Below are 72,089 nucleotides of genomic sequence, written 5' to 3'. Positions count from 1 at the left end.
AGTGCTAACGTGCAAGTGGTGAAATACAATTTATTAGTGATCCACGATTGCCACATGACTTGGTGTACTGTGGCTCCACCCCCTTTCTAGATGGCTGGCTTCCACCTTTCCCTGAAATTAGTTGTCAGACCATCCAGTCCAGGGCACACTGTTCCGTTTATACAGCGCCCTCACAGGTTGGGAGGGAGATTTCTAACCAAGATTCATTCTTTCTCTGTCACAGTAAGTAATCGCTGAAAAAAATTACAAATGCACTTTGGGTGTGCACGTGATCAAGCTAACCACAAAACAGACAATTTTGTCATCTGGTGCATCAGTACTCTGTTGCATGCATAGCAACAGGAGTTTCAGTGTATTGTATAGATGTGGTGTACTCATGCCCCAGGTTTTTCTAATTCATACTTGCATAACATATGGAAAGAAGAGATCCTGGTTTAAAAGGATATCAGACACTTGGCAAAATGACTAAACAAACATGAATCCATTATTACATCTACAAAATATGTTCTTTTTTTTTTTAATTTAGTCGTCGCCAATTATTTTTACCCCGGTTTTCACCCCAATTTAGCATGCCCAATTATTATCTGTATCCCCGGCTCACCGCTCGCAACCCCCCCGCCGACTCGGGAAACGGAGGCTGGAACACGCGTCCTCCGAAACGTGCTCCTTCCAAGCCGTCATTTTTCGCACTGCAGATCCACAGCAACGCCACCAGATCTGGCGGCTCCGCTGCAGAACCACAGGCGCCCTATCGGCCACAGGGGTCGCTGATGCGCGGTGAGCCGTGGATTCCCCTGCCGACCTAAGCCCTCCCTACCCGGGCAGCGCTCAGCCAATTGTGTGCCGCCCCCTAGGAACTCTCGGTCACGGTCAGCTGTGACATAGCCTGGATTCGAACCAGCGATCTCCAGGCTATAGGGCACATCCTGCGAGGAGCGCCTTTACTGGATGCGCCACTCGGGAGCCCCCTACAAAATATGTTCTTATAAGGTACTGACAATGTCGACCCAGGGGACTTTTTCGAACTGAAAAAAGAAACAAGGACCAGGGGTCACAAATGGAGATTAGATAAAGGGGCATTCAGAACAGAACATAGAAGGCACTTTTTTACACAGAATTGTGAGGGTCTGGAACCAACTCCCCAGAAATGTTGTTGAAGCTGACACCCTGGGATCCTTCAAGAAGCTGCTTGATGAGATTCTGGGATCAATAAGCTACTAACAACCAAACTAGCAAGACGGGTTTAATGGCTTCCTCTCGTTTGTAAACTTTCTTATGTTCTTATATTCTAATATGTAGTTACTGTAACAAGTTAAATGTTTGTTCATTCATTTCCAGCAAAACCCCCAAATGGTCCGTTACTTAACATTTTCTGCAACACGGATGGCTAGTGTGCCAGCAATGTAATTTGTCACTAGTACCCAAACTCCAGTCTGGTGTGCGGCCTGCTTAACTTTGTAGCCCACTATAATTTACATGGTTTCTTGTTTGTGTTGTACATTTTGAAAATTGCACATTAACATTATTTGTTGAATAGCCCCTCCAGTTAAAAGAAACAATATAAATGTTTGAGTAACATGAACATGCCATCCAAAAGGTCAATGTATTTTTTTTTAAATAATTTTTGTTTTTCACTATAATCACTATAATGCCCAGTTTTGAAGTGCTGTATGTTCTGAGACAGTTCCATAAGCATAGTTGATACCATATGTTGTGTTTTGAAACATTGCCTTTGAGACCCTCTGGGGATGTTTCAGCAGGCTCATGAATGAAATAGTCATGACCCTTGACCTTTCAGAACTTCCTGTGTTGGTAATGCCAATGGCTGCAGGATGTGGGATAGTGCCATTGAAATGTCTGGGTCACAATTTGACCTGGTGTTTAAAACACATCCAATAATGAACTGCAGACTAAATTCAGTGGTAAAATATTGAGAATGAGAATATTGATCATTTCAATTATTGCTTTCTGGCACAGACACATGTAGACCTCTTTTTCAAGTGCATGTTGGGGGAATACAAACAACACACACTCTAATATTAGCATGGACTTAGGGGATAAAGCAAGTATTTGGAAATGAGCTTACTAGGATATACCACGATAGCAAAAGAGAGTTTGAAAAATGAGAAAAACCAAGAACATACAGTACACTGATAAGTCTACCTCATGATAGGCATCTTTTATAGACTCCGATCTTGTTTTTCTGTAGTTACAAAAAAAGGTTAATTACTTGTATATTCTTACCACAAATTGATTATGGGGACACAGAGGTTTGCATCGCCCTTAACATTAAGCAAACTGGATCCTATATATCATGCAGCCTTGAGATATATTAGAAATTCAAGTTACAGTAATCATTGTGTGTCATACAGTTTGGTTCGCTGGACTTCCTTGGCTTTGCGAAGGTTGAAGCACTGGTATATTCTGTTATACAAGGCTTTTCTTTCTAAATTACCTCCATATATCAACGAATACTTCATAGTAGCTTTTTGTAACTACAGTATTAGATTGCATACATTTTTTTTTAATTTTACGGTTCCTAAAGTGCGTACAGAGGCTGCTAAAAGATAATTTGCCTATTTTGCTCCTTGGTCTTGAATGATTTACAATCTAAACTTAAGTTGCAGTCCCAAATAACTTTAGTACAATTTAAGAGTAAGCTGCACGATTATCTACTTGAGAGTTGTGTGTCTTCTCTTGACAGTTGCTGGTGCACTTATTTTATTTATTTATTTTTTTCAGGTGAACTGCTGTCTTCACTCAGCAAGTTGGTGTTGTACCAGTTATCTCTTTTCATCCTCAGTAGGGAGCGGGGCCTCACACAGTACACCGGCAGAGCCTTAACCAGGGCCGCGATGGTGGAGTCTACTGGGGGAACCCCGCTAGGCCAAGCTACTCCGTGCCTTCTATAGAGGCAAGCGGTGCAGCCTGCTTTAGCACGCTATGACCTGAGGCCGGATGATCCCAGGAGGAGCATACCTCCTCCATGAAATCTGGGAAGGCCGTGAACTTCTGAAGGCGAGGAGCCATCGCCTGGGTCCGGAAAATGGACCGGCGTGGTTCTGCCGCTGGTGTCCAGGGGACCTGTAGGAAGGCTGCAGCGCGTCCCATAAGTGCCGAAACCAAGCTAGACAACGGGGGGGCACTGGCTTCCGAGGCTACCTCGAAGCCAGGTTCTTCCTCAGCAGGGCGCTCATCTAGCTGCATGTCAGAGGAAAAGGAGGCCCTCTCCCTAGAGGCCACTATGGAAAGTGTGTCCTCTTGTGCCAGCTGGGACACCTCTTCCCATGTGCGCACTGAGTACCGTGCAGCACCGTGCGTTCGTGCACCAGTGCTGTAGCAGTGGGTACCAAGAGTCACTCAACACCGGGGCGTTGACTCGGCAGAATCCAGTATATACAGTTAATTGACTGTATAGTTTTCATTCCATATACTAATATATTAATTACACTTGTATTGTAACACTTGAAATGTATTTGCTTACGATTGTAAATCGCCCTGGATAAGGGTGTCTGCTAAGAAATAAATAATAATAATAATAATAATAATAATAATAATAGTGGTTAGGGCTCTGGACTCTTGACCGGAGGGTCGTGGGTTCAATCCCCGGTGGGGACACTGCTGCTGTACCCTTGAGCAAGGTACTTTACCTAGATTGCTCCAGTAAAAACCCAACTGTATAAATGGGTAATTGTATGTAAAAATAATGTGATCTCTTGTAACAATTGTAAGTCGTCCTGGATAAGGGCGTCTGCTAAGAAATAAATAATAATAATAATAATAATAATAATAATAATAATAATAATAATAATAATAATTAGTCTGGAAAGATAAGCTCTTTATTACTGCTTGACTGCTTTTATTGTAAATAAATAAAAAAAAACTAAAGTAACACACCAAATTCACTGGGTAATACTGGTTTTCTAATAAAGTAATTGGCCTTTCACTTCTCAAAAGTGTATCTAGATAAATTGAAAATGATTCCATTAGTCAGTCAGTTAGGAGCCAATCACAACATTTCTTGGGACTTTGTGCCTTGTAATTGCTATTAAGTGGCTATGTTTGAAATTCCCTAGCAGGGGGTTGTGCTCAAATGTTGTGTTGTGCCATGGCAGACTCTGCTCTGAACACAGCTCTGAGCCCTGTCTTTAGCTGAGTGAATCTGTCATTCAGAGGAGAGATGTAGGCTTTCTCTTGGCAGCTTCGATTTGCTTACACCATGTCTATGTCTTGAGAGAAACACAGTGCTCCTGAGCCACCTTCATATTGACAGATGTAGCACTTAACACACCAGCGAGATGAGATGAGGTTAAAGCCTCTATAACCACGAATGCAGCCGAGCTCAGCTCTTTTGCACATGCTTGCTTGCAGTGTGTGTGGTCGATGGTTCGCGGCCAGCCTCCGCCCTAATTAACAACACATTCATTCCTTTCTAACAGCTCTTTACTATATCGGCATACAATTATGGCAATATGTCATTATTATCATTGTGGAATGTATGGTTCGACTGTGGAATATCGTGTTGTTTTTGTTACCTATTTTAATGTGAAAACACTAAACAATGTTGAAACCCTGCCAAATTTCTACTAGTGCCAAAACTGTACAGCTTTGTGAACTGTATTCCTTTAGATTAAACAGAAAGCAAGAAAAAAAAAACTAGCATGTGTCAAAATAATAGGTTTGGGCACGTCTGGACCAAGGAAGTTTCAGCTGTATCAAATCTTGACACCATGGGCTGAAAATATAAGGGCACTCTATTTCATATTATTATATTGTTCTCATATAAACAATGCCACCTACAGAAGCATCCTAGTGCCAATTAAAAAAAAAAGTATCTCTTATGAAGGACTTAAAAAAAAAAAAGAACAGTGGAATTGTATTGGATAGAATACATTGTTTCGATAAACCCACAATAGACCCAATGCCCAGGGATCCAGACTAATCCCAATTCGGTATGTTTTTTTATTTGTATTTCAGTTTTGTGCACCAGTTTAAGATAATATTGTATTCCTTATGGTTTCCAAGGTTATACTCCACTATTACAGTATTATAATCCAATATTTCAGATATAATAGTAATTGTGTCCTATGTATTTACCTCTGCCATCATTCCTGCCCTATCAGAACCACTATAGTGTTTACTAGCAGATAATACATTGGCTGAACGGAAGGGAACTGCAATAAGTTTTTTTTTTTTATAACTCACAAACTGCAAGACAAATAAAGCAAGTCTCTACAGGGTCAAAAAGCAAGTCATGCATGTTCACTACCGATTTCCCTGGATCTGAACATTCCACTTTGATTAATTGCTTTTCTAACGGTTTCCTGAACTGTATGCTAGCTGGAGGACTAACAGCTAACCACTTTCTTCAACTGAAATCCTAGCAACTACCTTTTTGGGTCATTTTATGAAAATAAATAATAATAATAATAATATGACTGTGGCCCCTGTTAAACAGAAGCTTTAGACCACTATTAGGGCATTTAAGCAATGAATTGTGGGCTTCTAATAACAAACTCAGTTTGCTACATTATTCTCACAGCCAAGCGACCAGATTCTGCACTTTTTTTGGCTTTGATTCCAGTTTGAGTTGCTGTGTGCTGATTAAATCTAAAAAAAAAAACTGCATGGAAAGAAAGTCTGAACCTATTTAAACGAAACACTAAACACTTAACACAGGAGCAAGTACAGCTGGCTCGCTTTCTCCAAAGCTGGTCAAATATCAACTACTACATGCCTCTGTCGCTCCTTTATAAAAAGCAGCAGTGCTGAAACATGATAAAACCTAGGCACAGTCCCAGAAGCACAAATCATAGAGAAAGCAGGAATTGTTTGGCAGAGAGGAAGCGAGACTCCTGCATATAAATTACAGAGCAGCTTTTATTGAAGTGAGACCGTCATCTTCAGGGTTGTCATATTCCGTTGTTGCTTTGGTGCAAAGTTTTCTTTCTTGTACATCTGGTTTTAAATGTAATATTCTTTTTTGTGTTTTTAAAGGCACGTTTAATGTAGAACACATCTATCCGCATTGCTGCTTTTCTGCTGTGAGAAGAAAGAGCACAATGTCAACTGTCACCAGCCCCCAGCTGTTAAACCGTGTTTATCCTTTTTTACACTACAGCTATCTTTCTTGCAATTCCTTGACTTGCTGAGAAACATTGCCAGTTTCCTCTTTCTTCTCCGCTCACAAGTGGCCTTTTTCACCTCTAGATTTCAGCAAACGATACCTGCACTGAACTTCTAAAAAATAAACTACAGTTATTTTCAGTACTGCGTGGGAAGTGTTATCTTTATAGTAAGTACGAAGGGTGTCAGTACAGATTACTATACTAAGAGCCATATATATGTTAGGCTTGAACATCTGTATTGCCATAGCACACAATTCATTTAGATATGTGTAATAGCTCTCATATAGCATTGTTGCCACACACCAGGTCTGGGATGGTGATGAATTCCCACTTGGCTGTTTTTCTGCCAGTGTTATTTTCAGCCTCTCCTTCTCCTCAGCAGGTGTATGCTTTGTGTGTGAGCATGTTTCTCTATATTTATCAATTTCTAGTTTGTACAGTAATTTTACATAAACATACATTCAGTAAATCTGTAGCAATCTAGCAAGTACAGCATGGTGGCTGTATTAGACTAACAATCTAATTCAGGAAATGACACAAAACTTCATCCAAACTTAATTTAGGTCATAGCATGAAGGTCATTGCAAAATTTGGGATGCATTGGCAGCCCTAGACATGGGACAGTTTTTAGATGTATAACTTAGGTGCTGAAATGTATATGATTTTGCACACCAGGAGATCTGACCTCTGGATGCGAGTACTGTTTTATAGTTTGGTGTTCATTTGCTATATTTTTCATTTAGTAAATAAAATAATAAACCTTGGTTGAGTTTAATTCCTTAGAGAGAAGGGAAAAGTTCATAAAACAGAATCGTTCAAACCTAAAGGGTATTTTATTCAGACTTTGAACGGAGAGTAGAAGACACTTCTTTACACAATAGAGAGGGTATGGAATGGGTTATCTAGCAATGTTGTTTATGGTAGATCATTGGGATACTTTGAGACCTGACAAAGTTTTGAGAACAACCACCCCCTTATAAAAGTTCACAGTAAATTTGCACAGTACTTTTTCAGTTTTCCTATGCCTTTCCTATGATTATACTATGCTTTTTTTCCCATGCTTTTTAAAATTTGCTTTACTATACCTGTCTGGGCTTAATAAAACTTACCTATGCCTTACCATTTATGTATTGTGCTATATTACACTCTACCATGCTAAACCTTCATAAGGGGCTACTAGGAACTGTAAAGTTTCTTATATTCATAAATACCTTTCCGAAAAAGTCAAGAATAGTACCATCAAATATAGACATTGTAATAGAAATACATGTAGAAAGAAAACTGCTGAATTACCGTACATGCTATTATGAGCTCCAGCCAATGTTAACTTGAAATAAGGCTTGCAGAAGTTTGTTATTTCTTCCCCGGATGATTTGAAGGTTGTGTGGGTTCAGCCCTGAAGCTGCAGCTAACGCAGCTGGGGTTTATCAAACATATATGAGCCAGGGCTGGCTGGCAGTCTGCCCAGAAGGCAGAGGAAATCCTACTGTCTTTGGTCAGGACAAGAAATGCCATAGAGAATAGTCCTAATACTGGAGAGGAGATACACTTTCGAGAAAGGTAAAACTTTGTATTACTTTGCATGCAGTGCAGTCCAAACCACGAGATGCTCCTAAGCCACTATAATTATTTGTTTTCATTTTATTGCATGGATATATTGCCTTTACTTATAGAACTAAATAGTGCTAGATTATTGTTTGTTCATACGCATGCACCTAGAAAACATATCATTTTCCTGGCAGCTCCTGAAGCTCTATTAGTTTGAGTTCAAACTAGACACTCAACATGCAACTCATTCAGAAGTGGTGAATACCAGTTGTATATCATTACTGGTATATCATTTTCAGCCAGTTGCCCCAAATGTTAGCTGGTCAAAAGATTTAGTGGAGTATTCAAACCTAATGTGAGATGACACACAGAGCATTTTTGATGATGGTTTAATCAGGAATACATATAATACATTTAAAATTCCACAAAACCAACAAGACAGTATTATGTTATATATGTACTGAATATATATGTTTCTTAAGCCAACCACTCTGCAATAAGAACCAATGCACTTGAGAACTAATGGGATAGGCAAGTGCCTGGGGGTGTCAATGTCATTGTCAGGGACCATAGCCAGTGAAGGCAGTAAATTAATTAGTTGTGATGCAGCAATTCAACAAAACCACCACTGGTTGTGACCTCTGCCAAGAGTGGTAGAAATCCAGACAAATTAACCTGAAGCCTTTTTTTTTTTTTCCCGGGCCTTCTGTTGCAAAGTTTCAGATAAAATATGACAAGACTTTGCTGCATGACTTCGGCATAAATCCTCCAGATGGCACACTGAAATGGCTACAAGCAAAGCTACAAGGCTAATAGGGATACTGCCACATTTTCTCTGTCAAAATGCTAGTTTGCCACTTACAGAAGATGATAACGTGAAGAGAGGCAAATGTAGTCTCTTGAACAAAAGGTTATAAGCTGTGTCAGAGCACGTACATAGCAGAAGGAGTTAGTGGGAAGATGATGAGTAAACTACGCACACTCTGCCCTTGTGAGTTTGAAGATATTTAATTGAAATGGGGAGGTCAAATTTCAATGAAATGTGCTCCATTCCTCTAGGAATTCTACATTTGTGGGAAAGTATTCCTGCAGGAGATTTCAGATGAGTACAGCCACAGAACAGGGAAGCAGCGTGTCAAAGTGGCACTACATTTTTACATTGAATCCACCACTGAATATTTCTTCATGCGAGGCATAACAGTGCAATTTTAATAAAGCCAGCAAAATATACTTGCAGTAGAAATCTTATGGATTGATCAATTAAATCACTGTAGCATCACAACCCATAGCTCTCAAAGGGTAAATGTAAGGGATGTTTACGGTAAAGCTCAACTGTAAATACACATGGGTGACACTGTTTATTTCCCACTCTAATAGTCTGCAGTCTCAAATGCATACCTACAGAAACTGTAGCTGTTAAAAATAAATAAACAGAAGTTTAAGCACTCAGATGTGTTGAAAATGTAAACTTAAATGTCACAATCTATTCAATGTAGGGATCATGACTGCTTGTATGGTTATGGTGAGAGGTGATTATGGATTATTTGGCCGCTGGTCCCGCCTGTTAAGGGGAGAAGAAGCTGCCACCGCCCTCTGAAAGAAGAACTGATCTGACGATCAGTTCTGATCTGACCCCACGGCAAAGGGGGGTGGAAGTTGGGGAGGAGGAGGGTAGAATTACAACTGGGATTGTGACAGAAACGACCGGGTGAGTTTACCTGAGATTTATATAGGAATGATCTAAGAGGAAATTATTCAATAATCCTAGAGAGAGAAATTGTTCAATAATCCCTTTAAACCCTTACAAAAGCTGAACGTTTTACTTAAATGTTCAATAGAATATCACCCCTTTGTTTGCAGTGAACTTTAATGTTTAAAATAGAAAAAAGGTACAATATTTTAATAAAAAAGCAGGATCTTTGAGAGAACAAAGTTAAAATACAGATGTAGTGGTACAGTAGCTTTGCCCTGAAGACTTTAGTGTGTTAAAAAAAAAAAAAATCCCTTTAAGTCAAAGATGCTATAAAGTTGTATGCAACAGCTGTTGTGATGCTCTGTGACTATTTTATGTCAGTGTTTGACTGCTAAACTGCAATCACAATGATATCCCAGAGGGTGCATTTAACAGGCCATGTGCAAAGTCACCTGGTTGTAGCTAGGACTGTCCAAGTACTCCTTTACTGCCATCTCCTGTAAGCAAGCAAGTACTACTTTGCATCCATGATGACTTTAAACAATACATTACATACTGAAATACATTCATAAACTGATTTTGCATTTTTAAGTGCTTTTCACAGACCTTACATTCAGATCTCCAATTTGTTTTTTTCTCTGCATGGAAACCAATGTTAACAATGCATTACACTCGCATACTCCTGAAAGACGGATTTCACCATTCTAGTTTAGTTGGTTGGTTTATCATCACAACTGCTTTCAATAATGACCACAGCTTCCTCTAAATGGCCAAGAACAACGGTACCTAACAAGTGCCATTTGTCTCTAATCTTTTCTCCTTTTGCTTCAAATGTCTCCATTTACAAATGCTGAAAAGGAACATATTGAGGAAACCAAAAGCAACATTATCAGGCTTTGGAAACCTGAACAAAAGTAAAAACTGAGACTCCTTCAATATGAAACAATGGAATCTCAAGTTATGTAAAGGGGTAATAGTCTTTAGTCTAGTCAGACCCTTTATTAACACAGCAACTTTCTTGCAGGTCCCTTCTCATTCATCTATCATGGTTTTGTTTTCTAGAACTTATTTCTACTGTAAACTTGTCACTCCATATGCAACTAATGTTTCACCTGAAACATGGAACTCTCTTTTCTGCACAGGACTTTAGGATCCTACAAACGTCTGTGATTTTTGGCATAAAACTATTTTAAACTGTAATTAGGTTTGTTTTCTTATATTTATTTTAAAGGGAACAACACACATGTAGAATATCAGTCATTCTTATAATCATGAGTGTCTTCGCTAAGAAAATAGTTTGCTTTTTCTTTAGAAGTGCTTTTAATTAAAAGTGTAATGTAAAAAAAAAATGATGTAAGAAACAAATTCTCTTCATCTGAATCGATGCATTGTGTTAGCCACTTATAACAACACTAACATCATAGGGAAAACAGAGAATACCAACAGTTGAAAATAAGAGACTTGAACCTACTCCCTCATTGTCGCAATGCCAAAATAAAGTCTGTCCCTGAAAAACACGCTTGTGATTCATTAACGGAAATAATGTAATGTAATAATGTATTGTGGGTTTTCACTGTTTTCAAGCAGACATATGAATGTCTGTACAACACACTGCAGAAAGTTATTAAGTTTAAAGAAAAAATGATATTGTTGCGTTTTCTAGATCTTATTTCCACTTTAACATGCCACCCTACTGTAGATTCACTCCATGTGCAATAGTTATTCAGGCACAAGTTATAATTACAAAGAACCTATGATTCCGATAAAAATATATTTAAAAAAATCATACATTTATTATTTAGCAGACGCATTATCCAAAGCAACTTACAGAGACTTGGGGGTGAATTATACAATACAATAGGACTTTGGTTTTAACGAGGTTAAGTGATTTGCTCAAGAGTCACACACAGTGAGTCAGTGGCTGGGAGTGAACCTGGAACCTCCTGGTAACAAGCCCCTTTCTTTAACCACTGGACCACTAAACCTCCTACAGTTATTTACTGTGATAACCCAACCCCCCCACATAGCATGTCATTGGAAATCCATTTTCCCATTTCAGTAAAACAGATGTTGTATCAGAAGGATGCTTTTAAATACATAAAACAGCATTGGTTTTACAGTGAGCAGCTGGTACCTGAGTGACTGCTTATATCTTCAAGAGCTTCAGATTGAATGCACTTGTATTTCTCAAAACTGACCTACAGTATCTATTATCCTGTGCATTGCTCATCTGTCCATTTAAAATTCTCCAGCCACCCCAGGTGGAAAATCTCAACACTAATTGATTTAACAATCTTACTTGTCAACAGTGGGATAGATTCTCCTGACACTATGTGGTTAATGGCAGTTGTGGACAAATAGATTTCTTTGTTTACACAGCGTTAACACAAACCCTTTCTTTCAAAGGACACACAATGTACTGGACTGGCTGGCAGTGTGAGTTGTCACACAAGACGGATGATGCATACAAGAGTACTTTAACACTGATAAAAACAGTGCGCTAGTAATTTCTTAATTGCAATAACATATGAGCATTGCAGACATTTGCAGTACCATTGCAGGTTCTGTTTATATGGCTTTGGATGCTTTCATCTTCACTTTTCGTATTAAAAAGCTCTTTGGATGTAACACTTGGAAAAAAATAAATAAACCATGGAGCAATTATTTTATTTCACAATGAGTTCGATTTTACTTCACATTTACACCTTTATTTTGTAAATACTCGAGGGAAAAAATGTTGTTTAAAATAACATGTACACAAGATATAAAAACAGCTATTGTGGTGATACCAGTAGTAGAGAACCACTGAGTTGCTACTAAGATAGTGAAAAATGGAAAATTGAAATTAACCAACTATAACATTTCAGATGACTTTGAGTAAAGGGACCATTAAATGAAAAGAAACAAAAAACACAAACTGTATGTTACACCTGTCAAATAGCATGTTAATCTTAAAGATCACTTAAAAACAAAACAGTATGTGTGTTGTGCATGCACCTTGAGAATACAAATATAGTACTGTTTCAGCTATAAACCTTTTAACTGCAGATTAAATAAGACACATGGAGATGAAAAACATATTGCAAGAGAGACATCTAGTGGGGAATTAACTATATTTATAAAACAACCTCCATAAATTGCAGTGGAACTAAAACTGAAATTCCTGTTTAAGATAATTAACAGAACCTTGAAAAATGTGTGATGGGTTATGATTACGATTAATAATATTATGATTAATGTATACTTATTCTTTTAAGATACTGTTCAACAAACAGCACAATATATCTAATTGATTTGCAATTAGTGCTAGTAAGTTAGTAAATATAAAAATATTTTAATTTGTGTAAACTTCCAATGAGCTAATACATTTGTTAACATACCGGTATTGTGTATCATATTTGTTTTAGAAAAGACATAGCCAGAACAAGACAGAACATATGCTAGCATTTCACACTTTATAACCATTGATTTAGGCATTCATTCTTACTCTTCCATCGGTATCTGCTGATTCTGAAAGCGTTTACAAACTGTAGTTATTGATAATTCCATCTTGTTTAATTCTTGCACTGTAGTGTGACATGAATTTGGAACAGGACGGTATTCCAGAAGTTCAAACACATGCCTACAATAAACAGGGTTTGTTTTCAAAAGGGAAGACTTTGAATTTGCTCCAGATTATTAAAGACAAACATGCAGAACAAATCACTTACCAGCCAGCATCTGCTCCAGCATTATTTATACTATGTGACTATGTAAACAAAATGCTTCTTATCCTGGGTATTTTAAATTGAATGCCAAATGAATTATACAGCTGCATATTTACCTCATGGCTCTTATCAAGTTTCAACATTCTTCAACTGATCAAACTAATTCAACAATAAGATATGCTCTGTTCTAAATAGTAAAACAAATTTTCACAGATAAGGAAAAAAATGTTTCATGAAATTGCTGTATTACCTCCCACGTTGCTGGTTTTATTCATTTTTTTAGTGCGTAGTGGTTAGGGCTCTGGACTCTTGACCAGTGGGTTGTGGGTTCAATCCCAGGGGGGGACACTGCTGCTGTACCCTTGTGGGTTTTGCTCCAGTAAAAACCCAACTGTATAAATGGGTAACTGTATGTAAAAATAATGTGATATGTATAATGTGAAATAATGTGGTTTCTTGTAACAATTGTAAGTCGCCCTGGATAAGGGTGTCAGCTAAGAAATAAATAATAACCGTTTTCAAATTTTTAAAAACTGCAGTAGATTGAACAAATTAATGCATACAGTGAGAGAGAGAGAGAGAGAGAGAGAGAGAGAGAGAGAGAGAGAGAGAGAGAGAGAGAGCGAGAGAGAGATCACACTTCTTTAAGATACAGAAAATGGTATCTGCCGTCAGAATGGCTGATACAATAAAAGCAACTGACGAGAAAACAGGTACATAACAATCTGGTTTTCAAGACATTGCACTCATCTACAATAGCAATACCTTGGATTTGTGCTTTGTAACTATTCCCAGTTACCTAGAGCTTCACTGACTTGACACTGCTAGTCACTGGAATGTTGTTATTTACTCACAGAACAATCCTTTATGAAATGGTAAACAGGTAGTGATCAAACTATTTTGAAGGTCTACACACTATCTTTGTCAGGGATGCTCTCATGGTAACTAAAATACAGCAGAATTAAGGAATATGTGCACAGTTGATTTACTGTCCTATTCTAGTACAAAGAAACAGCACCTTACCGGTAAAAGAAAAAAGGGAGAAAATATAACTAACCAAGAACCACACAAAGAAACTGTAATTAATAAAACAATTAATCATTTGCTTAAGGCTTTCATTTAAAAGTTAAATAACAGAACTGCGCATGCAGTCTAGGAAAAAAAACTGCCCTGAACACAGTAGACTAGCCCCAGTCTTGGGTATGCCCAGCAATTATATACAATGTATATGCCCCCGGTTAAAATCCCAGCTTACTCACTGACTCATTGTGTGACCTTGAGCAAGTCACTTAACCTCCTTGTGCTGTCTTTCGGGCGAGACGTTGTAGTAAGTGACTCTGCAGTTGATGCATAGTTCACACACCCTAGTCTCTGTAAGTCGCCTTGGATAAAGGCTTCTGCTAAATAAACAAATAATAATAATAGAAATAGAATTACTTTACAATGTTATTCCATAGTTTAGTCAGTGCTTCATGCTTTATCACAGAGATCTTGTTCATAGTTTGTTTAAATTCCCCAAAGACCAAAAGGGAGACAAAAGTACCAAGTGTGCACACTCCAGCAACAGTAGGAGGTTATAAATGACTGATTTTCCTTATGGCACTTTACAGAAAACTTAGGGAGTTCTCCATTGTGGGTAATCCATAATTACACGTTTTTCTTTTATGCAGGTTTGGGTGTTACACACAGTCAGTAAGCACAGCCTCAAAGTATCTACTCACTCTGACCACAAAACCAATATCACCTTGACTACTGGTAACCTTGTTTTTCTCACCCAGCAAAAGCTTTGTACTGCATGGTATACATTACTTACCCAACTTTGCAAGTACATCATGTCAGCGTAAAACCTCAGACTTTTCAATTGCAATGTGGCTTATCACTCTTTCTCATGGACCAGTAACACTGGGCTGTCACTGTCACATCATCATTCCATGACACCACAAACTTCACTCCATGGATGTATCCGTTAATGAAAAAATTATATCCTCGCTCTTTGCAGCATCAGGAGATGGCGGTATCGCGAAAAAAGCCAAAATGCAGATGAGGGGGTAAAACACTGACATCTGTGGTGGTTGTCATGCTGGCATGTTGGAAGCTTGTCCGAGGTCCTGCGGTTACTAGGGGAAACTAGGAGGAGGCGGGGCATAACCCCATTCCGGGATCGGTGTATTGCTCACCCTCCAAAACTTTGCACCTCCTCTTACAAGGGGCAAAGTATTGTAGAAGCAAGTAATTAAGAGCAGTATAAAACCACCTTCAGAGACCTGTCATCAGCCTCAGGATGGCTGTTGTGGTAAACTTCCTCATGCAGCAACACTTGGCTCTTGTTGAGGACAGGCAGGAAAACCTTTGAAGGAGAAGGGGAAGATGGAGAAGACCCCGCATATTCAAACCCAGGGTCACTTTGTTTGGGATGCCAGAGGATGCGGTGGTAAGTTGTTCTCGTCTCCCTCCGCAGGTCATCCTAGACTGAATAGCTGAATTTCACATTTTCATCACCTGGTTCTGTCCTCCTGGTAACACCAACAACATTGACTTTCTCCACTATAGAGGACCATGTGGCCTCTTTGGAAGCATTACTGAAGTTGGGTGAAGCTTTTCCAAATAACTCAATTTCATGAGTGACCTCAGCCGTAAGACTTTCTGCTCCTCCTCGGAAAACCTCTTTTCTTTTCCATGCGCCAAGAGGACTTTGCTGCCGTTCCTCTGACATATCTTTTTGTTTGGTTTGATTTTCGTGTTCCACAAATCTCATACAGCGCCTGCTGCTCTCTGTACTCTGGGCTGTGTGCAGCCGCTAACTAGCCCAATGCACAGGCGGTGCTCATTGGGACCCTCATTATCATGATAGCAGCTGTTAAGTAATTTGCATTGCTCTTAAGCTTACATAAGCCACAGTGCAAAATAATTGACTGGCTGCTAGGCAATTTGGATTTTGCAGCCACAATTGTTTGCATTATGCCTGTCCTTACATTAGCCATATAGTGTCTAAATTAGTGAGTAAGTTCGTCAATGACCCAAAACCTTCACTGGATCACTGCCACAGTGTAACAAACACCACACTATAGCAGGGAAATGTCTGGATCTCAATAGCTTTATAAAGGTAGAACACCTCTCAAACAGAAACAGTGTCATTAGCCTCTACATTTTCCATTGAATGTACTATTGTTACTTTTAAGTTTATGGTACTACTGTGAAGAGAACCACAAGCTGCTTTTCAGCCAGACATGAAAAAGTCATTAAACACAGTACAATAAAGGTGTAGAAAGGTACTCCATCAATGTACTAAGATCCAAAGCTTAAAACTAGCAACATTATAAGTAAAAGAGGATTAGTTTCCATCAATGTGTGATGCTATTCACACAATCCCACGGGTGCCTTTTACTGTAAGTTGTTTTGGCAGTGTCTTAAGCAGTGAAACTAATTGCACAAGAGACATCAACTCTCTGACTAACAACACAATGAGAGTTCAGTGCTTGCCCACATTTCTCATTCATTAAGTGCCAACCTTGACCACTCAATAAAAGAAGGGTAGAGTCCTTTCTGTGTTAATTGAATACAGGGCCTCTTTCCTGCAAAGGCAGCTGAATGGCTCTGTGTTGTGCTGAGCTGTGTGGCGGATTTTGTGATGTTATTGACAGTCCACTTGGGACTAGCTGAGACCACCCAGCCTTTTTCTCAAGTCACCAAGGATGTCATTATTCCAAGCAGAAATATGTCCCCTTTTTCAAAACTACACTAGCATTGGTCTGCAATTATAAAATTAAAGAAACAAAATTTCTTACCAGTAACAAATTACTGTATTTAACAAATTGGCAATTCTCATGTCAACAAAGCCCTTTAAAATAATTGACAAAATATGTTGAAATATCATGAAGCTATTTGTGTACACAAACACAGTTATTTGGATTTAAATAGCACATATTAAATCAAGGAAAACACTATAAATCTTTATTATAAGACCTACATTAACAATTACCACACTTAATATTTAATACCCACCAAACACTTCTAATGCTGAACCCTCTTTAGTGTCTGTCATTGTGATTTAATGCTGCCTCCTTAACACAGCACATTACAATAACCAATCTAGATCAACAACAAACAGATGATTGTTTGTTAAGCATCCTGAGGACTGACCAGGTGCAGTGGTTTTTACAGTACGGAGCATTTTCCCTCTGTTTTGACAGAACTTAATTGCAACAATATACCACAAGAGGAAACTATAAATCAGTTTTATGTACATACATCTGCCAGGTTCAACATAAACATGGAATTCAGATACTCAACATAACATGTATTTTATTGATCTCTCTTTTAAGGGATCCATAAAATTTTCTGGAAAGAAAACAGTAATATTTATAGTTAATACAGTGTCCTTAGCCAGTAGTACGAGACACTGCAGAGATCAACAGAAAACTGCAGCTCGAAAAGAAAGATTTAATTGTGACTCTGTTCTCCCCTTATGCTTCAGGGACCTTTCTCCTTAATGCAGTGGCAAGTAACCTTTCTGTCCTGAGTGATCAAGATTCAGAAACATTTCATTAGTGGGGTGTCATAATCTCAGCCTGGCCTTGCAAAGATGATATTTTGTTACAGGGGCTCAACAAGCATTTGAACAATCTGCCAGAAGAGTCGTGTATGGCTGCCATGTCTACATTTTTTTGTAAACGTGTAAACTACCTGCAGTAAACTAAGCAGCAGTTTAAAACTATGCGTAGGACATGCAACAGTCCATTTTTATTTTGAAACATGCTATATGGTAATAAACTAGGTTAAAGAAATCTGTTTGCAAGCCATGCTTTCAGTTAATGTTGAACCTGGAAGGTGAAATTGTCTCCACCCTTTCAATGACTTTTTTCCTGCTTCCCCTATTGACCGACATGCTTTCAGCCAGTAACATGCTTTAACCCAGAAGACACAGCCGAGGTGAAATGACCCAGGAAATCCAAGTACAAATAGATAATCCAAGAATAAGGCACAGAAACAGAGAGCTTCCTTTCATGTTTTATAATATAAATATATATTTGCTGTACCACGTGTCTCTTTCAAAACTGCACATTTGAGACTATTAATTAATGCAAGGGCAAAACAGGAAATGTATTTGTAGCTGCAATTACTTTAACAGATGCCATCCTGCTTTACAAACCCTGTGAGACAGGTGAATGACACAGAGATAAATATGTCCCCTGAAGATGACAGCCTTACAGCACACCACAGATATAAAAAAGAGCTGCTCTGTATTCCTGTACCTTCAGAGTTGGAGTAGTAGGTTTCACTATCAAGTTAATTCCAAGAATTACACAGAAAATAACTGGTTAGTTGTTACTGCTTTACTAAGTGAAGAGACTACAGTTATAAGCAATTCAAGGGAATAAAAATGTATATTTATTTTGGCCTTTTACATAAATAAAATCCTGAGTACAGGAGAACTAGGTTATAAATTGCCAGAAAATAAAGACGTTTTTAAAACACTTATTTCCTATTTTGACCTAAGGGGTGCAAGCAATGGCACGGGAGGGGGGGGGGGGGGGGGGGATGTCAAAGAAGTATAGGAAATGAAATGTCGCTTTACAACCACAAGCCATACATGTTTCAGTTAAAAAGCTACTTTAACGTATTTATTTCCTGTAACAGTTAAATATCATATATCATTTTAATAAGATACACAATTCAACTCTAGTAGTTGCTGTATTATCAAAAACAATTAGTTTCAAATGATCATTATGTTCAATTAATGTTTAAATGTCAATATCTACTGTATATCTTAAGTATAGTAACAACACATGACCCTGCAGAACAAGTTTATTGTGTTTCGGGATGTTACAGTGGTTGCTCATAATTTTTTGAGCTACAAAAGGTTAAATGAAATCTCTTACAAATTGACAAAGGTAAAACAGAGTTCACAACAGCATGTACCACATAACTGGAAATGGATTTGGGTTTAATATAAATGACATAATTCCTAATAATCTACAGCTATTTTTTATTTTTTTATTTAACTTCAAACAGATATTGGATTAGGCTAAAATACACCATAATATTTGGTTGACTTTAGGAATATTTTCCTTATTACATCACAAAATACATTTTGATATCCCAAAGAAGCAAGACTTGCAAGTAGGCATTTAAACATAACTAAAATCTACAGCTACAAAATTCTACTCCGACAGCATTTACCTTTTCAGGATCTCCTCCCAGTCTTCATAGGATAAAAGCAGAGAGTAGAACCAATATAACATATACACAGAAGTCCGTATTGTAAAGGCTATAAAGATTTGTTGCATGTTGTAAAGTTGCCTCCTGATTCTTCACACTGCACAAGAGGTCCTGTTATTTATGTAGCATATCTCTTGGTCCACTGCCTGGCTATCCTGTCATGCTCTGCTCTGTTGGTCAAATACTGAGTGGCTATACTTCCAACCAAAGGATCCGCTGGAAAAAAACAAACAAAAAAAAAACCACAATAGACATTTGTAGAAGCTTTTACTGTGCTTCACCTCGTAAAAATTAGATCATTTTGTTCTCTAGATTCTCATAACATTACATGTCATGAGAACTGCATGATCAGATGCACAGTGTACCAGCAAACATTTATCCAGTATTTTTTTTTTATTGTATTTTTTATTTGCAGTTCTACACATTAAACCACACTTTTTCAATTCCTGTGACATACATGCCTCTAACAACATGGTTTGGTAACCCATTCCACACTGCTCTCCAAGAACAAAAGAAAAGTTACAAATGAGAGGAGGCCATTTAGCCCATAAATGGTCTTCTGGTTACAAATAGCTGATTGATCCTGTAATACATACAAATACAAGCTTTCACTGTTTATTACATCCAAGACGATCCTCACAGGAGCAGGTCAATGGATTTCCTTTCATTTTATAGTAATTATTATTTTTATTAGTCCCCCCACCCAACTGTATTGGCCTACATTTTCAGATTGATGCAAAGCATTATCTGAAAATGATACTGACATTATACTGGTTTAATCCTGAAGGAATTATCCCTACTTTATATTGTAAAAAGACACAGCGCTTCATTCTAGTCTGACATAAAAATACATCCAACGTAAATATGTGCACACCTTGAGGAAGCCACACGAAAATAAACAAATATGATCTTCAGTCAGTCAGTTATACAAACACAATAATTATAGTCTCATTAAAAAGCAATGAACTTGTAACAGATGATATCCACTGGGACAAAACAAGCTAACCAAAAGATTATTAACTATTTTTTGTGACCAGTAGGGGGAGCCAAATCATACAAGGAGAAACGCTTCACTGTACTGCAATTTGTAATTACAGTAATTTAGATGTCAAAGAGAAAATGCCTTAGTAAGTATACACTTACCCTAGGATTACATTTAAATTATGGTGCCGCTATCCTTATGAAGGCTTTTAAAATGAACTATGACAACTGTGTGCAATTATTTAATGATAACACCTTTAGTTATTTGATACTTTTAAAAATTTCTGTTAAGGACAGCGGAATTGTAATTGAATTCATAGGTTTACTGTACAGTGTATTTGGAAAATGTTTTTTTCATGCACAAGTCTTTTGTTTCAACTGCAACATAAATTCTGTACGTTTTAAAACAACTATGAGGATTTATATACTTGACACATGGTACCTGTTTTATGTTAATGAAGACACCGGGAAACCCCCGCTTGATGCAGCAATAAATAAAAGTGCTGCCAGATAAACAATTCACACAGTTATGCTTCACAGATTATTATGATTTGCTCACCAGGATTGCAATCCGTCAGGAGGGAACAGATAGACAAGAGGACCTTTGAGATAGTCAGAGCTGGGCTCCAGTTGTCTTTCAGAATATCCAGGCAGATGACTCCCTGACTGTTGATATTGCAGTGATAAATCCGAGTGCGGAAAGTGACCTGAAGAAAAACAGACCAGTTTGTGTAGAACAGAATTTTGGGGGAATCCTATGACAGCCTTTATACTGGGGAAGAAACCAATACGTAATTCACTAAGTTCACAGTTTACACTGCTGGACAGACCATGCCCCTTTCCAATTAGGTACCTACTTCATATGTTCTAAGTTGCATTATACAGTAATGTAGGTGGCCCAAATTATTCATCTGTAACTTCAAAACAGTCATCTAGAAATTCCAAGGTAAAACTATATTGCAAATAAGATGAATTAGTCAAAACACTTGTCTACGTGTATAGTTGTATGACTTCGATTTTTGTATCAGATTTTTCTTTTTATTAAAGTCAGGTTTGGACTCATTTTGATTGTTTGTTGTTTTGGTTTCATGACACCAAAAAAGGTTTAAAAAAACGACCAACACAATTTGATAACATCAAGCGAGAGACACAATTTGGGCTAGAGGTTGGGAGCCAGAAAATCCTGGGCTTGAATCCCAGTTCACCCACTGACTTGCTGTAAACATGGACTCATCTCTTAACTTGTAACAATTGTAAGTCGTCTTGGATAAGGGCGTCTGCCAAGAAATAAATAATAATAATAATAATAATAATAATAATAATAACCTCCAAGTGCCTCCTTCCCACTCAGCTTTAATCCTGCTTAAACCCTGTTTTTAACAGCAAATGAGATGTTGCACAGTGACCAGGGAAATCAAGTTCTTAAAGCTGTAAGTTTAGTCACGGGGTCATGCTTTTACAGCTTTGGAGGATAAAGGGGGGTGTTGTCTCCTGTCCTGTCTCATTCTTACTGCTTACTGGTATATATATATAGCTACAAACAAGACAACTGAACTCCCATGGTTTTTAAGAAGCAGCCAATATACAGCAGTCTGTAACAGTTGCACACAATGGTGTGATAATTAAGATTAATGCTTTTTTAAAAGACAAATCACTGTGAGCAGAGGCAGACAACAGTAAATACATGCATGACAAAGAAGAGTTTTCTTAATTCAGAGAAGGCTGCAATTTAGAAACAAATGATGTTTAAGCAGAATTTAGAAAGCGCTACTGCATGTTTAGTATGTAATTTCTGCTGAAAAACTTCCTTCATATCAGGGACCAACTATGAAAGAAAATAAGCATTTTTTCCCCCGTTTTTATTACATTCAGGTAAAAGTCAATGATGCTATAAGCAGGAACATAAAGTATCCATTTCTTAAATTTACTATGTGTGCATTTTTTTTTTAATGCTTTTCTGTTGTAAATTTATACACTGGTAGTTTATTATTATTTTTAATGATCTAAAACATATGTAGTTAAACTAAAAATCAGAATACACTATACGTGTACACATATTATAGTTATTACAGTACAATAAATAGACAAAACATGAATGTCTCCTTAACACTTTATAGAGTATTACATTCCTGGATGTCTTATAAACTCATTTACAATATTAGGATTTGGCTATTACAGTTTAATTTGATATGACACCTCCTAATCTGGTTTGTTTAAAAGTGTAAATTTAAATGAATATTGATACATTAATTCATCCAACAACTACAAAGCTCAGGGATAAAGTATTCCCCAAAACTGCATGTCAAAATCAGCATCTAATTAAATTGGAATGGTGTGGGGGACTCCTTCTGAAACTGTCAAGGTGATAAATATATACTGGAAACACAAGGATTATCATCATCTGTGTTTTCAATTAGTTATTCACAGCAAAACACATCAGTTACAAAAGAACACTTCTAATTTAGTTAAATCATATTTTAAAATGTTTGGAAAATAGAATTAAATTACAGTTTGAATAAGGTAATGTTGAAATGTATGATTATATCTGTATTGTATCTTAATAGTATTGTTTTGCAAACATCACGATGACTAATTCATTTTTAATGATTGAATCACTAATTAACTAATTGAGGGTTATGTGTTACTGTATTTAATGGTGTTGGCTTTGTCTATTCACTACAGCCGCCTGGCTGAAATGTTGCTTTGTTTTTAACTTTGTTCTTTTTAAATAATAAATAAAAAATAATGGAAATTTGATCTACAATCTATTATTATGGTGTTGCATCTCTTCTTGCATCAAATCATTAAATCATATATTAACAATGGCTTGCAAACAAAATTACAGCATAAAATAACATGTGTAAATGAAACTACTGACAGTGTGAAAACAGGAACCCAAACTCAAAGCTGCACACTATACAAATATGTGGCTTATTAAAATACAGTACAGTTGGGAGACACTTCTGTACTTACCTTTGGTGGTTTAAAGGGGTAGTCTGAGGAAAAAGTAATATCCAGAAAGAAAACTCCTCCTTCATACACTGAACCTGGGGGCCCTAGGATGGTAGACCGCCATTCGTATATATTATCTCCTTTTGGACCAGCACTAAAAAAAAAAAAAAAAAAAAGGAGAGAATACTTCATCATCAACGGTTATAAAACTTTCAGTGCACTTATACAGTATTTGTACTTACAGTAAAAAGATAAAGAAATGGGACTGGTTTCAAACAGACGCACGGACTCAGCATACAGAATACATACTGTATATACTTTCATATAAGCTACCTTACAGATAGGGTTTCAAATGTTTAAAAAAATGTATTCAGGTATTTTCTACTTGTCATCATACAGTACATACATACAAAACAGTGTAGATCACAAAAGCCAGTTGTCCAACTACATTACAAAAACAGTTAGAAATTAATAAAACCTGCATTTTATACTGCGAGACTTGAGCCTCTCAACTGTATACTCACACATGATTTGCCAGGTTTTGAAGGGGGAAAATTATTGAATATGTTGCCAATATGTAGTACTTTTTTTAGTAACAACCATCAGGTACTGTACATCACACCCCAATGATTCTCATCACACTTTTCATTGGCTTTGTTAGGCGCAAGCTTTATCCAAGAGGCTTACCAAAGCAGCATTCCTGTCATGTCATTCCTATTTCAACTACTTGATAAGAACTGTATCTCTCTAAATACAGCAACACGCCAATATTTCACTACACTGTGTTATTGAAGTGCAGGTAAAGTATGTCAGAAAGCATGACTGATGCCAAGTCCTTACATTGCATTTCTTATTAGCATATATAGCATATCCAAGAAGGCTGTAAATAAGTGTTAGACACTAAATAATTTAGGCAACTGTGCTCCATTTGGTACTCTGCTCACCCACTGGCCTAACAGGCAATTATCTTTTATAAATAGTGGACTTGTCTGAAAAGAACAGCAGGGTGACACATCCTGAAACCACTTACGTTGTTATTTCCTGTTGTTACGGCAAGGATTTCTTTCATCTCCTAAACTATGGTAATAAAATGAATCCGATATGCATCACCTAAAAGGTGGTAGAGTATACTTTAACTCAAGAGAAAAGGGAAGTCTACAGTACTTAAACACACTGTTCAAAAGATTCAAACACCGCCATTGTTTTGGTTTAACAACATTGTTGCCTTAAGGTATTAATGCTGCTCTATGACATTATTAATGTCACACTCTGGGGCTCTAACCATCATTCAGAGATTGCTATTCAAATTATGTAACTGTGATGTTAATCGTGTCATCTCACATTTATTCCTGCTTAATGCATCTCACATTTACCTGCTAATAAAATTGAATTATGTAAGCAGTATGTACAGTGTGCATGCAGAAGGATGTGATTTTGGTGACAAGACGTACATTAATATTAAAAACTTTATTTAAGAAGTCCAGGAAAACCATGCATAGCATTAACCACACTTAGCTTCTACTGGTACTTCCCATCAATATTTTCAGTTTCTAAATGTAAACAGAATTTAGCAAACTCATAAAGGCTAAAATACAAAGACAATAATAAAATAAGAAAGCAGTTACCAAATGATTTCTACTACTGTACCATAATACATTGCATATAGTAAAAGTGGAAGTTATTATTCCTAAATTTAAATTGGGTATTTTATAAATGACTGCAGTGTGGAAAGAGTTGAAGATAAACAAAGGCAAATTCACAAATACAGTATTCCAGTTGGATCAGTCCTGTTCAACATAAAGCAGCTTTCTCTTGTCTCTCGACGCTGAAATTTTTAGTACTGTGTTTAATCAGTATTTTATATTGCTTATAAACTACTCATACCCACAGAACATTATAGCTTACTTTATTAGTAAACATCCTTAGAATAATTTTTTATAGTACTTTACATTATGACGCAGTCTTGACTGGGTCACAAAAGTGCTGATAAAATGGAATCGTTTATGATTGAGGTTCTCAATCATAAACGGCATAAAATGACAAAAGCCCTCAAGTTCTCTTTATCACTGTTGTTGTTTGTTAGCTGCTATAATTATAGCAGTGCCGTACAATAATTTAAAATTAATGAATCACAAAATGTGTGTTTCATTAACTGATGAACCACAAATTAGAAAATAGCAAGATTGGGTCAAGTAATGTGATTAACTTTTAATGAGCAATGTACTCAAATATTTGTGTTAGAGACTTGTGAGGTTGTGTGTTGCTGGGATCACAATGACTTTAACACAAAAACATCCAATATCCATATGTGGTAGGGCGGACACTCCTGTCCTGCAGCAGTTACTGTCCACTCTCATATGCATTTTTAATGTTCACCTTTAGTGGAATGGATATTGTTGCAAAGCAGTTTGTCATTTATGAGACTGTTGTAAGGTTTAAAAAAAAAAAAAAAAAAAAAAACACTACTGCAGGTAAGAAATTATTCATTCACTACAGCAGTCAAAAGGAAACACTAAGGTTTTGTTAGCAGTAAATATTTTATCCCGAATTGTAAAACCAGCTATTTATAAATGATTACCTCTAAACTTGCATTGTATCAAAAGACATGTATTGGGTGATTTCCCTCTTGCTGGCAAACAAGTCCATAATCAAATGACAGAATATGACCCGGCCTCTTTATCCTACAATTTGAGGGAAGTCAAGAGTCTACTCTGTAATTACACTAATATTAGATAAATGTCTATATTACAATCCATCTCTGAAAATGTCACGTTCAGCTTTTTTTTTTTTTTTTTTTTTAAAGAGTGATAAATGCACTGCACTTCTACAATACAGGGTCTAACATTTGCTCAAAATACACCTCCATCAAGCAGCACTATTATCCCAAAAATGTCAGCCAGAGATACTGTACATGGCAAGTATATATTTTTTTACTGCAAGATAACCCCTTATTTATCAAATATACTACCCTGGACTTAGAGCAGGATTACTGCATTATAGGATCAATGGTTGAGACAATATTCTAATAGTTGCTACAAGGTCTACAGTAGTATAGTACAAGCAGTCTAAAACTAAGACATGATTTCCAGTTTGTATTAAACCTTTTAAGAAATAAAAAAAAATGTACTGTATAGACAGCAATGGACAGAATTTTAATTTTACCACATACAACTTAAATATGTAAAAATCCAAGAAATATGAAAAAACTGCATTAGAGCCATCAATCGTCACATTGTAGAACATTATACAAATACCATATTCCTTTGAATTATAAATAAATAAATAATAATAAAAAAAGGCCTTGAATGTCTGAATACTCAATAGGAACGTGACTGACTGCCCGAGAAACAACGAACCAAAACGTTACTGCCCAGCCTCAAATCATCAATGACATACAAGCAACCATTTTCAACAAAGAGTCATTAGTGTAGATTCCTGAGGAATTCGAACAGAAGCTTTTACAATTTCAGTGTTTCGTTATTTTGAAATAAGTGCCACATTTTACTATCATTTGTATTTACAGCACATATTAACTTAATGTACAGTATATAGTACAAGGTTTGTGGACTACAAAAAGACAATGAGTTTTTTTTAAATGTGTTTTTTGTTGTAACAATTCACTTTGTCTCTACTGATCAATGACTGCAGGTAATATAACTATTGATTTACTGTAACTACTGTTAGAATACATGTCTTAGATAGTGTAAACATTAACACTGCAGTTCCCATGAATCAATGTTATCAGCATCAGTTACTGCAGTGCAATCCATGTTGATTACAATGCCACACATGCACTGTATACAACTCGTGGAAATACTGTAGTTTGGAGCTAATCCCTCTTACCGTAAATTTAATCAAAAGACAATGGATTACTGAATCACAAGTATCACATTTAACTGAATTACACCGTCTGCCTACACCTTGAAGATATTGAGCTACTGGACAAGGACCTTTGGTAAGCAACATTATTTGAGATGCAACACATACCATCCTTTCCCCATGTGTTAAATATAGAAAATCTCAATTCATCAATACAAAAAACAGATTATAGCTTTGTTTACAGTACACTTCCCTGTGAAAGTTGAAACATTATAAAAACCAGTGACCCTAAATTATTTTCTCCTGTTGTGTGAAACTGCACATCACTAGTACATAGTTCTTACATTCTTGTAACAAGTCTCCATGCAAAAATTGAAATTTGTTACAAGAAGGTATTAATTAATGCTATACTAGAATGCATTATTCCATAACAACCATAAGAACACTAGAGAAATTACAGAGCTCGCCCAGTTCCTAGTACTGTATTTTGAAACCAGGACCAGAGGACACAGTCTGAAATGAAGCGGAGATAGACTTAGAACAAAAGGGCAGAACACATCTTTTCTCAGAGTGGCGAGGGTATGGGTTACCTACTGTAGCCATGTTGTTGATGCTGAATTGTTAGGATCCTTTATGGCTCAGCTCCAGGACTAAGAACCGGGCAAGCTCTGTAATTGCTCGAGTTTTCTTATGTTATTATGGAATAATTAATGCAAGCGTATCAAAAAACAAAATCAGATAATGAACATCTCCTTCCTACAATTGCAGTTAAGTTGCTAGTTTTAGGGTGTCACAATTGTATTTGTAAATTTGCTTTTACACAAAATTATAATCCATCAGGAAATGTTCCCTAATTCTTATAATACAATTACAAAAACAAAATAATTCATTGCACTGCAGTACCTACAGAAACTTTTAGTAAAAAAAGGCTAGATCACACATTTCTTCCCTAGTTTGGTTGATAGATTTACTGTAGATTTCAATCTAGCCTAATGGCTGACACTGACAGCTACTGTAAACATAACAATGCATGATTACTGTACAGTGGTGACACTCATGTAGTATTAATAGTTTTAAAACAAATTTCATAAATACAGTATATAAAGGAAATGGTGTGTGTGTTATTTAAACTGCAGTACAATTCTTTTGAAATGAACTGTACCTTGTACTGATCAACACGGTTGTTATATTTTGCTGAAGCAGTTAGTGAACTTCACAGCTTTTTTTTTTTTTTTTTTTTTTTAAAGCAGAGTGGTGTTATGACTGCTCAGACGGAAAGTTGATGGAGAAGGATAAGCTGTACAAGGTCAGAATCATTCTGCTTATCAAGGTAAATCAAACACTTGGGAGATGGAATGCAACTGTCTTCAGGGAGCTGAGGCAAGTAAACAGATCTGCTGTCAGCACTATCACTTAAAACAAAACTTGCAGAATGTTTCTAATTCAGATCAGCAGATTTCCATTTACTGCAATTGTCAATTTATAGAAAGAAGTTCCCAATTAGCTTTTGTTCCACCAACATTACATAGTCTGCATACTACACATACAATGTTCTTATTTTGAAATTGTTTTAAGTGTGTTTACAGTACAAAACTAATGATGGAGTAAAATACTGTGTTGGGATTTTTACTTGGAGTGGGCCATCTTGTCTTTCAGGGTTAGAAAAATATGCATCATTTAATTTGTGGACTTGAAGAACCAGTAGTACAAGAAACCAGTCTGAAAAGGAGAACAGCGTCGGGGTGTGTGTGGCACAGAATACAGACACTGAATTTGAGAACTTGGTGCAGATCCCATGTGAAATGCTGAAAATAACTGCACACCTGTTTGAGATCTGTTCACAAGCAGGCAGATACTTCCTTGAGTTCACAGAACACAGAATACTGCTCCTCTTCTAATCATTGTCCAAAGAGAGCCCTACATGCTAGTGGAGTGGAGTCACCACACAAAACTGTTTCAAGGTGTCCAACCTGAAAGCTTTTCTGTTACTCCAGTAACAGTACTCCGGAGTCAGACTAGGGCTGTGTTTGAAGGTTTGTTCGTTACCCAGGAATTCAAAAGGTAGTTCTAAACCTTCGAAGGTCCGTCAGGCGGCATTCACACACTGTTTTTTCTTTTTTTTCCTCTCTGTTAACAGAAACCATTTGACAATGTGTGAATACTACAAATCACATGCTTGGAACTGTGACTGTTAAATAAAGCTTTGTTTTGCCTATATCAACTGCAGTTCTTTTAGTTGGCTGCAGTAAGGTGCTGCTGCAATGCAAGCTTACTGTATATATCACAAGCAGCATCACTTACATGTACATTAACAACGTGTATTCTTTTGTTTTGTAATTACATTTTTATTAAACAAGTTTATAAAAAAGGCAAGTATTGAAGAGAGCAAACACTGTCGTCGCCCGCCCCTCCCCCCAAACACACACACACACACCCCTCCCTCACATGGGCCTTAAATTATTATTAAGTCATTGAATATATAAATAAATATCAAGATAACAGTAAGTCCTTGATTGTATTTGCAGTCCCTCCACATCAGTAGGGTGGCAGCTTTAGCTCCATTTACTTTGGCTGAAGACTTTCCCAGAAAAATAATGTCTAAGAACAGCTGCAGCCAATGTCGCTTGGAGAGCTGATGAGGAGGTAGCCAGCGCTGGACAATCATTTTCTTTGCAGCCGTCATGCCTGACAACCACAGCTTGCGTTCTTTCTCAGAAAGAGGAAACCTGGAGTCATCATTCAAGAGAAAGAAGGCAGTGTCCTGTGGGAAATGTCTCCCGATAAGAGAAGCAAGGGTGTCAGCTACCTGTTCCCAAAAACTCTGCACATCCAGACAGTCCCACAGCACGGTGTATCAAGGTTCAAATTAAGTTAGGGCCCCAAGAAACCCCATATGTTTTCAATGCAGATCTTACAAAATAAAAGAAAAGAGTAGTATTGAGAATGTTAAAATAAGAAACAAGGTCCTGGAACTCTAGGATAGCCTCATGACCTGCGACATCATCTAACACTGTTTGCGAACTATACGCAATTATGGGGCCAAAGAGCAGACAGCACTTTCTATAAGTGAGACCAGAGAACAATAAATCTTGTAGTGTAATGGGTGATGTTAATTCCTGCTCTATTTCTTTCCATGAAGAATGCACAGCTGAGTTAATCCAATAGCTTAGTGCCCGTAATTGAAAAGACCAGTGGTATAACAAAGTTTGGGCAAGCCCAACCGCCTTGTGGCTTGTTATGTTGTAATACAGACCATTTAATACGAGGGAGTTTGCCATTCCAGACAAACATTCTCACCAAAGAGTTGCATTTTAACCAATAGTTCCCCAAAAGAGGCAGCTAATAAAATGGATATGCGGGAGGATATTAATTTTTAATCCAGGCAATACGGGCAGGAACTGATGCTGGTAGTAATGTCTATCTGCTTTTTTTTTTTAAGTACATTCGTATAATTATTTTTGGCAATTGCAGAAATGGAGGGATGTATCTCAATACCCAGATAGGTCACTTAGTGCGCAATCGGAATGATGGGAGGGATATTACTTCTGCCTGCCTCAGCATTGAGTAAAATTAAAATCGATTTTGACCAGTTAATTTTATAACCCGATATTACACCAAAATCTTCAAAAATGTTAAGTACATTCTGAAGACCGCATTGCAAATCAGACACATATAAAAGCATGTCATCAGTGTATAAATGAGATAGAATCAAATAAGCAGTGTGGAGTAGTGGTTAGGGCTCTGGACTCTTGACCGGAGGGTTGTGGGTTCAATCCCCAGCAGGGGACACTGCTGCTGTACCCTTGAGCAAGGTACTTTATCTAGATTGCTCCAGTAAAAACCCAACTGTATAAATGGGTATTTGTATGTAAAATAATGTAATATCTGTATAATGTGAAATAATGTATAATGTGATATCTTGTAACAGTTGTAAGTCGCTCTGGATAAGGGCGTCTGCTAAGAAATAAATAATAATAATAATAATAATAATAAAATTTGGACTGAAAGCGAATCTCTTCAAAAAACACACTATAAATACTGCCATTCCAAATGATCAAAAGCTTTTTCAGCATCAAGAAATAATACCCACTGGGTGATTTCATTTTCCCAGCTTCAGCAATAACGTGCAGTAAGCGACAAATATTACCAGAAGCTAATCGACCCTTAATAAAATCAGTTTGATCAGGCTTAATTAGACTATTAATAACCTTCTCCAAACAAAGTGTAGTTACTCAAGCATACATTTTTATATCCGTGTTTATTATAGCTCACACATTCATGAAGGTCCTTCCTTGGCTGGTATTGGGAGCACTGTAATTAACGCGGTATTACAATCTCGATGGAAGCAGCCTTTTGCAAGGGCAGAATTTATGGTGTAGCCAGATAGGGCCCAGTATATGCCACAATGTTAAATACAACTCAACTGGTAAACCATCAATTCCAGGACAGATTTCACAGCTTGATACAATTCGTCAAATGAAATTGGGGAGTCCAGCTGCTCAGCCTCCTCTGGAGAGATATTGGGGAGGTTCAAGTTTTGCAAGAAAGCTTGACATGAGTCAGGAGAGGACAGTTTCTTGGAAGCGTACAAATTATCAAAAAACCTTGTAAACATTTCGTTAATATCTTTTGGCTTGGAAATAAGACCCTTTACAAGGCAGTTAATCAATTGGATTTGAGTCTACTTTCCTGACGTTTTAAAGTTAGAGCAAGTAGATTGCCATCAAAATAATACTTATGTTTAGTGATATGCGTAAGAAACTCAACTCGCTGTCTTAATAAGTTGTTCAATTCCGCCTTTAAATTTAAGTTCGACATCTCTACTGCAGTTAGATTTCAGAGTAGGGTGGGAATTGAGTAATTTAGTGCGAGTATTCGAGCTTTAAAAATTTTGAGTACTCAAACCTAATGCCAGACAATATTACTCTGCATATGTGCCACAAAAATTACCACGGTAACACTATTACCGCCGCGGTTATACTCATACCTGAAACCGCTGCCGGCAGTCATTATGACGGTACATTTTAAACAACATCAATATTAAAATGAAAGACAACTATCTGAAGCAACTCAAACATTTTATTCAAGCACATCATATCAAACATTTGCACAGTCGAAACACCATTTAAATGAACAATTAGAGCAATGGCGTCTAGATGACATGGTCCACGCCCAACAGAGGCTCACACACACACCCACACTACCAAAACTAGTGGTATGGTCCCACCCTGGAACAATACAGATAACGTGAATGCAAAGGACCAGATGAAACAAGTGTCTGCCAACCTGAACTGACCGGGTCGCTGCAATATATTGTACTTGCATTATATTATTTAAATTTTTGAGTACTCGGGTAATAAATTAGTGCTTGAGTAATTATAATTATTTTGAGTACTCTAAACCACCCCTATTTCAGAGCCTGTTCCAGTTTACTGCAACTCAGCTCTAACTGGGAGATCAAATGCAGTTTAGATTTCTTTAAATGAGAGGAAAACCAAACCATACAGTCACGCACAAAACCTTTGACCACGGCCCAAACCAGCGCTGGATCCGACACCAAATCCTTGTTAATATTAATAAATTCTGTCAGTTTTGTTTTAAGCTGTGAGAGAAATGCATGGTTCTGGAGAAGCGTAGTATTGAACCTCCACCTGGATGGTTTGACCTGAATAGTAGATAAGTTAAATACAGTTAAAATTGCATTATGATCTGAGAGACAGCGAGGGAGAAACACTACATTCCACTCCGAAAAGTTTCTCAGGGGAGGAAAGGATATAATCAATCCTTGAAAATGTTTTATGGTGTGGTGAAAAATATGTATAGTCCCTGGCAGTTGGATTCTGTGCACGCCATAGAACAATCAAATTTAGATCCTCATTTTGAGGCTCAAGTTTGTGCGTTAGTGATACAAATGTTGGATCTATCTACAATCAAAGCATGTGTTCATATGAGCCCCAATAACCAGCGCATACTTTGTCAACGACAATAACTCTGTGGTAAGCCATGGAAAGAACACAGGGTCAAATATGGTGGGTGCATACATACTAACATACGGCACATGTTTACCTTGAATGGAGGCCCAGCAGAAAGTCAATCTGCTAGTTTTTCATCAGTATTAACACTCCCTTTGTTTGTGAGCCATCCCCAGAAGCAACAATTAGTTTATAACAATTATTTTGAAGTCAGAGTGTATCCTTGGGCATTAAATGTGTCTCCTGTAGTAACACTACATCACTAATTTTACCTGTGCAGGAGATCCAGGACCCGTGCACATTTATGTGGCGAATTCAACCCTCTAACATTAAGAGACAATACCAGAATATTAGCCATTATCAAAATCACCCCCGAGCACAGTGACAGAAACTAAAATATTCAAACCCAGGCACAGCATGAGTTGAGAGTTTCCAAGCATGTAAAAGTGCCAAGACATTTAAGATCACACAAGAAAAAAAACAAAGGCCCATATATCTACCCCCACTGCCCCCCCCCCCCCCCACCTCCCACCTCCCACCTCCCAAATTCCCCCTGCTATTGCAAACATCCGCGACGAGCACAAAGCAACGTCAAGTATTAAAAACCTGCACCCCACTAAAAATGAAATAGCAAGTATAAGATAACCATCCCTTTTAGCTAATACAGTAGGTGAAGCAGCGCAATGAAGAAAGGAATTATATGACCTTAGAGAAGATTACATATCTTATAAATGTTGCGTTTGTCACTTCAACAGTGCCGTAACAGCTCCCTTTGCTCCAGAATAACACAGGTAGTAATACAGCCAAAGCAAAAAAGGAGCATTAAGGGAGCTGTAGTATTATCTTTAAAAAAAGTAATTAATTTTTTTAAAAAAAACTCTAATCTCTGCTTTGGAATCGCACAAATAACAATAAAACAAAAGCACAAAAGAAATAACAAGACCTGTAGTATTGTAATATTAACAGAACATGAACACAGTACTCAACTTTTTTTTTTTTTAAATAACACGATTACTAATTTAGCGAGAACAAACAGAGTTATATTACCAGTAATGTTGTGTTATTAATAAACAAGACTATAGATAAACTGGTTGCATTCAGAGTAAAAGAAGTGGTACTGTTAAAGCAGAAAACAGAAAATAAAGTTACAGGACCTGTAGAATTATGGCATTGATTAACAAGCAAGTACTATACAATACCAGTCCCCTTTTGAGTCCAAGATAGCACGATTGATCATGCTGCAAATGCAGAAGGAACATTACATGTCTCTCAGAGACAGTAGGTTGAAACAGTTGGACAGACTTTCTAGCACATGTCACCAGCACCAAGGAATCCAATCCAGACAAAAAGTTCTCCACTTCTCCAGGGGAATCAAAACTTCTCACCCATATGAGAGACCTTCAAGATTGTAAATTAAAATAAGTAAATTAAAAAGGATTCCATGCTCTTCTGTCGAAGTTTGGCTGTTGACCAAAGCAAACAATGTCACTCTGGCTGCCTTTATAAACTGCGACAACCTAAAATCGGACTATTACATAGGTTGCTGCTACTGGATAACGAAATGAAGCAGCGCTTCTTCATCGTGAGGGAGATGTTGAATTCATTACTTACATATCACATGCACTAAGCCTTTTCAGTAAGCAGCCTACTCTACTGCATCTTCTATGGATTCTGAGTTTTAACAATTACTGTTGGCTTGCAGTCCTTGTTGAATTGGCTCAAACGATTTAAGTTTTCATCTCTCCTGACAGTAAATAGGTACTGTACTGCAAGGCCCTGTTCACACTACTGTGTTGGCCCAGGGCTGCCTCAGATTTTGGTCTGCAATCCCATTCACATTTGCGGTTTAAGGCGCCTTTTGTGCGTTCACATATGTAACTGAAAAGCACTGGGCCGCCTTAAATCGCGAGTGTGAACAGGGTCTAACTGAGTTTGAGGTGGCTAGCATGCAATAGTAGTAGCGTCCTTCTGATAACAGGAATTTCAACAAGGGACGCAGGGGTGAAATTCATGAACAGACTACGAGAGAGAAAAAAAATCAAAGGGTCACAATGCAGGGACAAATGAGACTGAAGCAAGCACATCACCACCCAGATGTGTGTAGTTTTTTCAATTCAATATCTTTACCTTAAAAGTAAAGGTGGCAAACATGATCATAGCAGTGTAAAAAGCAAACGACTTTCTACTGCTGGCTTGAACAAAAAAAAAAAAAAAGATTAAAATTGTTCACAGAACTACACGTTAATCTTATTTAGTAACAAATGTATTTTGAAAAAACAAAATGAAATTGAGCCACACACCATAACCTTTTTCTTCCCACCCTGTCTGTAGAAAACACCCAGCGCTGGGTGTTTTCTACAGACAGGGTGGGAAGAAAAAGGTTATGGTGTGTGGCTCAATTTCATTTTGTTTTTTCAAAATACATTTGTTACTAAATAAGATTAACGTGTAGTTCTGTGAACAATTCTAAATTCAATGTCACTATAATTGTAGTACACAGTATACAACTCCCTTACAACAAGTGCAATAAAAAACAGCTCATGTTTGAAATGGTACAGTATGTTAAATATATTTCTGTACTTTTTTTTGTATTGCTTTCATATTCTGTATGGCCAAATCTTATCGTACTAAGAAACCTTTTCCCATGTAATGAATGCCTCTAGAATATGTATTAATGGAAAAGCAAGTTACAGCAAGATATTGGTGAGAGGAAGAGATCGCAGGTTTATTTACAAAAGATAACTTGCATACCTAATAGAGATGGTCAGCATTTATGGATGGATGTGATAAGGATGAATGCAAGGTTTCACACACAGTAATGGAACTCCACAGCAGGTGTGGCTAAGTCTTGATTTGTCAACAGTGCAAGCACCTTATCCAAAGGCTATTTTCCCATATATTTGTATTATTGATCATGTAGAATTGCTTTAAAAACACTGAAGCCCTTGCTGAGCTGTACTGCACACAGAAAAATACTAGTACGGCAACACTATACAACATATACTGTAGTAAAAAGACGAGCTTTCTTTAGGTCTGTCTATGATACAGCTCTAAAATATTTCAATGATTGAGAACAAATCTGGTTCATGGACCTTTTTACCAGTATGTTAACATTTTAACACAGTTTCAAAAGGCTACAAATCACTTGTAGCAGTGGAATTGTATAAATAAGATAACAAAAAGGGTATTGGTGTAGCATTTTACTGGAAACACCTGAAGTATTGATATTTTCATCTCAGGTGACACCAAGCAAAAATCCTTAAAACATTATGATCTACTATACATTTAAAAGTCAAGGATCTAATGCAATATATTGCAAGGTCTACATTCTCATCTAAAATGGCTGGCTTGTCGTGAGCTACAGTAACAGAAAACACTTTCCCAGTAATATGGAGGGGGTCCCTTGAGAAGCCATTAGGTTTCCCGTGGTATAGGGACTGCTGTTCAGTGCAAGTCAGAGTAATAAAAATGGAACCTTACAATCATGGTGTGGGTTAAAAGTCCATTTCCTTCTTCAGTAAAGAAAATAATGAGAAACAACATCCCTACAGTATACCCATATGAAGGCATAATACATAACAATATTATCAACAGACTGTATTACGTTTCAAGCAAACTGTCTCTGTGGGGGGTTATGTAAGTCTTGACCTCTACAGCAAAGTATTTCACTGCTTGAATTCCATTAAAAATGATGTTTGTGTTTGTGTCCAAAGCCATTAAGAAAATGTTAAATAACATCCCATTCAACACTGTGCCTACCATTGTAATTTATGTTTGTTTATTTGTTTGTCTAAAAGTCAAGAAGTGCTAGAAAGCCTACACCAATAGGGGCAGGGGAAGCAAGCAGGTCTACTGTGTTACGGCTAACAAATATAAACTATACAAAGAAATTAATTAAGAAAACTCAGAAGCTCTTACCACAGTAGCAATTCAGTGTCCTTGTTGTACAGTACACCAGCATAGTCAACGAAAAACTGAATGATCTGATCAGTTGTCTTTAGAACAAATATGATACCCTCGTTACAGTCTATGTGCAATCCTTACAGAGGTTTGTGCCTCTGTTCTGTAAAACACAGCATACAGTAAATATACGGCTACATACAGTAGGCAGTTCTGGTCTTCTTTTCCAGTGTAAGACCGGGACTTTGCCTAAAAGGGTTTGGTGTTTGGTATTTTTCCACCAGCGTGATTATTCTGAAAGTTATCGTATTCCTGGATGGCATTCTGAACTACCTGTGCAAGTAGATTACTGAATACATGACTAAATAAATATCAGTCATTGTGGATTTTGTTTTTTTTCACATATTTGTTGCTAGAATTCAATTATTTATTAAATTCACAATAAGAACACCAAGGTAAGAAACAGTAAGGAGCTAGCATGTCAAGCAAATAAGGATACAAGGATATAAAAGGAAATGTAAAAATACATTACAAAAAGGCTACTGTAAAAAGTATTGGACAATTAAATGATACTTTCTATAGTCTTTGCCAGTTGCCACATACCATTTTCCCCAACAGTGCAAAGTATTGTAACACACATCCTATTTCTACCCTGTGACAGCACAAGGACTGCCGCTACAATGACAGATACTTATCTTAGCCACATACTCAGCAAGGTAATGTAGCAACTCTGCTCTATTTAAAGATACATGTGTCAGGAAGTGGTATGTAATGTGGTTTACATTTAAATCACTCAATACAATTTCTCTTGGTGCTGTACTACACATTTCTATCTCTTCATGCTGTAAGGCAACTTACTACAATGCAGCACTAATTTTCTGGAAGACAGTCCAGTATCTGGTTTTTAATGTTGTTTACTGTAGCAAAATCATGGTTTGCCTACATTTAAACTAACTGAAGTAAATAAAATAATTCATGCACACGATTGCCGTACCAGCACTGCTGTACAAACTTGTACTTTTAAATAGCTTTTTATGGCCCCCTTTCTTCATACCCCAACAGTCTTGGCAGGTTCCATTTCTACAGCAAAAGTCACAAGAGTTTTTGCCTGTGGCACTTTGCAGCAGCCTACAGTATAGTATGTGAGAGCTAACTAAAAGGCAAAGACTCATAAATCTTTACACAAGAGTGTTATCTCAAACTACTGAACCTTACGGCTAGAGCTGGCAGAGTGGAGAAGTAACAAATTTCTTATCCATACTATATAGAATTTTAACAACAGTGAACACATTCAGAATTAAACACTACAAATACAGTAAATGCTACGTATTCAAAATGGCATTTCCTGCCTGTAAGTATAAGAATAAGAACAGCATAGAATTAATATTGGTACAAGCAAGTTATAAGCATGACATATCTTCATTTTAAAATGCCCTTTTAAAGGGAATCAATCAATCATTCTAAATACTGGCGGGTCTCCTACTGTATGGCAATTTCCTAGCACAGTCAAGACAGCACATACAGTAGGAAGTCTTAATTAAAATTAAAAGCAAATGCTGCACACACCTTAAGGTGCTGGATTAAATCTGAAGATCAATGTAAGAGACCTGTCAAAAAATAATAAAAAAAAAAAACTTTCCTACACCCCATTTACACAAGCCACTTTAAATCCAGCTTTGAGGAGGTTTAGCTCTTTTTTTTGTAGTGTAAATGCAGCCGTCCTAATCCCAACTCTACTATAAACGCATAAGAACATAAGAAAATTTACAAACAAGAGGAGGCCATTCGGTAGCAGCTTCTTGAAGGATCCCAGGGTGTCAGCTTCTACAACATTACTGGGGAGTTGGTTCCAGACCCTCACAATTCTCTGTGTAAAAAAGTGCCTCCTATTTTCTGTTCTGAATGCCCCTTTATCTAAACTCCATTGTGACCCCTGGTCCTTGTTTCTTTTTTCAGGTCGAAAAAGTCGACATTGTCAATACCTTTTAGAATTTTGAATGCTTGAATCAGATCGCCGCGTAGTCTTCTTTGTTCAAGACTGAATAGATTCAATTCTGTTAGCCTGTCTGCATACGACATGCCTTTTAAACCCTGGATAATTCTGGTCGCACTTCTTTGCACTCTTTCTAGAGCAGCAATATCCTTTTTGTAACGAGGTGACCTGAACACAATATTCTAGATGCGGTCTTACTAATGCATTGTAAAGTTAACATTACTTCCCTTGATTTAAATTCAACACTTTTCACAATATATCCAAGCATCTTGTTGGCCTTTTTTATAGCTTCCCCACATTGTCTAGATGAGGACATTTCTGAGTCAACATAAACTCCTAGATCTTTTTCATAGATTCCTTCTTCAATTTCAGTATCTCCCATATGATATTTATAATGCACACTTTTATTGCCTGCGTGCAGTACCTTACACTTTTCTCTATTAAATGTCATTTGCAATGTGTCTACCCAGTTCTGAATGCATTTTGAATGACCTTTGCTGCTGCAGCAGTGTTTGCCACTCCTCCTACTTTTGTGTCGTCTGTAAATTTAACAAGTTTGCTTATTATACCAGAATCTATACCAGCATCTGTCCCCAAGGCCCGTTGTGAGCAACTCCCCCAGTGTCAGCGTCACTCAGCCATCTTCTTGCGAACAGGACGCATAAACACAATGCCGCGGACAAGACAGGCCAGAGCGATCAGAGTCGGTGGTCAGAATATATATATATATTTTTTAAATCATCTACTTTCACACATGCACAGGATCCTGGACATTTCTCTTGGTAACTGCTAATAAGAGTACTCACACGAAAAGTATGTTTGTCAGATAACATGACATGGAAACAGAGTACAAACAAAATAATACAGTTGTGTATATATATATATATATATATATATATATATATATATATATATATATATATATATTCTGACTACACCATTAAATCAAATTGATATTAAAAAATTCAATACGTTAATAAAAAAAATTGGGCTTTACAAGCAAAACATTATGCTTCCAAGTTTGCAGCAAAGAAAAAAACTGCTGATTGGTTACTGGTGAATGCACATTCTCTTTATTGAATTTTCTGTATTAAAATACTTGTCTTAAATTAAAAATGTTATCCTGTGTTAAAAAAAAACAAAAAACTGTTTGATTAATGTTGTTATCTGAGAAAGTAAAATTAATATAAAACCTACTTTAATGCATAGAAGTGCAGGTGCCATGTATACAGATTATACAGACTGAAATTTGTACTCCTGCATGGTCTCTGCTTTTTCTAGGCCCTCCAGTTGTAGTTAATCAGAAAGAAAACACATGTAATACAATATGTTTGTTAGTGATCAAATAAGGGCCATGTTAACTATAAAAAGGATTTAAATAATTTGTAAACTCAGGAAATCACAATGCACATCTGTATTAACTTTTTGTCCTGTGTACAATGCACGCACATACCGGTTCAGAGACAGCTTAGAGTGCTGCACAACTGTAAACGGGTGGCTCAAATAATAAAAAATATTTTAATCTAATCAACCCTAAGCCAGCTCAGGTCTGAGTTTTACCGGAAGTGTAAACACACAAACACACAAACACAGAAAATGTTTAAACTGAAAAAGGTGAGTTTTTGGTTAGTGGGTTTAGCAAGCCAAATGAAAGTCACCAGAGGAGTCTGATACTGTCCTACCGGGACAACACGGAATGTTCATGTTTGGATATTCGTTCATAATTTAAATATTCGTTTGGATAGTCGTTCATTTTCAAAAAGTAATAAAAGCTATTCTATTGCCCAGAATGCAGACAGAGACATCAGGGGCAGGGGGGCGTGTGTGTGTGCCTTTATTTTACAGCAAGACATTACAATATGTAACACATTAAATTAGAAAAACATCCCAGGGGTAAAGTAGGCCTTGCATTACCTCAGTGAATTAACTACAAAACAAAGGAAGCCAAAAAGCAGATCAAGTTAAACGTTGTTTTGTTTACTGCTGAATAAATAGTACAAAATGTTGACACCGCATTTTATTTATTTTTTTCCTTTTTTTTTTATTCCTTACTAATGCCGTTTCTTTGCAGTAAACAGTGGCCATAGACACGTTTTCATAAAGTAATAACAAGAGGTTTACTTGTGCCTTTGTGTGTATCTGAACAAGCAAACGAAAACTGAAATTTAACTTTAAAGATTTAAAATAAAACAAAACGTGAAAATGTCAGTGTAAAATGAAAGGGGGAAAAACTCACTGTTTTGGTTTTCGTTTATTACATTCCACATAACAGTCGCAACAGAAACTGACTGCCTCCCATAGATATCACTATGTGTGTGCACTCGCATAATCTGGTTTGTTTACTTTTTGTTGTATAAAACTTTTAAATTAGAGGCTCAAAAGCTGCTGTGTTGTTGATCATGTTTTATATATTTAATAATGTATATAATTTGTATATATATATATATATATACAAATGATATCTCACATATCACACAGAGCTCTTTTTCATTTGCCATTTTTCAATCTGATGCACAGCTTCTGGTGAGGTGGTAAATAAGTGCTAGGTATTTTTGTAATTTCTAGTGAATATGAACATCTGATTTCTGCATCCGAATACATGTCAAAAAATATTTGTTAGAATATTCGTATATTCGTCCCAGCACTATACTCCCCAATGCTTTTTTCCTGTGTACTTGCTTCAAAATAGGGCTTCTTGCGTTTCAGAGATTAAAAACACATGGGTTAAATGCGTAAAGTTTTAGCATAACTCCAAATGCATGGGACTGCAATCAATTTTACAGAAATATGCTAAGCACTGCAAGCATATACAGTAAAGTACAGTGGTAGTTTTTTTTTTTTTTTTTAATTATATACAGTACCATGGTAGGCTACCTATTACTAAATACAGTATCAGCAGTCAATTGTACAGATTATTTTAAAAGGTCAGTTGTAAATGAATAAAGCAATGCAGTAATAATCAAACAGTAAGGCAGATCAAATTAAACTACATTAATTGGTTAAAAAAAAGCTACCTTGGTGATTTGTTTCCAATACAGAAGGATATAATATTGCAAATCAATTCAAGTAAATGCAGTGTACAAGTACAACACACAGAATAATTCTCTCATTACTGTATTTCACAATACCAAATCCTGTTCAGCTATATCACAAGATGCAAGTAATAAATTTCACATCTTGTTTAGTGATATTGCTGCATTATCTGATGAAATTCTGACAGTTACTTTATAAACCACAGATACAAAGCATAAAGAAAACAATTTATTTTTACCTTTGCGTAATGCACTTAACGCAGGCAGCTGTAAAAGGTATCACTCATGCGAAATGTAATTGTGGTATATTTATCTGAGGAAGGAGGCCAAACTGCCACACCATGACAAAGCTCAAATCTCTTATCAGCTTTGACTGATGGGCTCAGCAGGGAACAACCAACCCTGAACATATGCATATGTGAACAAGAATACGGTTACTGAAAGTGCAACTGAAAATCACATGAAATAGGACAAGGGAGCTCATCAGCCGTTTCCATTTCACAACCAGGACATGATACTGTATTTACATACTGATTAACACAGTAAACATTTTGTAAATAATCCATATATTTTCTGGGGGGAATTTCCGTACAAAACTATCCCACATACAGTACACTATGGAAGGTCCTGATTATCTCAGATCTACTGTACGTTAACAAATTACTTAATTAGCCTTTTGTCAGATTAAACCAAAATGAATATGAAAGGTCTACTGTGTAGTTCTGCAAGTCACTAAACGTTTTCACGATGTAGAGTGAAAAGAAAACAGACAGGCTTGATCAGTGCAAAAGGGCCCAAGTTTTGAACGTGAAACCTTAAAGTAGTAAGTGAAAAACCTTTTTTTTTTTTTTTTTTTTTACATTTGATAATTTCTTCAAAATATATTTTCAATTCATCCTTAAAAAAAGTATTTTATGTATTAAATCAATTACAAAGTATACAACCTTAATTTATACTTGTTATTAACGCAAAAAAAAGTAGTATAGCATCAAATTATTTAACTAATCTACATTCAAAATTAACAATATAATATATAAAACTGTCAAACGATTGTATGGACAACAGGTGGTAATTCAGAATCTGTTTCAATGCTTAGAGATCACAATGTGTCATTCACTTTGACCAATGCTGTGCAAAGCATAAAAACAAAACAAAAAAAAAACATACCCAAATTTAGGAAAAGACTGGTTGGCGGTAACCTACCCAAAACTATTAGTCCAAGATACGAAAACAGTTACCAATTTAAAACAGCTTCAGCACAGGCACCGCTAGACTTCCGATGTGCTGATTGATTGTTAGATGCTCATCACATCTCCATCAGACTGCTGATCAATAACTGTCTGGCACCCATTCAATTCACATTGAAATATTTTCAGAAGCTCTTCTCAACAGCATAAATGTCTCCTGCATATTTTGTAACACAAAATACCCCCACCATGATTTTGACAGCTGGCAGAAAGTCAAAACTAAATAAAGACCTGCTCTGTCACTTGTATTATATTGCTATTTTTGAAGCGAAAACTGAAAACAAAACATTGATGAGACATCAGCTTTGAAATGGAAAAAAAAAAGCTAGCCCATTTTTCACATTACTAAACATAATGCCCATTTACTGAGCTTATGACACACTTGGTTTATTCCTCATTTAAGAGTCTGTGCCAAGAGGCGTGTGACTGACTCATAAATGTTACTGCGTTATAATCACCCTTTTCAGACCCATTAAACAATGGAACACCCTTTTAAAAATAATCTTCTCCACCTTTCTTACACTTACATGTTTGTGATATACAGTACCCCAGCCTTAAGAACAAGATTAGAGCTATCATGAAAAAGATCAGCACCATGACATGCATTATATGTACAAATGTAAAACGGGCAAGCATCTCCATACTGTATATCCCCAGATTCAGAAAGACCGAACCTGTGCAACATGATGTTCTAGCCTAGTTTCATCACTAATATAAAGCGTGACATACTGTATGTGTAGCATGCAGCCCACCAGTTCAACTATATCCCTGTGTGGTCCCCAGCCCGGGGTTGACAAACAGCCAGTATTCAGTAAACAGTTTCTATTTTACTGAACTGCTTTTACAGTATCAACTTGTTTTTATCAAAAAGTACCAACTGCCGTTTACAATGATTAGTCCCGTCCCCCCCCCCCACCACCACGAGAACTACTAATAGACGTAAGGAACTTTGGATCACTACAGCTGGGATTACCCTGGTGCTTCATTAAACTCTTACAGACCTAAACTAGAGTTCCAGGCCAACTTCCAAATACAGACCAGCTCTAATTCTAGGGTAAATTAGCAGACAATACTGTAATATACACGGTAGGTTATGTGTGTATGTATGTATGTATGTATATCTATATATATAAAAAACTATTAATATTGTGAGCAACCAATGTGTAATATGCAGTAAAATCATCAAGTGTTATCTTTCAATCTTAAGATGGAGACAATGAAGGTTGAGTAATTTCTTAACATCACATAACCCAAAATGCATATATCACACAAAAAGGGCACTATTTCATAAACAAGGTTGTTTGTATTTAACATAATAAAATGTATTTGCTCAAAACTACTAAAACATGTGGGTGTACACTGCAGCTACTAAAAAAAGCCCTGCACTACTCACTTTTCCATTGTTTTCTACTGTGCAAACATGAAAAAATGGATATAGTGTAGATGCATTTGTAAATCCTCACCACAAGCAATTCATCATGCTACACATCTGCATCTGTTTACACTACTGTATCCAGTTCACTGCTGTTGTAATAATGTAACTTTGTGTACAACATGTAAATGTTACTGTATGTAAAAAACAGGTATTTAAGAAAATAATTACAGCAGGGTCTCACTATTGTTCATCCTTTGCATAAACATAAATAAAGCTTCATCCAGAATTAAAGAGTTATTGGACCGGCACACGTGTCAACCAATACAGATTCAGTCATACAAGCACAGAACAGCATTTTTCTACTATGAAATACAATCAAATTCACTTTGCATGCATGTCATAAGGAAAACAAAGCAACATTATCCTCAACAGTGTCTAAATTCATATTTAAAATGTTCAGAAACATAATATTCTGTGTGCGCGCAGGACTAAAGTTTCAGACAATCTTTTTCAAACCATGTTACTACAATATTGACTATAAAAGCCTATTAAAATATCCTCTTGATTCAACTTGTTTAGATAACTTCACAAATAAATACACAGCATGAACCACATGCAGACATTTACAACATAAAACTGTTTGCAATAGTATCCTTTTAACACTGAACACAAATCCAATACTCAAACTGATTTATTATGGACAGTATTTATACAGAAAAATAAATGATTAACCATTCAAAAAAGGCAAATTTCAGCAGATAAATTTCCCTAAAGGGCAGCCTTTAGAAACCACAAATCATATTTACATACTACGCAAAAATAACTGCTAACTTTACCTGCATATAAAAGTATCACAAGATGCAACAGCCAGGTTTCGTATATTTTAATAAAAAAAATGTCAAAGTCAAATTCACACCACCATCCTGTAGCTAACAAAACCCTTTACATACAGTACCTGCAGTTTGGAGGCGGATCCAGAGTAATTTCAGCTAGCTCCTTCTGAATTCTATGAGAAAATGAGAAAAAAAGACACTGAGCATTTAAAGTATTTAGGGAATAACACTGCCCTCTACCACCATGCAGTTAAATGCAAGGCAGGCTGTGCCTTCAGTAAAGCTAACATGGCTGCTTCCTCTTTGTTCTCAGAGGCATAACCCAAATCCCTTAACAGGAAAACTTTGCAGCATTTCATTCTCCCTTTCTCTTCACCAAGCAATGCCACTTTCACCACCAGCAGATAGCCCTCATTAAAAGGCTCCTAACAGATCTGCAATTTGCAGGTTATAGTCACTTTTGGCACAAAAGATTTTCTTCTAAAGCTTATATGCAAATGAGACAGAAAGGGAGGGGGTTGTACTGGCATATTTGACAAGGACTTTAAACCAGTACTACAATGCTGTTACTGAAGCATTATTAACAAGATATAGATAACTGAAAAGAAAGTTGTTGTTTTTTTTGTGAAGATTTTAAGTGTTTTCTCTTTCTGACAGATTCTACCATATATATATATATATATATATATATATATATATATATATATATATATTTTTTTTTTTTTTTTTTTTTTTAAGGTATACATTTCTGAATATTCAAGGATGTGTAATTTTAAATCTGTTTATAAGTTCAACTTTTTTCACACATAATCAAATTAATTATAGTACGTTTTGAATATTCTATTTAAATTTTTGGTTAAACTGAAGAGGGCATGGTTCAAGATGTCTTTATTAAACAAATGAGATATTCTTGTGAAATGACAATTTACAAATTCAAGCTATAAGGCTGAAGACATGATTCTTTGAAGCTACTACTTCAATGCAGCAGTTTGTGGCAACACCTGTTCACTGCTCCTGTAATATCATACCTTGTGTTTTGTGAATTAGTTTAACTTTTAGTTTCCAGTTTTATCTATCAGACTGATTAAGCGGATAAAAATGATCCAACGTCTACACAGTAATACTTATTCTTTTTGAAGTACAGCACCAAATGTTTAAAATCTGGCTATTAAAAAGTGTCTGTCAGTTCACATATTTCAGGTGAACTGAGAACACATTTTAATTAAAACAAAAAAATGGAACTTTTCATATAATCTATTTCATTACTAATATTTAGAATAAGCAAATATTGAATTTAAAAGAACTGTTCTTTCATTATTGCTGTGTAGTATGAAACCAAAAAAAAACATATTGACATGGACATAGAGTAAAGGAGAGGCTACTGTAGTTCTGTTTTGTTTCCTTTTACAGTTAAGAAAAGATGGTCAAGTTGAGAGAGTGGAGTGAAAGTTATGGGTTTACTAAATAGGCTTTACCTTTTAGCACTGGTCGACAATTTAGCTGTAGTTTTACTGGACAATTTGGTACTTTTCTTTTGCTGCTGGGCTGCTGTCGGCTGTTTTCTCTCCTCTTGTTCTTCTGGTTCTGGTGCTGGCGGGTCCCTCTGATCCGCATCCGAGCTGCCACTGCTGGTGCTCGGACTTTCATCATCTGATCTTTGTCTGTCACTGGACATTATCCCCCCTGAACAACAGGAAAATAGTTTCTTAACTTTGGAAGGTGATGATCCCTGCACTGAAGACCCCAGTTGATTTTCTTCAATCAGTCTGCTTCAATGTTTCCTGCCCTGCCTGAAAATGCTTAACAATAAACGCTATTTTATGTTATTACTTATACATTGCCTGTGGCTTTATTTGTTCTATGATGAACTTCATAAAACCAAAGAAATGCCCTGAAAGTAAGGAATCATTTGTACTTCAATAGCAGACAGTGCTGGTGATGTGTATGGTGATTTGCTAACCACTGAATGTGTTGTGTCCACCCAGATTTACTGATTTTGAAACTTTAGTATTCTTTTATTTTGTTCGAAAATAGATTGCAGCAATGTTTAGTGTTAAACAGTAACGATGTGCTGCATTTAAAGGCACTTTGCACCTCATTTCGCAAATCTAGGTATACTTCAGTCTAGTGTCTTATTGCAAGGACAAACGACGCAAGTACGTTTGCAAAAGATGATTAGTAAATGTAAATAAACATCCAGTTCGTTGTGTCTAATCACTGTGACTCAAAACTCAACCGTCAATAAATAAAACACCTTGTAAATATTTACTCTAGATACCGTGCATTTGCATCGGTGACAGTAATGTAGTATACTTGCACATGCTAGCAAAACACTGCTAAATCGTTTTGCATTTAGACATTGTTAATTATATTAAGGCTAATGGACTTTTCGACCGAAAGCGCTTACTCTGATATTTAAAAAAAAAAAAAAGAAAAAAAAGAAAAAAACACGGCTATTTTATTTACAGCGCCAGCAACACACACAAAAATAGTCAGACGAGTAGGGAGCTGCAAGGAAAGCATAATTGCACCTTTTCACACAGCAAACGAGGGACAAAATAAAACCTTTTTATGTTTCGCTCACTTTGAGGACAGCACGTAATTTTACCAGCGAATAACAAAATATAACTGAAGTAATTTCCTGCAGACTGGGAGCAAAGTGAAATGTGCAGACCCGAGCTTTAAATCCTTTGTAGGACGAAGAGGTTTGTTATGGTAGGAGGCACTCCAGTATGAGCATGGTGTACCAACTGATGCGTGAAGTCAGTTTCCAGCTACCTCTCTCTATCGTCAGCTGCTAAAAACACTAAGAAAGAACGATCTTTCTCACCCTACTCCGGACTCTTCCTATACCTGAAAGCTTCTTCTTTACCTTTCGTGCGGTCCTGTCCTGATCTGGGGTTGTTAGTAGTAGTAAAAATCCTGTGGAAATGGAGCCGGGAAGACGACAGGCTCCGGCCGAGCTATGAACATTGGAGAATCGGAAGGAGAGGAGGCACTGTAATACAGGCTTGGATGCTGCAGGTGGCGCTGCACGGCGAACGAGTCTCCGGACTCAGAGCAGAGCTGTGTGAGACAGGAGGGGGTGGCTCTTCTACATTACTCCCTCCGTAGGACAATGGGAAAAAGAGCAGACTCAGCCATAAACTGCTGCGCGTTCCTTCAGCACTGGGAACCATGCGCGCACACAAAACATTAAAAACAGGAGGTCACTGGATAGAAACCCGGTCCATACAAATTAAGGCAGATAATGGTAGAGCAGGCTGGCTCTCAAAAGGCAAGTGTTCAGGGAGTTCAGCAGTTCGCGGTATAGTGATTCTAAACTGAGTTAGGTATATGAAACATGGACCCGATCTAAATTTGGATCCTTGTTTTCTTAATATAACTTGGTACGGGTCGTTAATTTTTTTGTTTGTTTAGCTATATATTATTGTCCCCTGAAAAGAACGATTCCCTTCCAAACGGCAGCTGTGTGTCGCTGGATCCGTTCCTTTAGCATCAGTCAATCGAAAAAGTTAAATGTAGTGTACACTTAATGATCAGTAAACGCTGATCGAAGTGAAAACGTTTGCTAATGTATTACGTTTCTACTAGATCTACAATAATGTTGTTACACAATACGTAATAAAAAAAAAAAAACATGACATTACACAACACAGTTGTCAAAGCATCAGAAACCATATGACCAATATTTAATTTTAACATTCGTTCCTGTAATAAACATATATAAAAGTTGTGAAGCTAGCAATGAGCTACCAAAATACTTTACCATAATGACTTTACTCTGTGTATGGAGCCAGCAATTCCATCACTTTCATGTACTGCCCCTCTTTTCTGACTGCTAAGCCCTGACCGCTCTTGGTTGCCCTGTCACGCTGCTTTCTCTGATATGTGTCTCCAGGTTAGCCCATTGTTTCATTACTTCCTCGACTACAATTGAAATAAAAAGTATATGCTTGTTATAACCTATGCTGCACAAAATCCACGTGTTTATGTATGCTAGCAGTTCATAATTTCATGTTTTATAATACATCGCATTCATGCCCAAGTCCTCGGCAATGTCTTTCCATATGTTTTCTTTCTTTTTTTAAAAAAATTCTTGGTAATCTTTGTCGTTTTTATCATAAAGTAATTTTTGTTTGGAGACACAGACAACTAGTTTTTCAATTTTGTTCAGAGAACTGCAAGAATCCACGTGTCTTCGCAGTAGTTTTTCATTGGTCAATGTAATTTTTAACGCCCGTCAAATCGGATCAAATCAAACTTGTTTCGATTCCAAAATTGACGCATAACCGTCGTACGACAATTAAAGACTCAGTGTGCAAGGTGAAATAGCCGAGGTGCATTCAATTAGGTAAACTTTGGCAACGAACTGTGTTAGCTTTGAACAAGGCTAGTTGAAGGGTTTACTGAACATTTCAAATATGCAACACATCCTAAAATCCGAAAGCAAAAGGGCCAGATTAGCTATTTTAAAACTGTAATTCATATTTTTTTCTTTCTAAGTAAACAGACCCTTATCATCATCATCATCATCATCATCATCATAATAATAAATGCATACATATTTTATCAATTTTATTGAAAAATACCCATATTTTATCAATAAGTCACATTATAATATTAAACATACCCTAGTAACTTTTTCGTCTTCTTTTTTTTTTTTGTCATATAAATTAACAAAACTTGTCCATCCCCAGAGTCAAAGAAATGTTGACCCAGCTGTCGCCATTATTGTTTTACGCAAACTACCTCTTCACAGTCTTCGCCTCACTTAGCAAACGTTTGAGGCGAACAGACCACCAACAGAAAAAATTTAAAACTGTTGGCAAACGTTCACGAACGCTCTCTTGGTTGAGCGCACCTCTGAACACTGTTCCGTCTTCCATTTTGAATATCTAATGAGGGTAGAGTAAACAAACCCTCCTGCAGGACTTCTGCTACTGTTTGAACGCGGTAAGTTTCAGTAGTAGTAGTCGATATTTTACCATACTTTTCAATTTTGCAATGGTTTCTTTTGTTAACCACACAATCCGCAATATGCTTACATGACCATGAGTGGAAAAATAACTTTAAAATGTCGTGAAATACGCACAATTAATAAGAAAAGCAATGAAGGCCCTACAAATGTACTCCAAAAAGTAAAATGTATTCGTATTTTGTCTTAACTCAGTAATTACATTATCTAAATTTTAAAAGTAACATAATGAACTTTAAAGTATATTTCCATCCTATTTCATCATATATTTATATGTACCTAGCTGCAAGTTCATTAAATTTCCCTTCTGTGGATTTCTTTTCTAAAAGACAGAAATGCCTTAGTCACGTGCAGCAGCAGACCACATGCTCAACGATTCAAGTGTCATTTCAGACAGATTGACAGGCATGACAGCTTCAGGGTCCAGAGGGACATTTGAACCGTCCTGCTGCACAATCCTCCCGGACTGTCTTTCTCTTTGCCTTAGGCTTACTGTACTGTCTATAGAGAACAAGAAAAATGAATTTGCACACTTGCTAACATGTTCTATCAATTAATTTATTAAACCTAAAACTGGAAATATATAACACAAAACTATTATTTTTTCACCCCTGTAAATTAAAAAAGTATATACTACATTTCAACATATATTGGGATTGACATATACTTATTTCTAGTTTTTCTGTTCTGCCCTCTTCAATACCCAATTACAGAATAAAACTTAAAAGAATGGTACAGACACAAACAGTAACAAAAACCCTGCCTAACCTAGAGGGTCTATTTTAAATGCAAGAGACAAGACATATAATAATAATAATAATAATAATAATAATAATAATAATAATAATAATAACACAATATTCATATTCTACTAATATGCAGAGTCATGTGCATTTAATCATTGATAACGAATCACCCCGCAAAAAAAAAAAAAAAGGTTATTTGTCAATGTAAGGGCCTTAATTAAGTAGAAATACATTGCTGTTATTTATAGTTACAAATGCATGTGGTATAAGACCTTACAAAGGTTAAACCAAACTATAATGGGGTGAAGTTTGTCAAATTCACCATTAAAGACATTGACTTGCTGCTTTGTTTACTCTGCCCTCTCTGTATTTTGCATCATATCCGGCTCGCTGGGCATGCGCATATCGGAACTGTTCAGGTCTATAGGGAATGCACATGATCGTTTTTTTCTTGGGACGCACGTTAAAATCGGATGCATGATTAGATCCAGTGTGCAATGGCCTTTAAGCCTGTGAAAGTTTTTAGAACACTGCCAACTTTCCTCCTCGCTACACTTAAGGCCAATATAATCATTTAGTATCTTCATTCAGCACTCATTAGAAATCTTGTCAAACATTCAAGCTGCTTTATTCCTAATTTTAATATCTAATGGTTTTTGTTTAACTCCTCTCCTTACTTTTGTATTTAAATTTGAGGCCAGTAACATTACAGAAAACAGCGCATATCATTTATCTCGATACGTGCACATGTTAATTAATGTAAATTACAGATTGTAGATAAAACAAAGGTCCATAATGGCTTTGGCGGCACCAGACCAACAAGCCCAATTAGTCTTTTTGTAATGTTAAATAGCATAGATACTGCCTGGCTTAACTGATTCCGACTGTGAACTAAACGACAACTACAATATTTTGTTTATTTTTTCCTTTATTTGGGGGGGACGGGGGACGACGACTAAGATGTCCTTGTCTTTTTATGACGCAGAAGATAATCAAAATCTAAACAGCGTTTTTCATCTTAAATATTTGTTTTTATTGGAAAGGTTGGTTTCCCATTTCATTACTGTAAATGGCAATACAGTTGTCCTGGCTATTGTATTTTTAACCTATATTTTATTTATGAAGAGGGGTGCAGTATAACAGCTGCGAAAATGATTGATGTTTGTTTATTTTATTTTGTTTTTTTTAAAGTCCAATGACATTTTCAAGAATGCACTTTACATTTGAATACTGTACGTAAGAATAGCCAATAACCGTTTTTCAACCAGCTGGAGGCTTTAAGGAATCAATTAGTTTTCTAGCATATGATAAAAGTTAGGTGATATTATGGTGTAGATAAAGTGCCTTTCATATTGTTGGAAAAATTATCTGGAATAATGCGCAAATAATTTCTTAAACACTTGGGATAACAGACCACCTGCATATTCGCCATCCAAAACATTCACATTCATTTAAAGGGCTGGAACTTAATTTTTCCACACACATTACTAAATTTTAAATATGTTGCTATCTGTAATTTACAAATTTATTTACAGTCCAAATGTAACAAAACAAAAGTTAGGTGATATTATAGTGTAGATAAAGTGCCTTTCATATTGTTGGAAAAATTATCTGGAATAATGCGCAAATAATTTCTTAAACACTTGGGATAACAGACCACCTGCATATTCACCATCCAAAACATTCACATTCATTTAAAGGGCTGGAACTTAATTTTTCCACACACATTACTAAATTTTAAATATGTTGCTATCTGTAATTTACAAATTTATTTACAGTCCAAATGTAACAAAACAAATATAATTACAAACAATATATCTTACCTAACTATAAAATACTCACTGGTGGATTCCGTAATACTAAACTAAACTAGAAGTATCTCTCAATGTGTTCAATGTTTGTCATGTTTTATTAGTTTATTTTAGTATTACTACAAGCACCGTACTAACGGTATATCATGTTACAGGGGGTTCGTTATCCTTTTGGCCAGTGATAATAATGTCTTGGCAAAACTGAATATACGTTAAAGGAACAGCGTCAAGCTTCTTGCTCCAATTCAAACTGCACTACCGTGTCAGTTAATTTAAGTATCTACCCACCTAAAGGGTTTATAGTAAAGAATGGCAAATTCTTACCTGAAATTACCTCCCATTTGCTATATATTGTAAATGTGCATTTTCGTAATAAACACGTTGGCAAACATTAATTTGAATTTTGAATCATAGCTGGTGCCATGCTACAGTAGGTTGAACTTGAACAGTTTTCTTTCATAATCCATTGTTTTTGCTGCCTTCGTGAATTTGTTGTGAATGTGAAGTAAGCCATAGCTGATTATTAATCCCGGAATCCTCATGTATTTTGTGTTTTTTGTTGTTTGTTTTTATCTTTACAAAGCCTTGCTCATCCATTAATTATAATTTTCATTCACTCAGATATGTTAATGGTTCAAAACAGCTGCTTGCTACAGGCTGCTCCAACAGCCATAGGTTTCCCATGACTCTCTGACACTATAAGACTGCAATCTGATCTGATTATAGTACCTATTTGCAATACAAGTGGCTTTATAGAAGCATCAATCATTCTCAAGACAACATGCTGCAAGATGTGAAACAGCAGGGTTATTTTATTTGCTTTGCCTTTCTGCTCCTCTTGGTTTTCAAAGCTTTACAAATTACAGTGAAGTCAAGTAGACAAACATTTTACATCCCAATTTACGTTTGAATATTTCTTTGTATAACAGTCATACTTATCTAATAAAAACAAGCTAGTAACATACATCTCCATTGAGAGTTACAATTGTACATACAAAAGGATGCCTCCACACATCCCCTGAAAGTTAGAATTCAATTGGCTGAATTAGCACTGTCAGCATGTGTTAGTTATCCTGTATTCGCACACAGAGACCAAACCGCCCAATGTCAATGAGGCAAAACTATTAACAGTGCAGAGGGAAACCATTGGGACCAGCAAAGCTTGAGAAAATTGTGATATCCAGTTTCTCAGCAAACTGAAGAACATTCTGAAAAGATGTCAGATAGGAAGCTTGCCGTGCACTTGACTGCAATGTACGCAGGATGCAGCTGGAAGACAGAAAAAAATGTTTAATGGGGGTGATGCTACATCAGATTCAAACCATTGCATTTCTTTCAAAATACATTTTAAGAGAACCCGGCTGCTTTCATTTAACCAAATGGATACAGTTTAATATTTTTGCAAATCCTTCAGAACTGAAGTTTGTACACATAAAGTATATGGATAGATCCCACACACTTCAAGCACATGTGTTTTGATTTAAAGTGATTTTAAAATGAGTGACAGAAATGGACTCAGAACTTTTCAGTTTTCAAATTCAGTATTTTTGGTTTGGGTTTAGTACAATTGCATGGACATTGTGTAGTTTGGGCTATTGAAGGCTATATTTTGGGAGTTTTTCCAAAATGCTGTGAATATAGTTCATAATCTAAGAGTCTTAAAACTCCTTGAAACGACAGCTTAGTTTTAGTTCCCTAATGTGATCCATTAACTGATAGCAATAATACCCTCTGCAGCAGGTGTTGTCTCCAAAGACACCAGACTTGTTGTGTCATTAAATTCCTTGCCTTGTTCACAGTTTATTTATATACAGATGCTACAATTTTACTAATTCAAATAATTGTTTGTATTATAAAGATATTTTACCTTCAAATCCCCTTTACAAAGTAATATAAATGTCATACAATTAAATGCAACTATAAAACACAGGTCACAGAGTCTGATAGAAGCCCATTAGAGCTGGAAGCTGATTGGCAGATGGGACTAAATCATTTTCTAATGCACGGTAGGTGACCCCAGAACTTTTCAGAGGGAATATCTAGCTTTAAATAATGTAACAGAAGGAAAGACAAACATTTAAAGGGAGCTAAATAATTCATTTTAAATAACAATCACAGCACTTTTTACCAGCTTCTAATCCCAATAACAATATGGTTTTACACCATTAACTAGTTAACCTCTTACTTTCCCAAACTACTTACCTATATATATACTAATGTATATATATAACACATCAGGGAGGGGGTTAGTATCCTCCCTGAAGAAAACATGTGCGTATGCACATTTTGTTTAATTGTTTTATTGTTTAATTATCACCCGCACCTGATACCCAGGCGCGGGGTATATGAGACGTGCAGCTTGTCTACACATGGCTGCTGAGTAGAAGGAGGCAGAAGGTGCGCTCTGCTTCCGAGCAGTCAAAGTACTGAATTAAAACATATGTGGTTTACAGTGTTTTTATGACAGGTAAACGGCGTAGCCATCCTGCGAGCTAGTCAGGGACCTGCATGAAATGTTTAGTTAGTGCTCAAAACGGAGCTAGGTGTTTTGTTTCGTTTTGTTTATTTATTTTTTGTGTGTATTAAAATTAGCGCGTAAGCGCTTAAAAATCAATTTCTTGTGTCCTGGGTCCTGCTTTTAAAGGGGCAACGAACGACCGTGAGTGCCGGCCGTTTACAATATATATATAGTATGTGTGTTTTTCTTATTCTCTGAAAAGGTAGATGTTAATAGAGTTTAATGGATTGTGATAATTTCTCATTTTGTATTGTTCATTTGACTATAGATGGGCGCCGTATACTCCAAATTTCATAACTGTATGCATGATTTAATAGTGTAATTATATGACATTTGTTTGACTTAATTGCTTCTTTGCATACCGCATATGTAAATGCTGGTTAGAGTAAACTAGTTGCAAATGAGTGATACAGGTACTGTACGTAAACCAGTGTATTTTCTTTAAAGGATGAAATCCTGTGTGTCACTTAAAGAACATTACAAAACCAATCTACAGGAAACTGATGTGCCTTAATGGTTAAAAAAAGCTCATTTTTAATTATGCAGATGCTTAGAGTGGTATCACAATTGAAATATTAATGAGGGTCTAATTATTAAGGAGAAATACGGCAGCAGATATTCATTAATATTTCATGCCACAGCTGGTTGTATGCTTTTTCAGTTTAGCACAGGCTGACGGAATATTCACCACCAGAACAGATCTTTTGTCTATTGCAGAGGTTTCCAGCCTGTGGTCAGAGGATTGCTTTTGTTCTGTGAGTAATTTATGTTTTATCCCTGAATCATCCCCCAATCTGGCAACTACACCTCCTCTTCCCTGCACACCCAAACCGTTAGTGTGCCACACTACACAACAGGTACATCAGGCACATCATCTCAACAAAGAAGCGCTGTGCCTGCCTGTATGCTTCACACTAAGGATTGTGGCATATTTCTCATTCTGGAATGAATGGTAGGTTTTCTTCCCTGAACACAAAACGTCTTCCCATGTCAACATTTCATCATGTAAAAAAAAAAAAATGGAAAAAAGTGTGCAGAGTCACCATGGGACAGCTTTTAGGAAAGCAAATTTATCACAGTTAAATTACATAGCGGTTTGCTTTGTTAATGCTATCCTATCATATTCCCTCATGTGAATGTGTAAGAGTAACATAATCTACAGTTACTGAAGTGAAGAAGTTCTTTATGGAAGACCTTGGTTTACTTGAATGTGGTAGCATACAGAGGCTTTGAAAGCAAGGTCAGTGATGGCACAGTACAAGCATCTTACAATTTAATGTAGCATACCACAAGAGTGGTGGCTTTGTAGTTAACATGATGAAAAGGTGGGTATGTTGTCTAAAAAAAGGAATACTGATTTAACACATCTCTTAAAGGTAGGCCTGCTGAATTATACATCCATTGTATGATAAGTATATTATTATTTTGAATTATTGAAAAATGACTGACTCATTTCAATGCTGATCCAAGGCATATGATTTCCTGCTTTATTTGCGGTTTTCCAAACCAGACGAAGATGTTAATGTATTACGCAGCACTCTGCTTATTCTGAGTCATTTAGAAACTGGTGCATCCAATAATATTGTGCAATGTAAGATATGTAAGTTATAGGTTACTGCTCTTATAATATATTTTGACTCATAGGTAAGGTCCCCTACTGCAATACGTAAGTAGTCATTAAAGCTGACACACTGCACCACTACATGCTTAACAGCGAACATGTCCATATACTAAAAGAATAGATGAGTAATAATAGTTATTTGTACTCAGATTTAGATTGTAGACATGCCTGAAGATATGCTTGCAATACCTGCAATCATTGCAATACCAACATTATGCTTCTATGGAGGAAAATGTGAGATCTACAAATTTACTTTAAATCATGTTAGGCATTAATTATTTTGTTACCTTTAATGGTCTAATACCAAGGTGGATCTTTGACAGATATGTAGATATTAAAGGAAGAATACAACTTTTTTTATTTACTTGACAGTATGTAGATTACAACACAGTTCAATGTATTCCACAAAATCAGTTCCAATTTGAAGACTGTGATGTGCTGAAAGTCAAGAGGAATCCTGCATCCGGTACATTATTGACTTCTGATGAAACGATTTATTTCTCTTTGTCAGTCTACCATAATCGCCCTCACTAATATAATTACCTATACTTAACGATGTGACTGACAGTGTAAACCTTTTGTTCAACTAAATCTAGAAAGCAAACTGCATGAACTACCTTGTTACTGTCATCATATATTTATGTTTCAGATTATTAAATGCTGCTCAGAGCTCAAAGAACAGAGGCATGTGGCATTCACTTGAGCTGAAAAAAGCAGCTGTGATACATTAGTAATCTCAGGAGCAGGTGTCGACTGCACCCACACATACTTCACAAACAGATTGAAGGTACGTGACATGTAATTCCTGGGGGTCACTTTATTCAAATTCCTTCAAATATCCCTCAGGTGGTGCCATTTCAGGGAAGGGTTTAGGGGTTTTTCACTCAGGCCTTTCATGACTGCAGTCTGTTACCAAATCACTTTTGGCTGAGCTTAAAGTGTTTCCATATTACTGATGTTGAGCACTAGAAGATATCAGTACGTCTTCGGAATGCTTTACTGGGTTGGACTTAGTTTTCAGCATTTTTTTGTCCTGGTGTAAGAATTAGAACTTGAATCCCAATGTGCTTGTTCATTTTCTCATTTGTTTTTGTTAGTGCATTTTTTTCTTTGCATGCATTGTATGTTTCTGCAGTAATGTAAGTTGGTACGATGTGTTGCCAATTCATCAGTATGTAATTAACCAGATGTGGCAAAGTGGTTTGCAGTGCGCAGGAGTAGAGGTGATGTGATATGTAACAGAAGACAGACAATGAAGTTCACGGTCCAAACAGATCTTTATTTTGTTTGTAATCCAGGTCGTTCCGACCGTAAATAATCCAAACAAGTATAATTAGACACAACAAAACAAACAAACGCTAAACACACAGTACGTTTTTAGTTCTTCTTTAGCGGTTCACTCGCAACCATAACAAAGGAACAGATTGCTTAGCCACGTCCCCTTTTGTACCATCAGTCACGCCCCCTTGGTTAGCGAGTGCAACCTTTTCTCCTCCAATATGCGGTTGCCACATCGCTTCCCTTCTGGGGCGATGACTTGGTGTACTGTGGCTCCGCCCCCTTTCTAAATGTCCGACTTACACATTTCCCTGGAGTGAATTGTCAGACCATCCTGTCTAGGACACTCTGTTCCCTTTATACAGCACTTCACAGGGAAAAATAATCAGCATTTTGGTGGGCTTTCCCTGCACAGTGGATCATATGATACATGAAGGGCTGCAATGCCACATACCACCGAGTTATCCGGGCATTGCTGTCCTTCATTGCTTAACCACTTGAGTGGGGTGTGGTCTGTGATGAGATCAAATGAATGTCCCAGCAGGTAGTATCGTAAAGAGTGAGTAGCCCATTTAATGGCCAAACACTCCTTTTCGACTATGGAGTAGTTGCACTCCTAGGGGAGCATCTTCTACTCAGTTTACCTTTTGGGACTAGACCGCCCCCCCCGACCAACATCCGAAGTGTCGGTGTGGAGGATGAATTTCTTGTTAAAATCTGGTGTGATGTGGGTGGGGGCCTGGCAAAGTCTCTCTTTGATAGTGTCAAACGCCCCCTGACATTCTGCTGACCATTTAATCAAATTTGGAGCGCTCTTTCTAGTGCGTCTACTAAGGGATTGACCACTGTGGCATACTCGGGGTGAATCTCCGGTAATAACCATCCAACCCTAATAGCGACCTCACCTGGGACTTGGTTTTGGAGATTGTCACGTTCCCATAATAAATCCCAAATATTGAGTTTCTGCTTTGGCAAATACACATTTTCTCAAGTTGGCTGTCAGCCGGGCTACCCTTAGAGACTGAAGGACGGCCATGATCCTAGCCAGATTCTCTCGCCAGGTGGAGCTGTAGATAACCACATCGTCAATATACACTGCTGCATACTCACGATGTGGGTGTAAGACCTGGTCCATCAGTCTCTGAAAGGCAGCGGGCGCACCTTGTAGCCCAAACGGCATGGTTATAAAGTGGAACAAACCATCAGGAGTCGAAAATGCAGTTTTATCTAGAGCTGCAGGTTAAGGGGATCTGTCAGTATCCCTTCGTCAGGTCCAAAGTGGAGATGAACCTAGCCGTTCCCAGTCTGTCGAGAAGTTCGTTGATCCAAGGCATGGGGTAGGCATCAAACTTGGCAATAGCGTTTACCTTACGGAAATCAACACAGAAGCAGTTGGTGCCGTCCTTTTTGGCGACTATCGCAATCAGACTGCATCACTCACTCCTGGAAGGTTCAGTCACCCCAAGTTCGAGCATCGCCTGTACCTCTTTGCTAACGCCACCTCATCGACTTTCTGGGATCCGGTAAGGTCTCACACTGTGACACCTGGAGGAGTGATAATAGCATATTCAACAAGGTTAGTTCTACCGGGCAAGTCAGAAAAAACATCATTGAACTTAATTAACTTACGCAGCTCTCTTTGCTGGAAGTAACTGTTCCCCCATTGGAATGTCTCTGGTGCTAGGGGCCTAAATCATCGTCTACTGTTTCTGGGGCTATAAATAAGGCCTCCCTTGGCTGCCAGGGATTCAGCAAATTAACATGGTACATTTTGCATTCATTTCAGCGATCGTGCTGCTTAATTTCATAATTTACCTTTCCTATAGCCCGAATCACCTCATATGGCCCCTGCCATTTAGCACACAGTTTCGATTCCAACGTGGGAAGGAGCAACAGTACTTTTTGATAAAATATGAACATACAGTCAATGAAAATATATGCATGGAGATATGGCACTCCTAAGAACCTTCTAAATGGAAATAATAACTAACCTACTAAGTTCCCCTTTGTTTTGAAGAACATTTACTTGATGTCTCTTGCTTTAGGAATCATTCTGAATCCCAGTCATTATGAGGTCTAAATGATGTTTTAATGCACAATCTGCTATTTAATCTAATTAGGATTTTAAAGGATCACTGAATATTTGCATAATAATAACTACTGTACCTTAACCAATATGGAGCTCTTTACAAAAACCTTGATTATGCTCAGATCACGAATTCTGGGCATGGTTGCTGTTTTAAGTTGAGCACTATAATGCTGTTGTTTAAATGTGTTTATTCTAATTAGAAGTTAAACTTTTTTTTTTATATGTACCATACGATCCACTAAAGGCAACCTGTTTTTGTAATATAATGTTCGGAAATGTGAAGTTCTAGTGAAAATTGACAAACATTATAAAGTTATATGTGGTAGGTACAGTATATGTAATTTACTGAGAACAATTCTTCTCAAGATACAAAGCTCACAGCTGACATATGTGGGATGTGAGGAACTACAGATGAAAAAAAACAATGAATCCTGCCGAGTTTTTGGAATTTCTGCAATAGCAGGAATGCTGATGGGATGCGGAGAGCCAACATCAGATGCAGTGGGCCAGCCTATTTAATCAGCTGGCTGAAAAAATGGCCAGCATGTTGGTGTCCAGCCTGGACATTGCGGTCGCCCCAAAGCTGAACAAAATTACTCTGGAGGACAACCCGGAGGCCTTTTTAGTAACTTTTGAGAGGGTCACAGAGGTTGCTCAATGGCCCAAGGCAGTCTGGGCAGTTAAAATAGACCCATGCTGGGGAAGCCCAAGCGGCTTATCGGACGACGGAGGCATCGAAGGCCAAGGATTATGGGCTGGTCAAGCAGGCCATCCCCCATTGACTCAGGATTACCCTATAAACATTCAGTCTCTGATTCCAAAAATTCCAGATGGAGGAAGGGATGCGCCTGCAAGTGGCTGCGCAAAAGCTCTGCAACCTGTGCCATCGGTGGCTGGAGCCAGAGGACAGCGCCATGTTGGATAAACATACTATAGAGAAACTGGATAGTTTAAAAATTAGCTAGATTTAATAGACTAAGCTAATTTGAAGACAATTTGGGTTTAATATTAAGTGAAGCAGCCAGATGGCAGGGAAGTTTTTAGTGAAATGACACCTTTGGCTAAACATCCTTTCACGGTTTAAATTTAAAAGGAAATAGTCAAAAGGCTTACTTCTTTATTCTTCTCTCCCTCCCTTTTCAACTTTAGATGTATTGCCTTGTGAGTGAAACACCTTAGGGTGTTTTGAAGTTGCATTAACTTAGAAAAGTGGGACCCACATGATCAATGATATTATTGGTTGATAGGAGGCTTGTAAAACTTGCATCCGTATGTAATTGTCTCTTCTGATAGGTTAAGAAGAAAGGGGTAATGTCATATGAGAGGCTATATTATTACAAGCATGTCTATAGATCTTTGATTCTATTATGACTTGTGCTTAAGGAAAATAGAATACCCAGATGCTGCATTGTATCTAATAAAATATCTTTATTGAAATCTACAACGGAGTTCGGAATCACAATAATTTTATACTCACGGATGCACAGAGGAAAAAAGAACATCAACGTTATTAATATATTAATTTCTACACCCTGGGCCACGTGGCTGACCACATCATCACGGAGCAACTGCTGGATGTGATGCTGAGGAGGGTCAGTGCTTGGGTCTGACGGCTTCAACCCAAGACCATTGCGGTACACACGGAGGCGTACCAGAACGAGGAGGTTACCAATCCTGGCCTTTCCCCCAGGGAACCCCGGTGCTGCGCCCCGGTCGGGATTCAAGGTAAATCCCTGTGGGGCTACCAAAAGGTCAGTCCAGGACCCCCCTGGTTGGCCCCCAGATGTGGTAGAGAAAACCTCCCTAACCTACCCATGGCTGGGGGGCGGGACAGTGATAAGCCTCTCTCCCCAATACCTTTGTATGACCCCGTCTGTTTTAGGTTCAATGAACTGGGTCATACGTTCGGAACCTGCCCTCTGATGGTGTGACCTTGGGTGGACAGGACAGATGGCGTTGGCATGTATTCCAGGAACTGGGGGTCGGGGGTCTTCCTATCTAGTGTCGGTACAGGTTGGACAACAGTACCCGCGCGTTAGTGGACTCTGGGTGCGGGCAAACTTTAATTCGACTTGCGCTTCTGGAGGACATGACCTGGTAGTCCAAAGAGCCAGTGGCAATCTCCTGCATTCACGGAGATATCAGGTCTTACCCTATCACTAAAAATAGGATGACGGTGGGTCATTGTACTACCAACATAATCGCAAAGACACAGGTGCAGTGTATCGAGGGCAGGATGGTGAATGATTTGGCCCCAATCTGTTACCCGTATTTCGCTGTAAAAGAACAGCTGTTATATAGTGGCTAGAGTAGCGACAGGGCAGGTGGTGCAGCAGCTATTGGTTCCCCGACCTTTTTGTCCCGATGATATTCCATTTGTGGGGCAACACGGGCACGAAAAGACGGAGGAGAGGGTTCTGGCCAGATTTTATTGGCTGGGATTCTACAGTGATATACGAAAATATGAGGCATCCTGTTCGACGTGTCAAAAAATTGGGGCCATAAATTATAAAATTCAACAGCCAGGAAGGCGACAGAAACACCAAATGTATCAAATAAATTTGTTAAAACCCTGGAGAGAGAGAGAGACCACGTTTTCTCCGCTCTGCTGTCAGAAGAAGACTGGGGCCCCTGTGTGTCCACTTAGCAAATAATGGACAATCTAGTGGGGGACAAGTTAAGTCTGGGGCATAAATTGTAATAAATACATTTGCTGACATTTTTTCATCCAAACCAGGTAGAATAAATTAATCATGAAGCCAGAGGTGAGGATGAGAGAACAAGTGAACCAGAGGAGGGAGACTGTTTGCGCTGAGATGGAGGCAATGTTAGGACTTGGAGTGATTGAACCATCATGGAGCTAGTGGTGCAGTCTGGTGGTGTTGATAACTAAGTCAGACGGAACCAATCGCTTTTGTGTCGACTTTAGAAAGGTGAACTTCCACTCCAAGTTTGATGCATACCTCATGCTGCGGATAGACAACATGTTGGATCAGCTGGGCTCGGCTCGGTTCATATTAAACCTCAATCTGACTAAGGGTTATTGGCAAATGATGTTAACCCCAAATTTACGTGAGAAAACAGCATTCTCCATGCGTCGGGCTTTTCCAGTTTTTTTCCAGTTTTGGCACCAGCGACATTCCAGCGCCTCATGGACAAACTACTACTACCTCACAGGGGGTATGCAGCGACATACATAGATGATGTGGTCATCTATAGTTCATCATGAGCAGTACACCTGCAGAGACTTGCAGCAGTCATGATGTCGATCAGGAAGGCGGGGTTGACAGCAAACCTAGGTACGTGCGCATTTGGAAAAGAGGAGGTGAAATATTTGGGTTATGTTTTGGGTAATGGCAAAATAAAGCCTATTGTAAACTCTAGGATGCTCCAGTACCCAAAACAAAACACCAGGTTAGGTCAGTGTTCGGGCTAGCAAGTTATTATAGATGGTTCATTCCGGACTGCCTCTATAGCAGTTCCCCTCAGTGATCTAACCAAGAAAAATGCCCCAGAAAAAGTAAAATGGACCACTTCTGCATACTTTTTTTATTCATGAAGATGTGGAATAGATACATGAGTGTTCATGGAGTATCCTCATTTTACTGTATCTTGTATGGAGAAAGCTCATTCATGGACAATAGTTTTAACCTTATAAAGCATGGCTCCTAATTTAAGTCATTGGAGAGGTCTGGGCATGGAATCCACAAGATATCATGGTTGAGTGCCTTTAAGCAATAATCCTTAATTAATCCTAAATAAATCAATTATTATTTAGTGTCGCAGTTCATTTTCCACTGACTCAGGCAGAGATGGGTCAACTCACCTGGAGATATCTTCCAAGAAGATTAATCATTTACCATAGTCCCCTGTTGTTTCAGGATCTGGGGACTAGGCTGAACAAGGCTACTGTATATGCTAGTCACATCTGGTTATCATGACAGATGTAGTTCTACCCGAAATTAGTTATTCTTTCATTCTTTCAACTGAAGATTTTACTTAGAAGTATGTTAAGCATTTATTTATTACACATTGTAGTGACAGCCTTCTGCATCTAATTCTCTGTTGTGTGTGTATGATTTTTCTGAGGTACTGTATGCTTCTGATTGCATTTCTAGACCATTAAAAATGTATCAGCATCAGTATACTTTAAGTAAGGACATATGTAATCCCTAACCTTGTAAATATACAGTACAAAGATAGTGTATATGACTAGGCTATTAATACATCCTCTCTTCAACTAAATGTTGTGTTTGTGTATGTGTTACGTGTGGGTGAACCGAAACAGGACTGTTATTATTTCGGGGCTAACCCGTAGACTATAAATAAGCAATACACGCTGCTGTATTGCTTCATTAACATTGTTATTGTTTACTGCTGTTAGCCATCAGGCATTGGATTATACAATTAAACCTTCATTGCACCTGGATTATCGTTGTTTGTCTGATTATTGATCACCTGCACCTGCACACTGTTAACCACTTTGCCACAATGCATTATTTTATAAATATACTACATAACACATTTGGAGATATACAATTTGCCAGTTGCTTTTGAGAACAGTGCTCAAAGGAATTTGGGGTTTTGTGGTTTAATGCCGCTTATGACATTCCAAACACAGTCATTTAAGAGAGACATTATGATCACAGGAAGATCATAGCAGAATGGACAACCCAACAAAGACATTCTCTATTCAATTCTATCAAATAAGAAAGCTATGATTGAATCAACTAATTTGCTTCCTGGCTGTTGTGTGTATTTTTGTAATAATAGTACTTTGCAACCATGCAATTTTCATGCTAGGTTTTAAATATGTAGATATGTGGCAGAGTAGATATGTGGCAGGTTTAGCTTAAACAGAGGTAGACATAGGCCCAGGACTCTGGGAGCAACAGTAGTAGGTTAGTTTATTTGATCCCAAAGTAGTATAGAGAGGGTTTCGTAGTGTAGTAGGTTCCTGAATTGGGACGTCTCTTTTAGCGAGGCTAGCGCTCACCTTGTGTGGCAAACTTTTATTTTTAGCTTTGTTTTGTTTTGTTTATTAAATCCAGCACTAGGATTACCATTGTTGGTACCCTAGTGTTGGGCCTGTGTTGTTTATGAAATCTGTGCGGCGTGTCAACACCCACTGCTCTGTGTCTGATTCAGTATTATTCAGTAACGACCCACTCCGGTAACATCGCCTTGTTACGTTCATATACTGTATAGGCCAATGTCATACAGAAGAGGTACTGCTACTCAGAAGAACACTGGGGACTGCAGAAACCTAGCATAACTTGTGAAGTTGGGTTTTCTGGTTATTGTACACAACACTGCCATCATTACTATTTCACCTGATAGTGTATTTTCTTTCAATGGATTGGCCTTCCTGTAAAAAATTAGCAGACACCACAATTCACACAGAGAAAGAAAGACAATTCAACAGTGAGCATTTTATTACATCTGTCACAAAGACGGCCGGAGTGGGTGGCGTCAGACCAGAAGCAGGAAATAAATAAACAAAGACTTGGAGTTTTGGTGAAGCAGCATTTAATAATTAACACAGAACAGAAAATAAAAGGTTTTAACACAAAACAGGACACGGCACTTGTAGCCAAAATAAACAGACAAACAAAACGAACTAACACTTAACAAACGGTGCACGGAGACAAACAAACACGGTGAGAACAAACACTTTACGTTTTATTTTGCTTTTCTTTCTCCTCTCTCCCGTTCTCCACTCTCGAACACCCAACCCTGAATGAATGAAAATGTGTCTATATATACTGTTGTGCTGGGATTCAATTACTAATTAATTATTCACTTGAATCCCAGCACGTGAATTAATTCTGTGCAACCCCGTGCTCACATATTACATTTAACCAGCATCTGAAGTGATTTGTGCCCTCCTCGTGCCTAAATACAAATCTACATTTTTAAATACACGTGAAACACAGACCCGTTTATATCCCGTGTACCAATGACTATACACCAACATTAACACACACACACAACATACAACACATAATATACACACAGGGGCGGGGCACATTGCCACACATCTCAGATTTTGATTCCACTAGTAATGAGGTAGAAATAATGAAACACTAATGTGGGCTAATAATTGTGTAGCCACAACCAGGCAAGCAGATGTTCTGTCATGCTTTCGATATGACATCATGTTCAGTTCAGGAATCCAAAATTACTTTATATGCAGTGCCCACCTCCGCAAGCAAACTGTGGTATCAAATCATTACTAGTACTAAATGTAATAAGCAGCTTTAAAAATAAAGACCGCATTGGCAGTTAAGTCTATACTGATAATGATTTTTCTATTTGAATTCTTGTTTAGAATTAGATTTCTTCCGACACCTGCAAATCAGGCTCCTTGCCCAAATCCCTGTACACAATACCTGCTGCTGTGCGTTTTGACATCTATAACCATCTATTAAAAAGCCTCATACCATGCATGACACAAATTGTATTGTGTACAATGTTCTGTGCTGGGAAGCAGCTCTTCATAAAGAATAATTAAAGTCTGACACAAAGTTATTAGCCTTTAACCAGGAGGGAGTACTGTAGTATTGTATCCACAAACAGAAAGCAAAATAACTAAAGGCTTGTTGTTGGTTGATGATAGAGGTCACAAACTGAATCAGTAAAGATCTGTGGAAAATTCAGTAAAAACCTGCTGCAGTCAGTATCAGGCTGGGATGCTATTGTTTTGTTTTACCATCTTATCGCATGCCTCACGGGGAACCCCTATTGAGACAGACAAGTCATCTTCAGATTAAGAAACCCTCATCATTTTACAACTGCATTCACTCTTCTGTAACAGGTACAAATGGGCTGTGACGAATTTCAGGCAGCTTAGCTTACCCTCATTATCACTCCTAACTAGTTAAGGTTGCTATTATCCTTCTGCTGACCCTTTAATCAAAAAAATGCATGCAATTTTGTTGTAATGGTTTTATAGTTGTTTTTATATGGAACCATAGATGCCACTTCATGTGAAACATAAGCCCCTCTCCAAATTAATGGTAAGTGTTGATATCGATTTTAAATAAATGTTGTATGGAGAAAGTACCCCAACCATCTCACATTAACCATGCACAAAACACATGTTTTCAATAGAGATGAAAAGGTATACATTTTTATTGTAATAGCTAATGTAGAAGATACACACATTTATTGATTATTAGGCCAATGTGCATTATTTGTTCCAAATCCATTGTGTTTACATTGCTGGTAATGAAGTGGTCTTTGAATTGTTCTGCTGTGTTTTCTTCAGTAGATTCTCACTAATCCGACCCAGTTGGACCAGACCTTCTTCAGGATAGTAATTTGATTAGAATGTTGATCTCTGTACCACTCTCATGTTTTGTTACTTATATTTTATTAAAAATCTACAAATAACTATTTTTAAAAAAGTAGACAGCTGTAAACGATTTATATACTCGTCAAATAATAATGCTGAAGTTTTGTTTCCAGCTGCTATCAGCATGCATTTCATTGTTACAGCATAGTTCAGAGTATAGGTCTATTCAGACCAGCAGGGTTTGGATTAGCGGTTTAATAATATTATCCCAATGGTAAGTTTTCTTTAAGGATAGCCTTTGGAAACAGCAATACAGTGCCATAAGAAAAGAGCAAATTATCATGATGAATGCTCCAACACCATTTTCTGACAACTGACTTTTAATAATGAGTTATTTAAAAAAAGTCATCACCGTGTCCATTTTTTTTTTTAACTGGGTGCTGTACATTTCATCGTATGGTATCTAGGTATCTCATTCACATCATCTCTCCAGTTCAGCTTTATGCATTGCTCAGTGGCTCATATTTTTTGCTGAAATAATTAATGCAGGATTTTCTTTCCCTCTCTCTATAATCTGCTCACATTTCCTTCTACAAATGTTGTGTTATGGCCCTGTAAACAAACAGTTCAACTGCCACATCATTGCAAACAGTTACAATAACATGCGCTGTTGTCACTGAGATTCAGCACACTGCCAGGGATTGTGCTAGCCTGGGTCTCTGGAGAGACAGACAGGCTTTTATTAGGTGGATTACTTGACAGACTGTCACTGCAAAACCTACAGGAGCTAGAGAGGCTCACTAGAGAGGGACATATAGTATCCACTGATCAGATGTTCTCTCACCATGAAAAGGTAACTGAATTTTAAGGATGGATATCTTTTTTTTCTGTGTTGTAACTTTACACTTTAAATTTATTAGCAGTGCATTCACAAGATTACCTTTCTTGGGAAGGAAAAAGTATCAAAATATATGATTTTTTTTTCTTTTCTTTTTTTTTTTAAATGGGGTCAAGTAACTTTTTAAACGTAAATTATACACCAATGGATAATGTAGTACACTTTCTTTCTTCATAAAAGGCCTATCCATTGACGACTGCTAAAGCCTTCCGTATGAAGTGCAGTGATGACTGCGGTACTGAGGTATGACTTTTTGCCATGGCTTGCTCTGAAGTTACAAAATCTATGTAAAATTCATGCTTATATAGCTTAAATCTACTCGTGACCACTTCTGATTTTCACCTTTTGATTACTTCTAATTGAGCAACACATGTGAAGATTTGTGACATCTTTTTGAAAATTGTGTGTTTTTATGTTAGATTTCGGAATGTCACATGGAAAACTACAAAGCAGTATGCAATTTAACATGTTATTGTAACATTATTTTTTCATTCGGCTTTATGAAGGAAAATTAGATGATTCTAGGGTGATGTAAAACTTTTGGCCATAGCTGTAGTAGTTAGCAGATAGACATATAAACCAAAGATAAAATAATCCAAGGCATTGACTGTTTCCCAAATATCTTCTTGCATATACCACATCACATTTAAACTCAGTAGTATCCACACAGCTCGAAGTAGATTATAAATCAGTAAAATGACAGGGAAAAAGGATTTCTTATCTCTTATAGCTGATGAATAGCTGCATCCATCAATGGCTTGGATACTGAGGCCACCAACAAGTTGCTCACAATCCTATCTTTTATCAAGAGGATTGCAAATCATCTTTTACAATTTCATTTCAGAAGGCATTGATAGCTACAAGCATTTTCCCAATGGGAATACAAATGCAATTCCCCCTTTGTGTTTTATGTATAAATCTGCTCTAAAGGATTTTTTAAAGTGGTTTAAGAATGTTCTGTTCTTTCCATTATCTAAGAAATGCATGAGATTAAAATATACATATTTCATTTTATGTTTAGTTTAGTTTGAAATATCAACCATTTTATCATGCTGATGTTCAATACAGTTCAGGGGCTCTAATGGATAAATATATTCAAATATAATTTAATTATAGTGCCTGTAAGACAGCAACAACTGCTGGGACAGATGAAAAACTGCAGAAAGACTGAGGGTCAGGCATTTGTTACCTATTTAGCTACAATTATTCTGCACAATTATTCTGCAATGTAATTGTCAACTGTCGACTGAAATAAAAACGTAATTCTCTAAGTCAGTCAAAATGGTCAATTTAATGTTCCTTTACTGTAAGATTCTAAACTCAACCAAAGCCTATAGCTGTAAATCAATCAACCAGATTTATAGGTGTCCAGTAGGAAGTGAGTAAATATTTCTTCCAATTCCCAACTCATTATTGGTCATCAGAATACGTATTTCCTTTTTGTAACCAGATTTAAAGAGTGATAACCATGATGTTAAAATATTTTACTTACTGTAGGCTATTAATATATTAATCAACTTTCTCACTGCAACATTATCACCGCTGTCTTCTCCGGTCAATTTAATATTTTCTGTCATGCAGTTGCTCTATAAAAGGAGAATTCTCAGACAAATTAATCAGTAAAATATACAACCTTAAAAAGTATAATCTGAAGTATTTTAACTGATCCATCTTTCAACACCCTACAATCAGTTTACAGTATGTTCCTTTCACATTATTTATTTATTTAAGAGCTACCTCTTCAAATAATGCTATCCTTTAAGCTTTTGTTACTTTATACTGGTAGACGTAGTCTTGTTAAACACAAGTTTTTTTTTTTTTTTCCAGTGTGGAAATTAGATTTTTTAAAGTGATACTGTTGTTAAATAACAACTAGACTATATAGTCATTTTTTGTACAGTCTTTACAGCCAGGTTTCTACTGTATGTGTCAGTGGATGATAATGTTTCAACAGCTGATCAGCAGAAACCATTAGGATTTAGAGCAGCAGGCTCCAATTTTAACACATACTAAAATTTAAATGATGCCAGGAAATTGGTTACGGTTCAGAAATCACTGAAGGAATATAGTTCTCTGTTGTGGAGAACCTTCCTCTGTCAAAGGATCTTCAATGCAATGCAGCAGCACTAAATGGGAATGCAGTGGTCTGTGTTATTCGAAAGCAAAGTGGTTGTAGTAGTGTGATCCATTTGTTGAGTGATATGTTTTGTCATACTAATGGTACATGGTTTAAAGCAACACTGTTGTTCCATATCAGCATGGGTATGCAATATTTGTTCCACATTCATTGTGCTTTCATTGCTGGCGATGCCTGTGGTCTGCTAATAGCTGGGTTAGGTTTCATGTAATGTATTATGCTGCTATTATAATAGTATCCCAAACGTGTTTTTCAAGGTAGAACATTTTCTTTCATTCTCATTATTATGTACATTCCAATTACCAGTTAAGTGAAAGGGAGCAATGATGTGAATTCTGTAAAGATTTCCAATGTGCACAATCTTCCACCTCCACAATTCTTGCACAATCAATAACAACGACAATCATTAATTATTGATTAGCAACTTGTAAAGGGAAAAATAGACAACAAAGCTAATACCAGAGTTTGAGTGTGCCTCTAAGGGGTCTCTGAAGACAGAATAGCAGGCAAACAGGTGAGGTCAGTTGTAATGGGGTCCAAGCTTGCAGGCAAAATTAAATAAAGCAGGAGAGCTGCTTTATACATAGATGTGTGATTTTGATTATGAAATGCCATTCTATTTATTTGAATAGTACTAAAAGCAGGTCTTTTTTTAAACTGAAAACAACATTTGATTTCTGCTGACACACATCTTGTGGTTGAGTTAATTTACTTATGCTAGACCAAACAACTGAAGACTATGAATCCTAACTAATGCTACACAATATTATTATTATTATTATTATTATTATTATTATTATTATTATTATTATTATTAGCAAAGAGTGTTAATAATAGCTTGTAAATAATTTCACACAGAGCTGCTCTAAAGACAATTAACCTTAATTACTGTGTACTAAAAGAAAATAACCGATGCTGGAAAAGTGATTCCGTGTGTCAGCTCACTGAACTCCAGTTTGTGCCCCCAGGGTTCCTGTGATGAGATCTTGTTGTGCTTCTACATCTCTATTGTGCTGCTTTTGCAGGCTCCTTCTCTGAATAAACCCTTATATGAAATTGCATTGGAACATTACAATACCAATGTATTAGCCCAAAGAAAGCTTATCAGAGCCATTAGCAAACCATAGCTTTACCAGCAGTGGGAAACACAATAGATTTGGAGCAAAATTCCAGTGTTCATGCTGTGGTATACAGTAGTTATGATGTAGCTGCAATGTATGTCAATGATTTATCATTGTGCATAGGTTCATTGAAATACCATTGGTGTTCTCCCGAGTGGCGCACCCGGTAAAGGCGCTCCACGTGGAATGCAGGATG

The 72,089-nt window shown here is 37.1% G+C and overlaps 1 protein-coding gene across 2 annotated transcripts; it reads right to left on the bottom strand.

Moving 5' to 3' along the window:
* Positions 1-18,863: 18,863 nt before the first annotated feature.
* ube2e3 (ubiquitin-conjugating enzyme E2E 3 (UBC4/5 homolog, yeast)) lies at positions 18,864-48,472 on the bottom strand. 2 transcript variants are annotated; one of them, XM_034002134.3, is made up of 6 exons: positions 48,253-48,472; positions 46,875-47,082; positions 45,522-45,572; positions 23,250-23,382; positions 20,836-20,983; positions 18,864-19,511 (listed from the first exon to the last, which is right to left on the bottom strand). In XM_034002134.3, exons 2-6 carry the CDS (start codon positions 47,072-47,074, stop codon positions 19,414-19,416), a joined length of 630 nt encoding a protein of 209 aa, XP_033858025.1. In that variant the 5' UTR covers positions 47,075-47,082; positions 48,253-48,472; the 3' UTR covers positions 18,864-19,413. The 2 variants fall into 2 exon arrangements, with proteins under 2 accessions (XP_033858025.1, XP_033858015.1); XM_034002124.3 differs by having other exon boundaries at positions 48,272-48,470.
* Positions 48,473-72,089: the final 23,617 nt, after the last annotated feature.

This window comes from Acipenser ruthenus, chromosome 10 (assembly GCF_902713425.1).
Source record: "Acipenser ruthenus chromosome 10, fAciRut3.2 maternal haplotype, whole genome shotgun sequence".
Lineage (NCBI taxonomy): Eukaryota > Metazoa > Chordata > Actinopteri > Acipenseriformes > Acipenseridae > Acipenser > Acipenser ruthenus.
Note: the sequence above shows the minus strand (reverse complement) of the source record. Positions and strands in the feature narration are given on the sequence as shown.

Bases quoted from the DNA above. Each gene is read 5' to 3' on its own strand.
- ube2e3 (XM_034002134.3), bottom strand. From the start codon at position 47,074: ATGTCCAGTGACAGACAAAGATCAGATGATGAAAGTCCGAGCACCAGC. The intron at 45,573-46,874 runs GTAAAGCCTATT...ATTTTCTCATAG, and splicing joins TTGTCGACCAGTGCTAAAAG to AATTCAGAAGGAGCTAGCTG. The intron at 20,984-23,249 runs GTAAGTACAGAA...GTTTTTCTTCAG, and splicing joins ACCCCTTTAAACCACCAAAG to GTCACTTTCCGCACTCGGAT.